We start from the raw sequence: 61,007 nt of genomic DNA on the forward strand, positions 1-61,007 counted from the left end.
CCAACTAGCTTTGATTTGACATGTTTTTACATGAGCCCGTTGGTCATTTTCCTTCACCCAGAAAGCCAACCTATTCAGTGGGCAGGTGTGGGCCTAATTCTTCCACATGGTAGGTTCAACATCATGCTAGGAGACCTCCATTTTGGAATGCATATCCCATTAATCGTATTACAGTGTCATCTTGCTCCCTATCTTTAAATATGCATTAAAAAGAATGGAGCCATTGAGTATATTTGGCATATAAAAGATACGGCCTCATCATTAAAAATCCATGTAAGCCCTTTAAAGCTGAAGAGAGGTGATTTCATGCTTGGCTGCGTCGTTTCGCGAGGTTGCTGCCCGCCCCCTCTCCCCACCCCACTTAGATGGCGACGTCCTTGGGTCCTACCTCCCCCGTGCGAGTCTCCGCACGGCATAGCGGCGGGATGGATGCGGTGTCTGAGCTAATGGAGCAAAGAGAACACAAGGTGGCCTGCGAGGAGAGGGAGCTGGAGGAGAAATCAGGGTGCTCTTGAAGCCTCGCTGTGCACTCTCACACTGCACGTTTTCCCTTCCCACCTCGGGGAGCGGTATCACTCAAAGTACCCTAATGTATAAAATGAGAAGGCTATAGGATGCAAGCGCAGCAGAAACTCCCCATTCAGACTCGTGAAGCTACACATTTCGATCGCTTCCAACTGTGATCGGAAGCCGAAGATCGTCTTTTGTGTTAAACATGCAAGAGTGCAACAGTCATGCTCTTTACTACAAAAATGTGGCAGATATCCCGTAAAGAACATCTGGGGTTTCATAATCATAAAAACATTATCTCTCTGATTAATATGATATTCTTAAGCTCATGGCTCTCCTTAGCAGACCACCAGACGAGATGTTCAATCAACTATGCATGACTTGACCTTAATGGGTTTTTCACTGGGAGGCTTGGACTGGTTATTAGGGAGCCAGCTCATGTGGAACAACCCTGTCCCCTAGGGAGGGGAATTACACTAGTTCAGAGGAAACCCACATTACTGTGCATGCAGACAAAAAGAAAGCATGTGTTTAATCCAGTCATACAGATTCAGTCTTTGAGAACCAATTCTTCAAATTTCAAATATCGACTCAGGACCATGTCAGGGAGAGATAATGATGTGAGAAAGTAACTTTGCTCACGAAACAAATAATAGATGTGATGGTGCAGTTAATCTGTGTATGGGCAGTCCTGTCCAGTTTTTCAGACACGAGTCACATCTCTGATCATCAGGTTGTGTTTACGCAGTTCCATTTGTTCACTTTGGTAAATAAATGGACAAAATGGCTCAGTGTGGAATTAATTTTCTCCCCCAGCTGTGTACACTAATTGGAATAATCAGCTGAAAGGTTATCAACACTCCATGAGGCATCATCATGGAACTGCTTACCTGAATATGTGTCCTCCTCTAAATCTAATCTGTGTGTGTGTGAGAGGTTGTGTGTTTGCATGAACAAACAGCAGCACGTGCAGAGTAAGCAAAGTAGGCAAGTGACACTCATCTTTTTACCACGAGGAAACAATTTGAACATAGGCCAGCTAGAATATATCAAAAAATAATTATAAATAATGAAACGTGTTTTGACTTGAATCCACCATAATTTGCAAACCATAATACAAATCAAATACAGTACTGTGTTCAGTGTGTCCTATACCTGTGAATCACTTTGGATACATACATCTCCCAGACCAAAAGAGAAAGCGATAATATGATAATTGAGACCACACAGAATTGGATTCTCCATTTATGAAATGACCTGGCCGGGGCTCAATTGCAGTACACGATATGGAGTGGGGAGCTTCCAGACGTCCCATGCCCCCTGTCATTATGCAGAACTATGGTGGTGCCAATGCATTTAAAGCAGACACATTATTACAACTGACTCTGGCCTCATCTCTTCATCACTATTCTATGGTAGGCAATTTTCCAAGGGTTCCCCAGATGGTTGTCAATTTTGTACAAAATGGAAAAGAGATTCAGTTCAGCCAAGCACAAATGAATACCTCGCAGTCATGAGCTAGACAGCTTTTGGACAAGCTGAGGAAAATTGGGCTATGGTTTCATGTTTCTGTGACATAACAGTGAGGGAAAAGTACATGTTTGGTGTAAGGTATGCTTCTCAGAGTGGGCCATGTGTCGCGTTTCAAAACGCTTTCCTGTCACGGGAAACACTGGCACAACAGGCTTGGATAGCTTTTACACAGCCATTTATACCACTTTAACATTCCTATACTTTTATGGGTCACTCAGCCCTCTGTAAAAGGAGCCATTAAGACTGCTCTCAGTCAGGACCTTTCTATTTGCCAGACTAAGATTATCACAACACTTGACACAAACAGTGCTCCCCTTTCATTCTTCCACTAAAGACGGTGTTTGAACCCACAGGGAAACAAATGATTTAGTGTCAAGTGAATGTGTCCAAATGGAAGCTTGATTGTTTCAAATGTGTAAACATCTGTCCAAATCGAGTCCTCTTACATTTTATCGGTGCCATATAATTTAGTTTTTTGTCCATGGCCATTTCATTTCATGCAAATCTGTCTCCAAATTAAAAACGCTGAGTTATATATACGATGAATACTGTATTAAACTGTATAGGTACTGTTTCATCGTTTTGTTACAGTGGTGTTGGTTATATTTCATGAAATGTGAGTGAAAAATCCCACCTCTGAGCAGAATCATTGATAGATCAAGTGAAGATACTGAAATAGAACAGCAACACAGTGACCTTACAAGCGTGATTTTTCACAGTACTCGCCTGTGCTGTATCTCTACGAGGATCTCTGCAATATCAGTTGAAAGAACAAATATAATAAATAACAGTGTAACGTTGTGTAAAAACTTGGCTGGGATAACTTCTGTTACTCCTGACTTCCATTGTGCTGTATAGCCATGGTAGAGGAACTGACACAGAATATTACTGTATATGAACAACAGACATCTTATCTGAAAACAGACAGAAATTACGTCATTCTTATTTTGCTAAAATATCTTCCAATGAGCTATACAAATGCTCCATATTGATAATGTGATGCATGGTTGAAAACCGAACTGGTAAAAGTGCATTTCAATTCAGTAACTATAAAATTACCATTGCTTTGATTTATTAGCTGGTCTCAAGTGTAACTGTGCCTACATTTGAAAGGTACATATTGGTCATGGCCGGCTATCGATTTCTCCCTTTGAAATGGATGGCTTTGTTTAGCAGTGAAAAAGTGAGCAATTTTACCACCACTAGCAAGCTGTTTAATAGTCCCAAATCTATATTTCATTAAAATGATGACATATAGCCCCCGAGTCCTCTCCTTACTCTTGTTCAATCGATCTGAGGCAGTTTAAGGCTTGTAGCAAATAATAAATCGACCTAGAGCTGGTGGCACTCTGTTAAAAAAGTCACCTTTCATTACATATGTAATGTACGAGAGGAATTCCACCATGACATAGGGGAATGTAAGGTCACCTCAACATCCACTATACTATTTGTCCAGCTCTATTATAAATCCTGGCTTTGGTTGTTTCCAAACACTGCAGAGGGACGATCTACAATTGTCCCCAGTCCCAGTGTGACCACAGTAAAGGGCAGCGGGCAGAGAGAGCTTTGAGGGAAGCCAGCCGCATGCTGGAGAAGGCTTCACAGAGGAATGCAGGCCCACCACAGCAGTCTGGGGATATGGAGGTGTCAGGACGAGCCATCAGGAGGAATGCTGGGGGCCATCAAAAACATGTGTGAACTTATGTAAATACAGAAATGTGCAATTTATATACAGTAACTTATATACATTTAGTAAACTATGTAATTGCCCTCAAATGATGTAATACACAAAAATCTAGCAATTTATGCAAAATAATGATTATAATTAATTAATTCCATTAATTAGTTATTATTCAAGGAAACGTCCGTATATGCCAAGTATATAAAGTAGATAATTTACGTTAATTATGTAACTTGTGCAAATTATACAATACACAAAATAACCAAGCTCTTAATAATTTTTTGGGGGTGCACAATAACCTTTCTCTTGGCCTTCAATTGTAGGGAGATCCAGTGTTCAGTAATCACTGTGTCTGTGTGTACAGTACTGTATTGTGTACAGTACAGAAAAACAGCAGGACTGTCATTTTTCAATTTGCCCTGGACGTCAAATGCAAAATGTATTCTTACAGACAGGATTAATTTTCTCGCTCTCGCCTTCCCTGTTTTCTCACTCCCTGATTGTGTAGTGAAATTAACATATGAACTGTAATAAACAATGAAGCTCCCCATCCCTGGAGGATCTGGATCCCATCAACCATGAACAACACTGTTGTGAGCAACACCGAAATGACCTTTACAACCCGCAAACATGGAAATGTATAGGGGCTATGTTGAGCTTTAGTTGCCTTCGTTGTCTTTCTGTTATTCTTACTCAATTAAACCCTGGAATGTGGCACTGGGAGCTCAAAGGTGAGGTACAACGTTTGTGTAATGGGAACCTGTTACCGGTTATGATAAATACTGTCCAATCGGTCTCCCTCAGGAGGGTAAACATGTTTGACATTTACTCTTGACCTTCTCTCATCAATGGTGGGTGTTTTCTGACAGAGATGAATATGGGTGCTTATTCTCATTGTACCATACAGCATGACAGCGGTTGGTTAACAAGGTGATCTTGTTAAGGCAAACCTTTTCTCATTAGTGTGTTTTTTGGGGGGCATGTGAGCTTCTGCTGGTGGCTTCTACTGCTATCGTCATTTCCTTTCCTTTTCCAAATGCTGGCTTTGCTAATCATCATCATTTAGTATGGTTGGGGTAGTAAATTGATTTAGAATGTTTTTTTCTTCTCAGGGGTCATTATGTACTGTATGTAATTTCTCAACTAAACAACCTCTGGCTATGTCTTCCTAGTAAACATTCAGCTGTAGTACACCACTCAGAGCAGGAGGTCATGGCCTGTCCTCATGCATGACTCGCAGCAGTGGTTTTCAAGGCTATTTGAATCTTTTACCTCGACACAAACATGCAAAGCTGGCCCCGCTGACAGCGCACTACAGTACCTGCAGTTTAACCCAAACCTCAGCTTTGATTACAGAAAAGACCAGACTCGGATTAACCAGGTGCTGCACGTCGGCTTCCAGTGAATAAATGCATTTTGATTATGAGCAAACATCGCTCTCCTTTGGCCCTCATTATGCAAATTAGAGTTTGTGTTTCTTGGGGGTTTGGGTTTGGATGTGAGGTGATTTGTTTGCATGAGGATTTTGCGCTGCCTGGCAGTCATATGCTGTTGATTAACGGACTAATGGACAGGCAGCTGAGTGGGGTGAAGTAATTTCATACCAATCACTATTCATTACTTAATGAGAGCTGATGACACAAGGCTCTCTTCAACTCTACAGCACAAGGAAGCACTGATGGGTCATCATAAAAAAACGTCTATTGTTATTTCCTTTTCAAGACAACAGGATTCAGGAAAATAATTAAGAGACAAATAGGCCAAAGACAGGGGAACATTTTTCGATTATTTGTTTTAGAGCGCAATAATAATGAACAGAAATCTAATTGTTTTTTATTTGTGATTCAAACCATCATGAAAGCCCAGTAATTGCCTTATTTCCACTTGTTGAAACTACACATGAACAAATATAACAAACTGCCCTGTTTCTTGAATAATCAATAATGCATTGTGAAATAATGTGCAAAGGATAATTGAACAGATAATTTTCTCATACAATTGTAATGCTAATATTAATTCAATTTGTGAACAAAGTGTTTCTATAAATACTGTAGTCAAAAGTTTCTGAAGCAGACTTTAAATCTGCATAATATGTAAAAACAATAGCTGTTAACGCAAAATAGAAATTACAATTCTGGTTATCAGCCTTATTTCATGTGTCATTTGATAAGTGCAATTTATGCATTATACAAACACACCCACAACCCCCAACACACACACACACACTTGAATACAAACACATAAAGAAACTCTGACTCAGAGTGTGCAGGCTAACCACCCATTGGCCTCTTACCGAGCCACTCTAAACTGTGACAGGTCACTGTGCTCTGGACTAATTGACATTTCCAGCATGGACCACCCCCCTCTCAAAGCACCTTCGGTTGGAGAGCTCCAGCGTCTTGCTCTCTCTGCAGGAGACCCCTCTCAAGGAGCAGCCTCAGAGGGGAGAGCGGCATGCCGGAGCCTCCTGACGCACAGCTCAACCTCCTGATCTTTATCCTTCATGCCGCAGTGGGAAGCCACTGGCACGCTGGGTGAAATTTGAATTTCCCATGCAAATGTGATGCCTAGCTGACATTGGGATTGACATATGGTCCTGCTGGCACCAATCCTGTGGTTAGGGAAAGCGCTCAGCTGTGTGCTCAGCTACACACAGGCCATTAAAGTAGGCGTGAGCAGGACAGAGAGAGGTGGTGGAGGAGAAGGATGAAGAGGAGGAGAGAGAGAAAGCGCACAGTAGTACTTGCCAGAGGAGAAAGGAGGAGGAGGAGGATATGCAGACAAATGGAAGATGATTGTATGGTGTAGGAGTTCTGGTGTAGAAAATAATAACGGAAGCTTGAATCCACACAATTGCAAATGTCCACATCTGATCCATACGGTGGAAATACCTCTCCATGTAAACAGTCAATTATTTCTTCTTTACATAACTTACATATATTTTTAATGACCATGTGCTACCTGGACAGTGAAGCTCTATTCATCATCTTTCTTCCTCTTCCTTTTCCTTCTCTTCCTCCCTTTTTCACAGAGAAGCTTGACCTCGTAGCCACACAGGATTCATTAGGTTAATCTCTCCAGATCATGTTGCAGACTCACTAAACCTGAAGTACTGTGGACACATTTTTAGAGGACTGAGTCAATGTGATCTGTTCGATGTTCAAGTTGTGTTGTTGGTGATAATAAACAACAGACTGCAATGAGTTACATATTTGTTCAGAAATCTACAGGACTGTGTACTGGGGTGGTAAAGGTATTTCACAGTGGCTGGACATGAAAAATGCAGACAACTATTGATCTATCTGTTGAAATCTTTGTATGATGTGGAACATCCGTTCCTCTTTGATTTTAGACTCTTATGCACTCTGTTCTACCTGGTTTGACGTTTACTTATTAATCGCAGGTGTGCTGACATCAAAGAACCATTGTTTCCACCTGTCGGGAAAACTTCATCAATTAAAGTTGACTCCTGCCTCCACACTGCTGGACGCCCCCCTATAATATGGAATCCTCTGGAACTTTTTCATCAATCGCTCCTCATTAATTCACCTTGCAGGGCTCTTTGACCATCTCTTATTCTTTCCCACCCGTCTCCCTGCCTTGCGTATTCTCCACAGCGCACAGCGAACACCCTTGACTTGATGTGATAATGAAGATGATAGCGCGCTGCAGGCGGCCGGCTGCCTCAGACCTCTCTTCTAGGGGAAGGCTAGTAAATGTGACGTGGGCCCAGTGCAAGGAGGAAGCGCAGGGGGCCCCCCTCCGTCACACAGGTACGCCGGTCTCCGTGAGCTGCCGAGCGAACGGCAGATCCACTGACGCCTGTGAAGAGGCCGGAGCTCAACGTTCTGCTGATGCGTTTTATTTGTATTTTTTTATTCCTTTCATCACCCATAAAGTCTTGCTTCCTCCCACTGTGGAGGGGGTTCTGCAGTACGGCTTTTCCTACCGAGGCCCAGACTAGGCGCGTTAGGACACTGCACCACCATTCAGCAGTTCTCACAGTTTAAACTCTGTGAGCAATATCTTCCCTTCGGTTCAAGGCCTACATGACGATACTTCAGGAAGGCACTGAGGCAGGCTAGATTAATAACTGTGCAGTATGCCATGCAGGCTAAACATCAATGACACCAGCGATGTACTGTAGGGATTATTAACAGTTAGTAGCAAACAATAGTAAATCATGAGGCGTGACGATGAAACACATTCTACGCATCTGATGATGATTAAGTGTGTGGGTTTACTGTTCAAAGTTTCACGTCAGTTATAAATCAATCAATAAAACTCCCGCCCTGTAAAACGAATAACCCTACTTATAAAATGATTCTGTTCTGAAGTTACATTGACAAGTCATCTGGGAGTCAGGCGGCTGAGCGGTTAGGGAATCGGGCTACTAATCAGAAGGTTGCTGGTTCGATTCCCCGGCCGTGCTAAATGATGGTGTGTCCTTGGGCAAGGCACTTCACCCTACTTGCCTCGGGGGAATGTCCCTGTACTTACTGTAAGTCGCTCTGGATAAGAGTGTCTGCTAAAATGACTAAATGTAAATCTGAAAACTTGGGGTGGCACACCAAAATCAAAATCCATAACTGAATTTCAGGAATTCTATTATGCTGTTGTAGTATTAGACCACCTATAAACTATGTCAATTGAGGGTTAAGGAATCACACACTGATATACTTTACTTATTTTATAATTAATGTCATAAATGATCTGATGTGAATAGACTAATACCGGTACATTTAGATTTTTATTCCAGACAATATGTGACTCAGGGAGGTGTGTGTGTGGGGGTGAGGCAGCGGTTGTATCATGGTGGCTGTGCCCCATCCCCCCCCACTCCCTTGGCGGTGACACTGATCTACATACCATTACAGTAATTGGCTTCTAATTTCAAAATGATTTGTAATTATTTACTTGCAACACAACAAAAAAGAACCCATCTTCTGTGTGTCTCTACCCTGCAATGTGCTTCCAGGCTTTCCGTGCTCCAGAAGAGGGAATATCAGCGATGGTGTCAGTCTTAAACGAGCTCACACCTCCACGGCGTGTGCTCGTCTGCAGAGAGATGTGAGAGCTGGGGCAGCGACTGAGAGGAAACAGCAGCAACAACAGTGTAGACTGGGGGGGGACGAGAGTCGCGCAAGGGAACCGTCTCGTTCCACCACAGTGTTGCTGTCGGATGACATGGGATCGCGATGAAAGATCACAGCGGCCCCTGATGTGGAAGCCTGCTGTGGTTCCCCACCGAGCCCCTTTCACCCCTCCTCCCAAACTGCTCTTTCCCAGCTCGGGGTATCACCCCCTTCCTCCCTTCACCTCCCAACTCTCAGACGGAGAGACAGAGAAGGAAACAGATTAATATGGATGTTCTCTGTAAGAAGTTGACATGAAGAAAGAGTTGTAAAAAAGGAAGAATGTGAAGGAAGGGTTTGGAAAGGTTTCAAACGCACGCCATATGCACTTGTCATGGAGTGGATAATCCTCAGAGATCCTGGATCAAGGTTAATCTGAGGTTAGAAAGAGAAATGGTTTCAGAACATATCTCTCAGCACGGTCAAAGTGGTAAACTACTGCCATGTAATTTATAGTACTGGACTGTATCTAGCCATGGCTAGAATTACTTTCCTGTCAATTTGTCAGACACAACATAAACACCACCATCCCAGTTTGTTTTCTTTTTACCTTGTTTGGTTGCCAAAGAATGGACGTTTGCGAGGATAATCTATCATTACATGGGATTACTGTTTCTTTGCATACTCTGATCTCTTGGGATTAGAGCAGATTACTTCATATTCCACAACACTGTGCCAGATTTTCGATTCCTTTTTTTACATCCAGCACCTCTGGTTAACAAACTCCCACAAAATAAACTGATCTCTCTTTCGACGGAGCACATCAGAAATGTTTGAGGGGCACACTTGTTTTCTTTGTCGTGCAGCATTGGCTGTGAAGTACACAAACAATCTCATCACAGTCTGCAAAGGGTTTAGGTAGCAGGAAAAAAGCCATACACCTTCATACACGTTTACATGTTATACATGAGCATTTAAACCCTGATGAAACTACAGTCTGCAGATGGACAAACATCTAGTTATCTTGTGTTGAATCATTTCCCTTGTGAGCTGTGTGGAGATGGTGTGTGGGAGAGGTTGGCTACACTGTGGGTGGATTTATGTAGAAGACAGGATATCATTTAAAATCCACCGAGCATTAATGGGTGAATGTAAAGGTCATGTTCTTGTGGCATCATCATTAAGGTATTGGCATATTAAGGGAATTTGAATGTAATGTGGTCTGATGGTGTGGACTTACGACTTCCTTTTTGAACAGTTCCTGCTAATGGCGTGTCTTACCGTTCAACTATGAGAGAGGGAGAATTTGGTATGCAAGATATATTTTTAACAAACTGTCTCTCTCACAGATCTTTTGTACTGGTAATATTTAGTATTTAGGTCACCTTAAATGCAGATTTTAGGAAGCTGCCATTTAACATTTTCTTTATAGCACTCTCTAGCTCTCTCTCTTCCTCTTTCTCGATCTATATATTTATATCCAGACATACATATCGCTCCCATGATCTTTTTTTCTCTTTTTCTCTCCCTCGACAATGGTCTGTCGAATGCTTTCTGTATCTGTCTCCCCTCCCCCCTCATCGCGTTTGTCTCCCTTTTCTCCTCTCATCCCCCTCTCCCTCCCCCTCCTCGCCCTATCATTTGCTTCTCCCAATAGATGTGTGTCTGCTTTTAAAACCCTTTGACCTCTACTGTCCCTCCCACACCCCAGCCAGCCGCCAAGGAGAAATAATACAGAGCAATGAATGTACCATGTACGTTCACCACCAATTGCTGAGTGGTGATAGAATCCATCTTCAAGCCAGGTCTTTATTTCTAGATATTACAGGGTTTTTTGGAAAAGCTGGTAACCTTGAAAAAAAGGGAGGGTTGCGGTCAAATGACTCTTGGGCCAATTGTCTGTAACAGGCATAGAACAGCCAGAAAAATATAGTTTTTGACATGACATATGGCCCCAGAGCCTGCCTTCTAGAACACTTTAGTGGGGTTTCTGGGTTTTATCACACCACTAGAAGGGATGGCGAGCATGTCGACTGTGCTGCCAGACAGTTCGCTACAGAAAATGAGAAGTGCCTTTGGATCGATGCTTTGGCCCGTACCTGTACGGAGTGTCTCCCCCATCTCACTCCTCATTCCAGATGGGTCTGACGCACGTCTGCTAGGCGTCTCTTCTCAGGTTGCAGATACACATCCCAAGAGCATAATGTGCTCATCACTCCGTCTGTCTGGAGGTGCATGAAAAAGGAATGTACAATAAAACAAATCTGTAGAAAACCTGTTCTTGTATAGCATTGACATGAACTACTGAAGAAGGCAAGTTGGATTGTCGCAATTGTATTATAGCAGATAGTTCATGATTCATTTGTCTTCGATCCTAAATTCTTTTGGGTCCTCTTTTCACAGGGGTTGTCTTCTCTTCAGATGCTCCCAAATCATTTCAACTGGCCCTTGTGCAGGACAAGAATAGAGCACCATCAGCTGGAGAGTTGTGTTATTACATGCATATTAGACTGTTGGATCACTGTAAAAAATAGATTTAGAACTTGTGAGCGGGCCCAAATCTAAAAAAGAAATATTATCCTGCTTCCATCAAAGTTGCAAGAGGGCCGTTGTCATTGTCATTTTAATTGGTTCCATCACCTGCATACTGACTTTAAGGATCAGAGTAAAACTGGTTAGCTTCTTTAACAAGCAGGCAAGCATTCACTGTACAGTTATAGTCCTGCGTTACCATCACTTTTTTCCAAAACTAATGAGTCTGGAGCCTTAGGCGGTCACACCTTGATGGCAGCTATTTTAATTTTACCTTTCATGCTCAATGTAACAGATTTTTTGGAAGATTAGAAGATTAACAAACAAGTTTGCAATGACAAAGTCTGATTCCTTCATTGCTCTCTGTAGAATGTCATTAATGGTAAATAATTCAATTTAAATCATTTTTTTCTGAGGCATAAAGAATGAATGATAAGAAAAATGAAAGTCTTGAGGGAGCACACTATAGCGTTTGTGTGTGCATGTCCGGTTTGTGCACGCGTACGTGTTAGAATGGTGTCTTATGTGTCTGTGAAGACACATATTGAAGAGACTAGATACTAAGGAAATTGACACTCATTAATACGTTATAGTTCTGGAGTGTTGTGTTCCCAGCACTGAGGATATTACTTTAAAAGCTTTAAAACTGACACTGACTTTAACCGTTCAAACATTGATAAGTCAAAGGCACTTTAGTCATTTCACCTTCACATTTACATTTACATTTAGTCATTTAGCAGACGCTTTTATCCAGAACGACTTACAGTAAGTAAAGGGACATACCCCCCGAGGCAAGTAGGGTGAAGTGCCTTGCCCAAGGACACAACGTCATTTTGCACGGCCGGGAATCGAACTGGCAACCTTCTGATTACTAGCCCGCTTCCCTAACCGCTCAGCCACCTGACTCCCACCTTCACCGCTATGTATGTTAAGCTTTAGTGTAGAGTGACCTCACAGTGTCATCTGGGTAGCATCACTGCGACCAGTAGACATTTTCTTTACCTGTGGCATTTGAAAGACAACTTATTTGAAATACCCGATGAAGATACAAAGAGGTGACGGTGTGCTGATATACGTGCAACACCCTTCGTTTGCAAGTGACTTCTGAGTGCGAAATTCTCTTCTCAGCGTCACAGGAGATAATGAGACCATGTGAGATCTTATTACCTTCTTCACCGACTGATTCATGCAGCAATAATTACTCCCACAGGCCTCCTGCTTATTGACGAAGCCTGCTCAAAGTATCACTCTGGGACTAATGATCTCCTCCTCTACGAGGCAAACAATGGAATGAACACGGTTTCAATCAAACCAGACTGATGGATTTAATGACAAAATCATTTTTCCTGTCCTATGGCTGGGGTGAAATGACACATGCAGAATGAGGCGGGTCTCAGGGGGAAGGTTCAGTTGTGCGGTAAGAACTGTAAACAGGAGCGCAGCGTTTTGTTTGCCCTGATTTCATTGTGTTTGATGGGAAGCGAATGGGACCTGACAAATCGCTGTTAACTTAAGAGAAATGAAATGCATTAGTGTGCCGGAGTGCATTTCTCTCATCAGTATGTGGAGACAAACAGGGGTGCCTGGTAGGGTTGGGTGTGGAGGGTTCTATTGATTAAAGGGGACAGAGTTAGAGAGGGTTGCTGTGGGATTCCAGCATTGCCTCTGTTGGATCATGAGTCCTAACATGCAGTGATAAATAGACAGGGGACAGGGAGCGAACACCTCCAAATAAAATGAACTATGGATCGCAGTAGCGTGGACTTACAGCTTCGGGGCACCTAGAACCAGGAAGTCATAAATTGATGCAATTGAAATGGGCCGTCAGTTGGGGATTGCTGCTATAATTCGTTTTACGACGTTTGCCCCAGACTCACAATACTAATGGTGAGTGATTGTTGTCCCACAGCAGGTTCGGTAATAGAATATACAGCTAGGGAAGTGGAAGGCCATGACTAATATGTCTCTGAGGAGCTCCACTTGGAGAAGCCCGGACAGGAAACAACCTGCTCTGATACACCACCATATTTGGATTCATCGCTTACTGATAGTCAGGTAGGGTCCACTAGCCTGAACAGATCACAAATAATGTTCTAAATAATTATTAAGTTTAAGGGTAAATGAAAGAAGGAAAAAGCAAGGAGTGCAAAAGCCACATTCTTTTTTTATTAGAATATCATACTGATATTGTTTATAATAATTTGATGTCATATATTTATTTATATATTTTACATGGGACACAAGCTACTAAGGGATACATACAGTAAGCAAACATATAAAAATATTTGGAGTAGTATTGGCACAGATGAGGCTCTATGTACTGTACAGATTACTTCTTAGCAAAATAAATACATCATTAAATAAGTACATGTTACTCACAGTGAAGTTAACCTTTTTTTTTTGTCATTTACATTCACATTAAACATTTGGAACATTGTTAAGTTCCAGAACAACATTGAAGAGCAGACAATGGTGATACAAGCTAAATAAATCTTACTTCAACACGACAGACACAAAGCCCTGGATCATTTAATATTTGAATATATATCCTACACTGCATATACTCTCTCTCTGTCTCTTTCTCCCCCCACACACAGACACACATACGACCATACAAGCGCAAAAAAGAGTATGGTTGACTCCAACAACAAATGAAGATGTTTCATGGGTTCCAGTCAATCATCCTAGGTGACATGAACCCAGTTAAAGTACAAGTAATCACAGTTTCAACCAACTTCATTTGAAAGTAAAATCGTACCTTCAAGCATCATCAGTACTGAAAGCAAAATACCTCAGATTGTTAGATCAGTGTTGGACAAGCAGCTTCTGGGTCCAAACAGACCGACACACACACTATTCTACTTTAACGGAGATTCTATGTGATTATTCTATGGGAGACTATGGGGGAGGCAGGGTGACCCAGCTAAACCGTGAATATTAAGGAGCTCAACAAAATGTGGCAAGGGGACCCCTCCCAGACCAGTGCTTGCCCTTGCTGGGAATAATCTCCACTCACCTCACCATCCCATGACCCTCTGGGTAAACAGACCGTGGCCCTATGGGGGGAAAAGCAAACAAGCCAAAGCCCCACCTCGGTGGGGGGGGGGGAAATGATGCATGATGCCTGGCAGCTACCACAGATTGCTTACGCAGCTGTAGTGGCTTGTGAACGCTCCCCGCCTCCTAAAGGGGGGGCGTTTAATTAGAGTCAATCACAGTGACACTCTGCTTACCAGGCAGTGCTACAGCGAACACAGGGAGCCAGAGCCATCTCTCAGCTGGCACAAGAGCACTTTGAAACGTCACCTTTCGTACAAAAGGACAGTAATCTTGAGGACAATGGCGTACCAGCAGAGGCTCCAGACAGACCTGCTGAGGTCGGTCATCCCTTAAAGGAGCTGAAGCGCCCATCAAAACCAACAGGAGAGAAGAGAAAAACACACACGGGTGGTGTGGAGTCCATCTTCAATGCCGTGGACAGGGACTGGCAAGCTGTTTAAGTGCACGGACCTACAGCAGTAAGGAAAGCCCGCTCGTCGCTCAGTGTGAAGGGTTCCTGCGGTTTCAGCCAACAGATGTGAATGGCCAGACGGATGTCAAGCTTTGCACGGGTGACACCGCGGCAACCGCTCTTTCATATCAAAATGTAAACATTGTTTGATCTTCATGGACAGCCGTGTACGGTGGCTATGTGAGGCGTTTAGTCTCGAGGGGCTTAAAAAGAGAGACTCACTGACTGTCCATTTCATGTGACTGACAGAACTGTGGCATAACAGAAAAGAGGAAGAAACTAGTCCACACCAGAGATGTTTTACTAACAATATTCTAATTAGATCATTATGATAGAAATGGGGCAAGTCCATGAGATAGAAGATTCTGTCGATGTAACATTTCACTTTCAAGATATTATAAACCTTCAACATGGTAATCAGCTCGGAGATAGCTAAGGGACGCTGTGACCCTGCATTCAACTAATGTTTCTGCCTCCAGAGAATCAGTACAGTAGCTAAAATAAAACACAATTGACAGAAAAGGTTGGGCGACATCAACACAGTGAGCTTCTTCACAAAACACGAAGGCATTGAAAGGTTAATGACAACAGAACTCACCCTAGACACGCTGCAAATGCTTTTGGATGAGTGTACACATTTAGGATATGTAATATATCAACTTTTACAAGGAGTATATAGGACTTGCACTGTATTATAGTGAATGTTTGCCCTCTATTTTGGCCTGTTTGCAATGCTGCCAACGGATGTCGATAGAAAACACTGTAAAGGTCACATTTTATGGGGGGGATGAACTTCAATCAATACAAAATAAATAATTTAAAACAATATCTAGATTCGTTTTGTAAAAAGAAAGATTTTGTACAATAAAATATCACCACATTCTCTGTGGATGTTCAACTTGTCATAAATATCGTACAATATACAGTCGAGGAGATCGAGCCGAAGCAACCATCTCTCATCAAGTTAAGACTTTATTCAGTGTTTTCCTTCAAGTAAAGTTCACACCAGTTATCCAGACGAACCTCTTCATCAAATCATCTAAATAGCAAATACTGAACTAAATGCTCTTGGCCATAACTATCCTTTTGGTAGTGCTTTGGATAACATGTTATCCATAAGGCCTTACTCAACACCAGTAATGAAGTATGAAATAGAGCTTATTTCAGTTGACAAAGGTAAACAAGACTCAGAACCTAGCTGCTGTCACATGACTTGAACTTAACTTATGATGTCGGTTTATACAGTAGTGCTAATGCAGTAATGAAGTATTTATGTCTATCTGTTAGACAACACAGGGTAAACATACGGTACTTATTTACACTGTACACGCTCAGGGTAAAAAAACGGAACAAAACAAAACGTTATTCTCTCACCTCATTAGCCTTAGACACCAGCCTACGCTGTGGGAAGTCTGTCTCTATTTGAAGTAGTTGAGCCCTGCGACGAGGAAGAACTTCTCGAGGAAGAGCTCCGAGTCGAGCACGGCGATGTGGGCAGCTCGGCCAATCAGAGTGTTGGCTGTGTTGGGCAGGGCGTGGAACACGTTCTGTCTGATTAACCTGCAGTCTGGGGCTCCCACCAGGGGCTGGAGCAGGTTGTTGATCATTTCTGTATACACCGGGCCTTCACATCCACAGATGGACAAGACAGACAGACAGGCAGACAGGCAGGCAGGCAGGCAGGGAGGCAGGCAGGCAGGCAGGCAGGCAGGCAGGCAGGCAGGCAGGCCAGCAGGCAGACAAACAGAGAGACAGACACAGATAAATTAGATCATAAGGTGCCTGTTCTTTAGAGGTTTAGAATGCTGACTGGACTGACACTTTGGGTTAACAGATATAAAATAGATAATACTTTAGACCTTTATTGTGTGGTATGTGTGAAAGGCCTCATTATAATGAGTTGTACCTCACATAGAGTGGCCCTCACTGCATGAGTCTGGACGATGAGCAGTCTCTAATAAAGATCCAAACCACCAGTTTACTGTGTGTGTGTATGCGTGTGTATGTGTGTGATGCTGACCTGTGGTCCTGTCTTTGAGTGCAGTCCTACACATCTCTATTCTGGCCGAGTGGAAGGGAACATAGCGGTCCTGCGGCGATGCAACTAACACAACGTTCTTGAAGAATTGCAGTCCTGGAACGGCAGCAAGAAAAGACAAAGTGAATGTAACGAGTGAGAGTGCGCGTGCGAGCGAGTGCTTTATCACAACCTCACAATCATCATCTTCTGACAGCCGTCGACTGATAAAACAACTCTCTTTTTTTTTGTCGCCTGTCAGTGCGCTTTTTAGAGACTGCACTGGTAGGTTTCAAATGACAGGTTTTGGATCATTTTGTCAGCCTGGCACAGCTCGGAGAAAAAAAACAAAAAAAAAACAGTGTTACCAGTTTTATCTTCTTCAAGTCTCTGTGACAAACAGCTACTTTGTTGTTTTCACACAGTGGGGTGGCCTCTCTGAGTTAGCTGGCTTGGTTTGAGTACGAGTCAGCTGACTCAGACAGAAATAAGACTAGACGACAAAGTTTCTATGAACATTTGGCTTCTCTCAGTGATCAGTCTACAGAGGAACATATTGGAGTAGTGTTTGTGCCATCTTTCGACTCCAGTACCTGGCTTCTGGCTTAGAAGGTAGAGGAACGTCTTTCGCGGGTCGGTGTGATCTCTGAAGGTGAGCTGCAGCAACGATCCCGACTTCTTCAGCTTCTGCATGAGCCACAGACCTGGAAACAGACAAGTTTGAATGTTACAAACACATCCTCTCTAAAGAAATGCCTCCGGAGCACAACAGCAGGGCATATGATTCTGGAGCCAGCTAAGGAGCAGAAACGCTTAAGAAGCAGGGTGTATCAGAGACTGGAGGTAGCTAAGGAGCAGAAACGCTTAAGAAGCAGGGTGTATCAGAGACTGGAGGTAGCTAAGGAGCAGATACACGCTTAAGAAGCAGGGTGTATCAGAGACTGGAGGTAGCTAAGGAGCAGAAACGCTTAAGAAGCAGGGTGTATCAGAGACTGGAGGTAGCTAAGGAGCAGATACACGCTTAAGAAGCAGGGTGTATCAGAGACTGGAGGTAGCTAAGGAGCAGATACACGCTTAAGAAGCAGGGCGTACCAGAGACTGGAGGTAGCTAAGGAGAAGATACACGCTTAAGAAGCAGGGCGTACCAGAGACTGGAGGTAGCTAAGGAGCAGGAACACCCTAGCAGGTCAGCATAGTGCAGGATGCATTGTCATATCACACTGTCCATGTGTGGTCCACTTACCTGTGCTAACCAGCGTGCTGCTGTTGTACAGGGTTCCCAGGTGGGGGCCAGACAGAGACAGGAACGTGTGCAGTTTGCACAGGTAGCAGCGGAAGCGTGGCCTCGTCAGCACCGAGCGGATGATGACGTTCCCCAGAGAGTGGCCAATAAAGCTGAGGGCCGGAGAAAAGAAGCCCAGAAATGAACCTCATTTCTCACGTCTATCTACCGCTTACAGCTCAGCTCAGTGCTTGCTTGGCGCAAAGTAGCCCTGATCCACCGCAACGGTCCTCATTACCAAAAGACAGAGGGGAAGACGTTCCTCGATGTTCTCGGTACTGTAACGGTCTAAAGCCCTCGTCCGTATCCACATACGCAACTGTAATTCAGCAATTAGAACTTTCTTTCTTGCATAATACATGCACTCTATGGTTTATGTTCCAGCTTTGTCCTCCAGGACTGGAAGACATGGTAATACGGCACAATAATTAATTATTATAGTCACAGGTGTAAGATCTACTTCATAGACTTGTCACATTCTTTAATGTAGCAGTACAGTAATAGCCGACACCACCCTGTACACCAGATTTGAGCAGCTCTTTCTCCCCTGTCTGCTCTGTAACTAAATATAGAGGCAAGAATGTGAACAGAGCCAGCTGCCGGAGGAAACCCATCATTTTAATCGCTACGACTACAACTCCAGAGTATAAACTCTAAACCAAGTTAACATGCTGAAATAGCTGCTTCATTCTGGCTACAAAGAAGGTGATTGGCACATTTAGGGTTATTCATTCACACGATGAATTCATGTCCTTAATTGGAACCACGGGATAGAAAAAACAATCTTTTTTTAAGGAAATTCATTGTTTTGTGTCCTTGTCATTTTGACCTGAACGAAAGGACAGAGGGCATCGAAATCAATCTGCTGCCACCAAGTGGTTGAACTAGTTTACTACAAGTGTTCTTGTATATCTTCTATTATCAGATCAAACCAACATAATGGACTTCCGCTCTTGCTGTTTTCGTATAATATGTAGCCAGCAGTGTAAACTTTGAGAGGCTGACCTTATTCTGCCGATCGTCAGATTGTACAGCTGAATGTGCTGAATGATCTCATCTAGCAGTCTGTCCGTCATGGTGTCGAAATCTGCAAACGTGTCGGTCTGTTGGGCGGAGAGAGAGGGCATGTCAGCATTCTTTAAACGGTGCTGCATGACGCTCCGTTCAGATAACATTCTCCCAACGTGTCCTGACCTGACACTGTACCTCAGACCCTACCTGGTTCCTCTCAGACATAAGGAAGTCTAATCTCGACCCTGGTAGGCCCAGCTCAATGAAGGTCTTGACCAGCCGTAGGTCTGCACTGTTTCCTGAAAGTGACAAAAGAAGACACAATGTGTAAACCACACTGTGGTAAATACATTTACACTTTACAGCCTCTGTAATGTAAGCCTAAGAAACTGGAGGCTAACATGACGAATCATGTACAAAGACAACACTACCTCAAAACGATACGCAGTAACGTACGAAAATCTTGTGCTTTACATTCAATTCTGGTATGTCCTGTATCAAAGCTATGGGTCTGTTGAAAGCCAAATGTGACGGACGTGAACGAGGAGGACAGTGGAGTGGCCGTGGGGCTCGTTTTGCTGCCGACTCACCATCCAGGCCGTGGACACACACCACCAGGTGGATCCCGTCCTCAAACTCCTCATCCTCCTCTTCGGGGGGGAAGTAGGGCAGGTCGGATGCCAGCAGGGGCAGGTCGCTGTACAGGCCGGCCTGCAGGCTCATCTCCCTCAGAAGATCCTCTTTGGCTTTGAAGAAACTGGAACGAGGGCAGCACAGTGGGCGGAGATGATGAAACGAGATGAAACGCGATAATAAATGGAAACCTGATATGGCAACTCATTTGTAGTTCATGTATGCAGGATCAGACACAACATCACTGGTTCTTTCTGAATCTGAGTCTGTTAGAAAACGGGAACTCACTGCAGCATCCTCTCATTGGTCTCGTGCTCTGTACCCAGGGTGTTGGACGACGACGAGGAGATGATGCCAAAAGAGCCCAGGGGCTGATGGGTAATGGGGGAGGTAGCCTGGCGGGTAGAAAGGCCACTGATGGAAGGAGAGTCTCGGAGGACGGAAGAGAAGGGGAGACAAGTGGGGGCACAGGACACAGACATGTTGACCACTTCCACCACCTTCCTATTCATGAAGGCCAGGCCAGAGCTGGGGATCTTCGCAGTGGGCTGACTATGACACTCCAGTGGCCGAGGCTCTCTCTCATTGGCTGCGAACCCGATGAGGTCATCCAAGCGTGCCGCGCCATTGGTTTGGAGATTTACGAGGTCAACGGGTCTGAGTGTGTTGTCGGTGTCCTGCTGGGGCAGTGGGGTTACCCGAGGGTCACCCAGAAGGTTTTTGTCCTCAAGATCAAGCAGCTTAATCTGGTTTAAACTTTGGCACTCGTCCCCGATCGGACAGGTCTCAGCTTCCACCATGTTTTCATGAGCACATGGCTTGGTTCCACAGCTGCAGGCTGCCACAACCTCTGACCCCAACATCCCTTGGTCTCCAAGACAGCTCACCTCCTCTGTCTGACTGACTAGAGCTGTGCTTTTCACATCGGGACCGTCCATAGACGTCTGGAGCCAAAACGCTTTGGGGGAGTCGCTTAACGCTGCCACTATGTCCCGTGGCTCCTCATTCAGGCATGTATTAACAGGTCCAGTGATCTGTCTGGGACTGCTGCCACTCGCCCTCTGAGCTGTGCTTACCTCCAGGGATGGAGCAGGCAGGCCAGCATCAAGAAGATCTCCCTCCAGGATGTCCTCCAGTGAGGGTGGAGGCTCCTGGCTTCTCTCAAGGGGACCCCCGCCACCGGCAGCAAACGTGGAGGAGCCCTCCTCCCACCCGTACCCGTTGGTCCCCTCGCTCTCCGTGTCCGGCTCCTGATTGGCCGGGCCCTGGTCCTCCTCGGTGTCCTCTGGGCTGCTGATCTGGGGGGCGGAGACGGACTTGGTGAGCTTGCTGAGCTGCTGCCTCTGGAGCTCCTCCTCCTCGTAAGGCAGCGAGCTGATGGAGGTGAGCGAGGCCTGGATGCCCCCGAGGCTGCCGTTGCTCTCCGTCTGCAGGCCCCCCTCCAGGGAGCTCCGGTGGGCTGCGCCGCGCCGCCTCACCAGCGGCTGGAGGATCTCGCGCTCGCTGGAGAAGTCCAGAGGAGGGCGCCCCCTCAGCGCCTCGAGGGGCCAGGCCACCGAGCTGGGCTCGCTCTCGATGCCTGAGTCGGAGATGACGGAGGATGAGCGCTTCATGATCTTGAAGCCGCCCGTTCCTCCCCGATAGTTCATTTCCCTCCTGAGGTTCCCAGTAAAAGGAGGCGTGATTGGCTGGTCTCTGAGAGGAGCCGGGTGGGTGGAGAGACTACTCAGGGGGGCATCTTCGCTCTCGTCATCTATCGACTGAGTCAGTGGCATGGCAACATCCGACTCTTCCCCATCCAACTCGCTCTTTCCTGCACTCTTGTTTTCGAGGACATCTTGACTGACAGAGTCATCCTCCCCTGTGAGATGAATAACAGCTCCATCTTCACCACCACGGTGTGAGTCAGTGGAGGGGTTGTGTTCAGAGGAGAAAACAGAGACCCCATCTCCCCGGTGTGGGTCTTCATCAGTGGGCCTGTCTGTGATGTACCTCAGCCCTGAACCAAGGCTCCCGTCTGGGTCTGGGTCCTGTTCTGACAGGGCCTGTTCTCCAGGATCCTGGTCTCCAGGGTCTTGGTCTCCAGGGTCTTGGTCTCCGGGGTCTTGGTCTCCGGGGTCTTGGTCTCCAGGGTCCTGCTCCTCTGCTGGGCCTGCCTGGGAGGGCTCTGGGCTCTCATTATCCAGAACAAGGTCCTGGAGACTGCTAATGCTGCTGGTGCTCCTGCTCTGGCCACCGATCAGAGAGATGTAGGCGGGCAGGTCCATGCAGTCCTCGGTGTCGGAGGGCTTGTGGGGTATTGCTGGTGAACTGGCTCCCTGGCCAAGCTCGTATATCCCATTGGCAGTGATGGTAGGAGGGTCCGAGGTGACCTGGTTATCACTCCCAGCAAGGGTTGGCACATGTGCTCCCCACTCTACAATCACAAATCAACAGGATTAATAGGATCGAACCAAATTGTCTGTTACAGAGCTTACAATACAACAATTACCCATCTTAAAGACAACTTAAAAGGGGATAGTCCATCCAAGTAGCATAGCAATCTAGAGTGAGGATATTCACCTGTGCAAGGAGACTCTACGTATCTGTCTTCAAAGATGATGGGCAGGCTGTTCCAGTCTCCGTCTATGTCCAGGCATTCCACAGGTAAAGGGGGCATTCGAATCAGATAATCAGAGCTACGTACCTCTGAAGCCATCTGCCCATGTTTGTTGATCCTGTAACAATAACACAGGTTATCACAACACAGATAGTTGTCCAAGAGTCGCCACGGAGCTATCATAGAGCTGACATGGAGCTGTGATGGGGCTGTTAAACCAGAATCTTAGTACTTACAGCTCTTCTTGGAAGGTGAGGGACGTCTCTTTGGAGTGCTCAGTGAAGAAGTATGCTTCTGAAAACCTCCTGACCTGAAGCACAGCCAACCACATTGTCAGTGATGTGCATCCCATTGACGTTATACAATACTGACAATTTGTGGAAGTAAAGAATGAAAAGAGGCAAAGTAAAAAAGGTGTTTGATCCAAGCTATGAGAGACAATGGATTAGGTACACTCTTTCTTGCTGTTCTCCTTCGACTATAATCACAGAGTAGGTGTTAATTGAAATCCTAACTAGCAGGGTGGCAGAATAAAAACATCCCTGCAGGGTAATCTCAGCCAAGCAGGTTGATTATTCTCTGACAAAGGATATGAAACGTCGTCAAATAAAAGAGCCTAGAACCCTGCTATATTAAGGAGCAGATTGGGAATACTTTAACGTTAACATTAATCATCCAAGTGATTAGATGTAAATTGCATTTGGATTCTGTGCCTGTATCTAGGCACGCCACTTGGGTGAGGGGTGGGGGGGGGTTCTATCACACACTGGAATGTAATTCATGTTTTACAACCAGGGCGCTCTGAGGGCTGGTGATGAGGGAGTCTCACCCTGAGTGTGTGATGCTCCTGGGCTAGGTAGGACAGGATGTGGGGGTTGGGTACGGCCGCCTCCAGGAACTGGCTCCACAGAGCACTCAGCTGGGAGCAGAGCTGGCTCACGTCTCTGCTGACCTGCTCAGCCACCTTCTCGTGGCAGCCCTGCAGCTAAGGCAGGAAGCAGACGAATGCCGGGAAGGAAGAGATTAGTGGAGAACTCTTTCCAGTCTATGACACTGCGATTTGTTAAGCAGGAGTGAGGTACAGTTTAACAGACATATTTCCATTTCAAATTGAAGTATTTCGTATAAACTCACTTGTAATTCTATTGTCATCTGATTTAGGGTCTCTTCCACAGGTAGCTCCTCTGTAAAGAGAAACGTATTCATGTCAACATGTAGCTTACTCCAAAGACCTTTTCTCACACCGCATCACATTAGGAACAGGTTTTGACTGTCTACAAGCATGTGATGAATCATCTTCAGCTGGCCTCACCTATCTCCAGTTGAGGCAGCTGGGGGATCTCCTTCATCAGAGCGGTGAAGTAGGAGCGCAGGCCTCTGAGAGCCACCAGCAGGAGGCGACACAGTCTCCGGTGCCACGTGTGAGCTCTCTGCAGACAGTCCTCGCTGGGTACGTAAAAACTCCCCTGAGGAGACACAGACGAAACAGTTCAACAGTTAAACAACTATCTCCTTTGATGACCAGCGTGGACACATGCTTGAGTTATACAGCCTCCGCTAGGAAGGTGCCTGTGAGCTTGTTACTGACTGAGTGTACGAGGAACTTCTCTCTGTGTTCCCACCAGTGTCTTAAACCAATGGAGGATCAAATATGAAAGACACAAGCAGGCTCTAAAAACAACTTGTAAAGAAACAGACTTGTAACCAGAATTATGAGGAGCCTAAGTCATTTGAGGATGAACCCGTTTTTACAGCAGAAACTGAAGTGGATACATATGTACTATGTTTTATCAATTTCTCAATGTTTGAAATGATATAAATACTTTTGTAAGTTCCATTATATTGTGAAATATATACTACGTCTTGAAGTGAAGAATAATTCTAATTGTCGTGAAGGGCTAGATTCTAAGACCAAAGAGTCGCACTGGAACTCAGAGTTTGATTCAAAAGTTTATTCAGACACAAACGTATCTAAACAAGTGAGTGTGTTCCCGGGAGCAGACTGGAATTTTTATCCAGACATTCCTCTTTTATATCAAAACCTTATCAGTTCTGTAATTTTGCTATTGGTACATTACTGTTTGTCACAGATGCATAATGCATTTTACACTCTATTGGTCTCTCTCTCTAAAGGCTTCAGATTACAGGTGCATAGAAAACTCTCCTATTTTTTAGGCTTGCTCTGGCCTTGAAGACCAGCTGCACTGGGTTGCTGAGTGTAAAGTTGTAAATCTGTCCCATGATATCTGGGCCTTGTAGTCCATGATATCTGGGCCTTGTAGTTTTCTATGGAAGAAGCACACACACAGTCTTCTCTCGCCCTCAGCCCCTAAATATCCAGATTTGCACTTTGGGCTTAATATCTTCTACATATTAGTGGCAATACTCATCAGTCAACAGCTTTGCATCTGGTTAATATAGCATATAAAGGTAAAACAATTATTAAGGGGTTCATTTTCAATCATATAATCCATAATCGTTACCCATGTTCATAATTACAACAGTGTGATGTTTTTCCACAACAAAACGATCTAAAGGAATGACAGACATTGTAATGGCAGCACAACCAATTGTCAGCACAAACTCATATAGTATGGATGCCTCATTCTTGCCAGAAGATGGCACTCTAACCACAAAGCAACCATATTGGAACTTATTAGGACATCACATTCTAAGCAAACCTTGTTATTGTAGTCCATACTGACAAACTTTGATAGTAAAATGTGGTATTCTAGCCCACTGACAGGACACACACTTGCCAAGCTGTCATCTTTGCCAGGTGACCAAGCATTGGACCAGCCCAGTAGGGGCTCGGCTTCAGGCCCGGGTTCAGCCCACATCCCCAGGTTCATCCTCTGGCTGGGAGGTTTTACCAGCGCCAAAGGGACTCCGTTTTAAAGGCATGTAATGCCTGTGTATCTGTGGATGTACTATAATTTGCTGGAGGCTAGTAAAGCGCCAGCCCTATCATCATACCTGAGCGTGCTCTGTAATTGCAGCTCAGCAGCATCCCCACACCAGGAAGGAACATCTGTATGTTTACTTTCATAATTCGTTTTACTGTTACGGGGGGCTTGGTCCGTGGAGCCTTGGAGCGAAGGAGCAAAGCAAAATAACAATTTTTAAACTATGAACCGGTCGTTATCTTAAAAAGGAGTTTTTTCTTCTCTGACAATGCATTAGGGGCTGACCTGTCTCTCATCCCACCAAACAGCCTGTCCGTACAGACTGCATTTCCTAAAAATACTTTCTTCTCTCACTACAGTGACACTGCAGTCTCCTTAGTAAGAGACCTGACTGTGTGTGACAGGAATACCAGGATGACTAGTCGGATGGTACACTGCGTTCGGTGGCTGTTGCCGAGCACCATGGGAAAAGTAGACATAGGGGGTCCATCTGTTTACCATGGCGAGACTCGCTCAGTATTTCAGTACAAGGGAAATAACATGGACAGACATGCCTCTACTTAGTGAGACACGTTTATAGCACGAGGAATAGGCTTCCTGTCCGCCTACTTAGAGAGGTTTAACTTGCACAATTTCATCTGAAGATATTCTTGTGAGAGAACTGTAGGCTACACTCATTAACCCTCAAAAGGGTCTGTAACCCTCGAGGCCCCAACTCCAGTAATAATCTGTCTCCAAAAAAAAAGAAAGATTGGATTGAGATCTCTCATGCACATCTTTTTATAGCCCTGTGGCGTTCTGGCCTAAATGATTAAAAACACACCTTTTTCTTTCACCCGTAGACTGGTAACACCACGTTTCAGCTGATCCAGGTGGAATATCTGCAACAAACACGTGTCGGGCTTTGGCTATAACAACGCTCTTAATAACGACGGTAACTAAAAGCAGGGTGGAAATGCATTGGGTCGGTCGGGGAAAGTGCTGAGAAACGTGCTTCAGCCCCCAGGTAGGAGCCTCTAAATAAATAAAGGTGGAGGGGAGACGGGATCACTCGGAACACATTTCACCTGCAGCGACGTGGAACGTGGCCGTTAGCCGGAGAACTCATTACCGCGATCAAACGAAGCTCCCCTGCCTGGCTAAACGCAGCGCTTATTAAAGCTCTCGGTCGGGGTGGGTGTAAAAAACAGGAACAGGGGGAGCTGTCCGGGCACTCGTTAAGGTTTACAGCGCAGGCTGTGACGTCCTCAGGCCCAAAGAAGAGAGACGCGTATGAAAACCAACCAGTACTGAAGCGGAAAAAATATAACTAACCAGTTGGACCCAAGGTAGAGGCTGACCTGTACAGGAAATGTCCAACATCGTACACGTCGTAACAAGCTAATGAAAAATAGTTTCTCTATTGGACGTTTCTCCTTCTCCCACACCATGAAGGAGCATGAAAGTGTTCATGGCAAATCATTCTCACTGCACAACGCCGACCGCGCCCGACCACTTAACAAGCTAATGCCTTGTGAGTCAGATAAGAGGACGACACCATTAAAACAAAGGAGAAAGAGCATCTTCAACTGAGGCCAGCTGTGGGTCCTGCCTGCCCAGGCATACAGGTTAATTAGAAAACAATAGGTGGTGAAAAACTGGAGCACATCAGCTCTAATCTCAGTGTGGCCTACTAAAACGGTCTATAACGACCAGGGGATCTGACAGATTATTCAGCAGGGAACTGGGTGCCTGATGAACTCCATGGTGACTATACCTCTGTGATGACAGGTTTGCAGTATCCAGCGCCGAACATGAGGTTTTCTATGGACATGGCGGATTGGTCGCTTCCGCTTTCTGGAGAGCCCTTGCCAAGCCAGGCGCCCTTGCCTGTCCGTGCAAAACTAGAGAGAGATAAAGAGAGGGGGCATGTGATCGAGAGGGAATGTGAGGGAGAGAAGTATAATGCAATCAATAAATCTCTGCTGTAATCAGTGTAATGGATGACTAAACATTTGGGTGAAGGTATCGGCAGCTGGATTCATCACGTAAGTGTTTGGAAAACTATTCATTCAAGTAGCCGGAGGATGCAATTTCAGAGCAGGCTGCTAAATCAAACAACAAGTGTGCTGAGCCGCAGATAAGCAGGACTTGACTTGCAAAGTGCTGTACAGTCATACAGAAGTCCACCCATTCGATTCCCGTGGACTTGCCAGGGAAAACTCCAGCTTTTTAAGAACCGGTTTCCATAAAACAAGTGTACAGACTCCTTCTGATGGAGAACCTCCACTGAGGCATGTTTGAGTTCAGGGGTCAAAGCGAAGCCAAGTTTGCAGCTCTGCATCTCTGTGGTGGACTACCTGATGAGTGGTTGATGTAAGGCCACCAGGGAGGCATGTATGGACACAGAGATGACGGACAGGTGGAAGTAGTCGAACATGACAGGAACATGGTGGTGGAGCCCCTTCCTGGGGTGGAAGTGTAGGCCCAGGGTACGACTGCTTATCACAGGCACCGTCGTTATCTCCGCCAGCCTGGGAGACAGTAGACGACAGAGGAGGGCTTGTTCAAATCTTAAAATACAGTTAGTGATGTATGATGCAGCACCCACCAACACACTGAAAGCTCGTGTTAGCTTGTCGGATGACTCTCTTCCCGAGGTGAGAAGAACGTTCGGAGGTCTGAAATGAATGTTCCATCCCCGAGTCTAGACACCTCAGTGTGATCTTTCCTACCTTCGACTCTACCCTGTCTCAGTGCTCAAGGCATTTCCCTGACTTCTAACATCAGCTACTAACATTTGGACTTCTGTTCACTGATGAGAGAGCGAGACAGAGATAAACAAAGACAGATCGAAAGGAGATAACTAAGAAGTTGATTGGCTATGCCACTTGCATCCAATCCAAAGTGTGAGGGTGTGTGCGTGTGTGTCATCACTCAGTGTGCATGCTGTGTGTTGTAGCTTACTGTTGCTCATTATCAGTGAAATGCAGGTCCAACTTGAGCTGGAAATCGACTTCGCTCAAAGCCTCCTCTAACTGGGAACAGAAACGACACAGGAAACAGTTATGTTAGGACCCCATGAAATACACAACAATACACATTTCATACATGTAAATGCATAACAGCAAACGTTATCCAATTTTGTATTGGCTGTGAATAATAGGAAATTATGGCTAAGATGGATATTCTGTCAACAGCTCAAGAAACAAACAACTATTGAAAAGAATGTGTCGCCTCTGCCAGTAATGGACCGAAATGTTCTCTAACTCCCCCGTGTACCTTTGTCTCTCAAAAACACACACACAGACACACACAAGCACACACATTGTATTCGTTCTGCAAATCTTGTGCAACACAAATACACACAGGCATCAACATCCACACAATAAGAACAAGCAGTGTTGTCAGAGCTATTGATATTCTGATTGAACGCGCGCTCACACACACACAGAGGAAATGGAGGGGTATTTTGGTCTGTCTAATCTCCGTTAGAGAGGAGCAGATAACCTCTATGGGGGTAATGAGTAGGAGAGTCAGGGAAAGCTGACAGCTGAAACCTGATACACCTCCAGAGCCACTGTCACATCTACATAAATGTGTAATAACACATGTAATGACATTTCTAAAATTAAGACACCCGATGTAGACACTAATGCAGTCTCTATATTCTGACTGAATCTGAATAATTTTAACAACATTAATAAATAAATAATATATGTATTTATTGAGCTGTGCAGTCACGAATGCTCAAGAACAGCTATTTGAGGATAGGAATACAAAGGTAAAGCCCAGGGATGAGGGCTGAGGCAGGAGTCTGGAGCATGTGGATGACTCGTCTCCAAGCAGGGCCGTTTCAGTGTGCTTCAGCTCCCATCTTGGATCCTCCCTGTCACCCCTGATCAATCTGAGCCCACCCACCCCCACCTCTTCTTCACAGCAGCAACAACACCAGACACACTGGATTTTGGGGGTCACGCTCACAGCGCCACGGCAGAGTACAAAGATCATCAATAACTGTCTGGCAGGTTTGCACGCTTATATGAGCCGGTGGATTTTCGAGCCGGTTGTCTCATTTGATGAGACAAGGTCCTTGCGGACAAGAACGTCATTGTGTTTTTTTATTGATCCCCCCCAAAAATGGGCGGGGGGGGAAATGTCTGCAGTAAGATGTCTTTTCTCCACGTCATCCATGTATGCCAGGGAATTCTGGAGGGTACATCTGCCAATGACCATAACTCACCCTCTCTCCATCCAGCAGCAGGTGGACCTTGAAGGTCATACTGTCATTGACTGCAATTTCCTCGTTCCTGTAGAGGATCTGAAAGATCCTGCTGAACACGGCACCATCGTAGACGCCCGAGGAACTGAGGCTGCATTCACCTGGGGGCGGAGCCAGCACACACAACACACACATCAGACAGGAGAGGAACCGCCAGAATGAGATCATGTAATGACGCACTGATTCACCATTCCATGAGACAGCAACTACTGTATAGGGGTCAGATGGCTGAGCGGTTAGGGAATCGGGCTACCAATCAGAAGGTTGCCAATTCGATTCCCGGCCCTGACAAATGACGTTGTGTCCCTGGGCAAGGCACTTTACCTTACTTTCATCAGGGGAATGTCCCTATACTTACTGTAAGTCGCTCTGGATAAGAGCGTCTGCTAAATGACTAAATGTAAATGTATAGGTGTTCAGGCATTTACATGTAAAGACTCTATTTGATGATGATATACGGGCCAAATATGATATCCGGTGAAAACAGAATTCCTTTTTATGCATGATCATACTGTGATAGTCAGTGTTGCTCTCTGGTGGTGGGAGAGAGACACAAGGCTGGCGGGCGACACACTGGGTGAAGCCTTTGAAGGGAAGAGCCCCACTGAGCAAGGGCTCTCTATTTCCCCCGTTCCTTCATCCCCTCTCCCTCCTATCCCTCCCCCTCCCCCCGCCCTCTGTCTCTCTCTCTCTCTCTGTCTCTCTCTCTCTGTCTCTCTCTCTCTCTCTCTCTCTCTCTCTCTCTCTCTCAGTCATGCTTGCTATCTCTCCCTCTGCAGGCTTCCCCTGATAGAACAGTCGCCACATGACCTGTCAAGCAGCCATCACGAGCAAGCACCCCTCTGGTCATAATGTCTCATGGATGAGGAAATGCTGTTGTTTCTATCTAATTAGATTTTTCCATTCAAGTCAGACTAGGTCTAGATCAGCTCAGACATTATATGTAAAGGGAATACTATTTTGTAGTTGGATTCAGTGAGCCAGTAAGCGATTCACTGGTGTGTGTTGATATTGCACAGTGCTTTCATTTCCTTCCCAACCAGTCTCGTAGATCCAGTATGAAGATCAAGAAGACTTTTGTTGTCACAGATTGGAGGATGGACTCTGCTTGCTCTGGGCTCATTTAAAACCATTGCATTTCAAGTTAGTATCCAAAGGGGGAGGGAGCAGGAAGGGAGAAGAGCTGGAAAGTCTATCAATCTTATCTGCTCAGAGTTGTACATTATGAAGGTGGTCCACAGCCGCATAGCTTCAAATACACTCTTTCACTGCTCAGGGACTAAGCTTTACTTCCAACTTTGTGCTCTAAAGTAAATTCGATAGCCATGTGGATCTTTTCTACAACGGTAAAAAGTGTCACAGTGTGTGGTGGGGTAGGACCCAAGCGCAGGAGAGTAGGCAGACATGGCAACAAAAAAAAGATTTATTTCTCAAAACAGGAAAACAGATGACAAGGGTAAGGGCACGACAAAGACTGGACACAAAACAGGAACCTAAATACACAGAACCAAACAAGACACAGGTGGACATGATGAATCTAATGAGCACTGAAACCACTGAACGAGACACAGGTGAACACAATGACAGACACAGGGAAACACTAGGGCAAGGCAAAACCAAAACAACAGGGGGGCACGGCTGTGGCCGTGACAAAAAGAGTATTCTAAAAAATTACATACTGAGGTTTGAGTGCCAAACGTGTATCTATTAGATTTTAAACAATGCTTCAGAAGAATGTTATAGCCTACCAAATTTTAAATTGAAAAGAGACCCAGAAATTGTACCTTGTACTATGGTGGACATGGTTTTTTAGCTAATAACTTGGCAACCATACTTATATTTGTATTTATTTGGTGTTATGCATGTTATGTAAATGTAAGTATTATAAAATGTTTCTTTCCTTGCTACTGAGCGAATAAAAAACATCCCAACCTGCAATCACTGTATTTTTCTGTATTCACAGCTATTAACTGACCAAATTCAGCACAAGCAGAAACACTTCCTGCCCTAGAGTTGTTTGAAGAGCACACACAACTGAAATGTCAAACACACAATTTCCCAGAGAGCATTGTGGGGGGATTATTTCCTGTGTCTCATTGGGATAAAAAAAAAAGAAGAAAAAAAAAACATCCCGGATGGACTGCACACTGGCTGGCTACCTGGCTGGCTGCTGCATTATTGCTATGAGGCTGTCTGCGAGGCTTAATATGTGACCTTGTGAAGGGAGATGCAGTCGCAGATGGGAGGGGGGGGGGCTGCGGCTAAGCCCTCCAATTAGAATATGGACACAGCCTTTCTGTACGCTGCTGCAATTTAGCACACTGTACGCACACACATCATAGATCTTCGGCCCTGTAGCCGAGCAGGAATCCACCCCACTGTGGGATGTTACTGTTTTCACAGAATGTTCTGTCAATATTACGTTTATAGCTCAGTGTCTCCAAATGTTTCTGACATGTTACTGGTGATTGAATATTCTGAGAAGCCTTAGACGTTCATGTAATAAGCTATTGTGCGACGCAAGCACGACAAGAGCAAGGGGATTTCTACCTAACCTGCATTGTTCAGTTTCCACCGAAGTCTCATTAAACACAGTCTAGTTTAGCCTGCAGTTGAGGGAGTGCAAAATACAAAATTCACAATGCTAAGCTCCACTGTTGCTTAGCACTGTCCTAGCATGACATTTATTAGTTATTCTTGTGACTATCTTATGTCTGTGTCAAAGTCAAATCTCAATGTTATAGGAAGGGTTTTCACAACCAGGCATTCCTTGCCAAAGAACACGCCCCCACCCGCATGCACACATGCATGGAAGCACACACACACTGCTCCCTGCACTCTGCTCCAACTATCAGGGGCTATAAATAGCCTATATTACCGCAAATCGGTATTGCCCGTGTTGGTGCTTCCTGCGTATTCTGAAGAACAGATCTGGCCGGTGTTTTCAGTTTGGTTTCACTACTAAATAGATTAAATGACAGCGTATTACACATGCATTTGACTATTTAACCTCAATAAATTGTGCAAATATTGTTTCTGGTACTGCACCACAGAACACAAGCAGATACAAATTCTTTTTTCCATAAACATTTTGTCTCACATTCTGCAGTTCTCTATGTAATTGACCTAAAGGGAAAACAAGCCTGGGATCTCTTTCTGACAAGACAATTATTCTATTTCAGGAACAGCTCCCAAAATCACGAGGGAGAGATTCCAACTGAGTTAATCACTCTGATTTTGAAAATGAGTTTCCATAGAAAAGAAAAAAAGAAATAAACGCTAATAAACATGGGCCAATCACAGGAAACACTTTTCATCAGAACAAAACTCATAATGGCCACACTCAAATTAACGATTCAATCCTGTAAGAAGACACTCAATTTACAGCTTTGCTTCTGGTCCTTATTCAACACTGCTATTCTTCAAATGAAAGCCAACTTGTGCAGGCAGAATATTGTCAAAGAGTGAACATTTGCAAACAGCCTATAGGGCCACAGTATCCAGCCATAGGCTTGGGCGCAAAGACAGGTAGTTACCGGCTGGTGTTTGGATTCCTGTACGGAGGGAAACCTTTAGTTAGGTTCCTAATAGAGGAATTTCAAATGGGTCTTAACAGATGTCATAACACCAGGGAAAATCTGAACAATAAGGGCGGACAGAAAGAATGTGGGGATACGTTTTCTTTTTGCTGTGATCACACAGACATTTCACCGACGGCTGTAAAACTGTTTGCTTGAGAACAGATTTTAAGAAAAAACGTTTCCCACACAACACTATCTGGTTGCAATACCATGCATGTGCACGATAAAAAGCAGTCACCTTTAAAGATGACTGTTTTCAGAACACTTCAAAGACAACTCGGTCAGACAGAATGTATGTCATTTGGACAAAGAATGCAGCTCACAACAGAAGATCTTTATCAGGCGACTAAATGGGACTCTGTGTCATGCGAGTGTGCTCTTCCCAGACTCATCCCCCAGAACTTCAGAACGGGAGCTGCTTGTCAACATCAACAGAACTCCACTTCAGAACCTACTCTCGAATTTAGGAAGTCCTTAATCTGTGGGATTCACTCTCTAGTTTCCTGTTGCAGACGTGGAGTATTCTGGATTATGGTGATGAGGTGCTCAGGACTCAAAACATGTAGCAAAGTTTGAAAGTGTGTGAACTCCTGACGATTTAATTAGCGCACAGAAGAGAGAAGCTAACTGCAGCCGGCCTATGGGCTGCAGTTCTCAGAAACAGTGTGTTGTCTTTGATGAAACCTCATAGGTTTAGAATATGGTTATACTCGCCATCCTCCCACAGTCAGACAATAACCGCAAATATGCATTGATGAATCAAATCATGAAAATATAGTCTTCACCGTTCATATCCAGAGAGGCCATAACAATGTAACAAATACAGATAATGCTGACAGTATGCTCTAAAGAGGCCAACTCAATGGCCAATGTAACACATTTGCAGAAAACAACTTCCTTATAGCTTCCTCTGTCTCTAATACAAATATACTAACGCTGCAGTACAAAATACAAGACCTCAGTTATTTGTTTACCTGTATTCCCCTTTGTTGTTGCTATCAACCTGTGTGGCACACGAGGTGATACCTTCAATGCAGCTCGGACCTGGTAGAATCTGAGAAAAAAAAACGACATCCCAAATCAATATCCGCCACATACAGTACAGAGCATATTTGCACTACACATGGCAATAAACGACTAAAATCATTAGTGCTGAGACATTTGAACAAGATGCATGCCAGGACAAAGGGCCTGGAGGTGGCCTGACGGTCATGTCAAACAACAGTGGACAGGACTTGTACAAATGTAGCTGAATATTTAATGAGGAGAAGATAAAATGGCAATAAATAATGAATCCTACATAGTAATGCTCATCCATTTAGAGTGAGGCCAAGGCTGAGGAGCAATACATTCCTATACATTATAGTTGCTAAAAACATGACCATTATATCTGCACTGAAAGTACTGAAAGTGTGCTTTGCGTATAATGGAAAATTGTGACTTGCACACAGAGCGGAAGATTAGGCGGCAGTGTATCGAAAGAGACGTCTTACAAAGGTCACTGAGGGTTGGAGAGAAATTGGTTAAAAGCACATGGGTCCACAGGGACACATTGGCAGTCTGAGAGAGTAACGCTTGGCTGTGAACACAGTCATCGCATCCATGTTTTTGCGACCGACAGGCTCTTAAAGATGGAGGCGTGACAGTATAGAACGGCAAAGAGGTTTTGAGGGTCAATAAATAAATAAGGGTAGTGTTTGTCTGGCGTACACTTGGAGATAGCTCAGTCGATGCTCAGTGGATTGAATGGTTGGAGCCCATTGTAGAGCAATTGCTGTTTACAGACTCTTAAGGGCACAAACTGCCCAAATAGCTGGGGTTAGAAGATCATTTTAAAGCAATTGCACAGCAAGGATAAGGTATCCAATTTGGCAAATTAAAAGGTCTGCAATCTTATCAATCTCTTCCGTCTGCATCAAATGCAGACTTAATCAGTGAATTAATGCAATCAGTTTAAAACAGAATGGATTCCACTGCCGATATTCATTTTTCAACACTTTTACTGTATAAGATTTGTAAGAATTCTTCTTTACTGCCTCACAATAACAAATGACACTCATCTATAGTGGTCAGTGGCAGAGACGGACCTGCCAGCTCGTCATGCCCTTTTTCCTCTTTGGGGCACAAACATGGCGGCCAGTTAAATCAAATATACTAGTGCACTCAACCGAGGAGATTACTATGAGAAGGCTTTAGCTTTCCTCGTTTGGGGTTGGGGTAGGGGAGGGGAGGGGGGGAGGGATGGGTCAGAAGGGGGGGGAGGGGTCAGAGGGTGTGTGGATCAAATCTCAGTAAAGCTGGCATTTCAAAGAGCCCCCAGCCAACCAGATGCCAGTCTCTAATCTCCTCACAGACACATCATACTCTATGGTATAAAATGACCTTATTCTATCCTTATCATTGAGATTGTTTACCGGAAATCTGAAGCAGTCTGTCACATAGAATTGAACAGTATAAGTAACCTCATACTTAACTTGTTCATGTTTCAGTTATATAGCATACTAATTACTGCTAGGTACAGGCAAGTTTGTATCAAGCAATATAGTGCTAGCCTAATTGTCTTAATGTCTAAAAAATATGCTCACCCTCTCTGGAAGAGATCCACATTGTGAAACGTGTGCAACTCTACAGAAAACTCCAATGTTCCCTGTACTTCAGACATGATACATTCCAGTTCATCACCTGTCAAAACAGAACAGAACAAATCAATACAACACTGCTGTGCTTGGTTCAAAATTGGGAAAAAATGAAACATTACATGAAATATCTTCACATAGTTTTTGTGACGGTTATACCTCACAGTGGGAACCTTGGTCTGAATACAGCACTACCGTGACCCTAATTGAGTCATCAGAGGAAGGTGTGATGGCCTTGATACAAGCTACTCAGGAAGCGGCTCCGCTGAAGAACAGGGCACCTGGCAAACAGAAGCCCAGAACATTAAGATGAATGAAGCGAAGAAGCCCACTTGTGATTTTCAGATGTTCATGAATGGAGGCCGAACACAGATCTCAGCTCGTCGTCTCCTGTTGAACCTGTGAAAGCGTCACAGCTCAGTTTGCTTCAAGAGCTCCATCCATTCACACTCCGGTTAGAAGCTGTTTCTGCAGTTCTCTTACGATGGAAATAACCCAGTCTGCAGTGCACATACTGTGTGTTTACAGTGGTGTGCACATCCTCATTATGCCAGAATACAGAAAATCAAAACACTGTGAGGAGTATGTCAATCACCCTTATGGCCAATTAAGGAATGTTCTCTGGCTACAGTATTTACATAACATTACAATCCTTGGAAATCATTGTATCCGCATAACTAGACTACCTCATCCTATACCAACCATTTGCTTTAAATGTGGGTCTATCTCCCAGCAGAGTTATTCAGATACTGATTCAGACACAAAATAGCAAATCTGGTGCCTCTGCACTTCTCCAACAACCATCACCTCTAAGAAACAAAATAACAATCTTTCCTACAGTGCATTAGTTGACCACTGATGAAAATGGCCAGGGGAAGTGAGAAATAGTAAGCGACAGAGCCTACTCAGCTCTGCTGACTTGGCGTTTCGTGACACTTTGACAGGTGAGGGGGTGTGACTGTACAATGTCTCCGCCCCCCCCCCCCCCCCCCCCCACACACACACACACACAACTTCCCACTGACAACTGTATGAAAGGTTAACATACTATAGGGCAATGAGCTTTGTGCTGTGTAAGTGTGCCCACTAACACAGGCAGTCACACTGTAGTAACAATGACCCGTCTTCTGGCCACTGACCTGCCAGCCTTGGAACTTGGCTGTGAAAAGGAGCGTGGAAGAAGACTGTTGCTCCAGCGGACTTGTTCTAGGGAGTTTGGCAAATATGTTATGTCTCATTAGTTAAACTTGTCATACAAACAGCCTCCCTCATTCCCTTTTGGCTGCGCTACAGAGTCCAAAGAAGGATTGCAGGGCTTCTGCTGCTCCGTGACAAGCAGGTTACAGAGGGGAAAATGAACACTGTGTTCTTGACGAAGCATGGACCCAGAGGCTGAGGCTGCATGATTCTCTTTGAGTCTCTTTACAAACACACACACACACGCACGCACACACACACACACGCGCACACAAACACACATGCACGCACACACACACACACACACACACACACACTCTCTCTCTCTTTCTCCCCCAATAGAGCAACTAGACCATCTTCTCACAGCCAGCGTAGAGGCAAAGGCCATATTCCCTTTCCTGATTGTTTGAACCTCTGCCGAAATGGATCAATAACTCAAAATCTGGGGGCCATTCAATGAGTCAGAGAATCATGAAAGGTTTCAAGTGTAACTCTTTACCTTCTTCCTTTTCTGTACTACATGTACAGTATGTGCATTGACACCTAAACTGAATAAGACTGTAACCTGTATGTGGAGCTGCACCGTAACTGAAGGCCTCACCAGTATGTGAGAGACCAAACATTCACAGAAGAAGACCAAACCAGTTTCCATCTACTTCACTGCTGAGCCATTAGAGTCCATTTCAACGGTTACAGTTGACATGAAAAAGACTGCTGATGGTACAGCAACCACGTGATCCTTTGTGAAAGAGAAAAGGCATGGGTTTGTAGTGAGAGGTGACAAAGGTCTTCTTTGGTCAAAGTAACTGAGGGCAGGATATTTTTCTATCAATAGACAACAATTGTTGTCATTTGACTGGCATGTGACTTGCATGCACAATTCCAGTCAATTGTACGATGTGGGTTTGTAACATCTATTCCTAGCCACATACGTTTACTCAGTATTGTTGAATGGACAAGTGACTGTGCTGCATTAGCATTTTTATAGATGCTCTCTAATGACCAATTACCGAGTGTCCGTTTCTGATAAGCTGGCTGCTAAACAATGTAATGAAAACCCTGATCATTTCAGGTACCATCTGTTTGGAATCTCATACACATTCAGTTTAATGCCTTGCCATGACTGTACAGTACAGGTTGGGGGACATGGGCTGACAATAACATGTTGAATCCTTCACGCTAGGCCTCAGGTCTTCCCCTCACACAGCTTGGTGCTGGTGAAGTGGACTATTTCACTGACATCCCAGTTATCCCAGAATCACAAGATCCTGAGGTAATATGTCAAGAATGCTATTTAAGGGCTGAATACACATTAAGGAGACACCGTGTAGGACCCTGAGAGCGTCTGTGTCACGAGGCAAGAGGCTGTTTGTTTGCACATGAAATGAATCTCTCACATTATACTGATCTTTAAACCCTTATTTCTTAAGCAATTTACACCACGGCTTCTATCCCTGATAAAACAGAGTGATGCAGGCAACGATGCAGTCTCACTTGTGTCTAAAAAAGGAGCAGATTACAACAATCATGTGAGGGACAGATGCTGGCCAAGTCAGTTATTTTAAGGATTAATGATGAAAGCTTGACTAACCACACACATAATATCTTTGAAAAATGGTTATACATGGTGAATGGCGCATACATTGGATATATTGGATATATATCATGTTATACTCCTTAATGACCTACAAAGTGAATTATATTAAATCAAAGACCCAACAACCACAAGCCAAAGCAATTACAGAACCAAACAATGTGGCCAGCTAGCCTGTGATGGGGTTCAGCAGGTGGAAGATGTTGGATAAATGTAAGTGGAGAGGCGTCCTTGCTTACACATGGATCCCTTGTGGTCAGAGTACATTTTGCCTGCAGCAGATGGACTTGGGAAGGTTGAAGTCAGCTGGATAATCCTTGTTTTACCACTTCAGGATTCATCTTTGGGGAGTATTCACCAACCTGACAGATGTAATGTGAAAACTGCATGCCCCTGTTCATTCTGACCTTAAAACCCTGTCGCTGACATGCAAATGTTGACTAGTTATCAAGTTTAATCTTATTGCTGGCTATCTGTATTCCTAATTTTAAAGTTTTATATGAATATAAATGTTTCAGTTAACTTGATAATTTCCTTTACTGTAAAGTCTATGTCAAAATAAGAATTATCAGGAGTGGTCCACTGTCATTCACAATCATGTCATTCATGGATTAACTACAATATGTCTGTGCTTATTTTATTTATGATGTTCCAGGTCAACTTTAACAGTAACCATCAGAGGTAATATGCTGTATGTCTAACCGTGACAGTCAGAATACAGTTAGTGAGGACATAAGCTGATGTGCTATAGCACATCATTTAGTAAAACAATAGTACTATTAAGTCCTATCGCTTCATCCTAGAACCTACAGAAACTATTCTCTACAGTATTCCAACTTCTACACCAAGTAATTAAATTAAACGTGGAATATCATGTACAACCGACCACAAAACAAGATTAACCCGAACTGAACATGCAAGCGGGAGCTTTCCTTGAGCTAGCCAACCAACCAGTTTCCAAATGTTCCAGAGCATCCAACCCTTCATTTCTCCGTCCCACTGATGAACAATGGGGATGTCACTATCACAAAAACCTTACCTTGCTTAATGATGCTTTGCGATCCCCCACTCCTGTTGGCCTCCCTCCAAGTTTACTCGTTTATTCCCCAAGACGTTGTCCTCCCAACCTGCGAACATCTATTAACGGTCTGCGGATGTGAGACTTCAGTCACTGTTTATATCGGTGTGTCGGTCCTCTCCGCTTCGTCTGCTGAAGCTGCTGTTGCCATGGTTATTCATTCAGCCTCTGCATGTTCTGCAGTGCAAACCTAGCAGCTTATGTTTCAACCAACAAAGGGATGTTCAATTTGTCTAAGTGCTGCTACTGTGTCTGTCTCGTGGTTCAGCTTCGAGTTCCTTCGTATCCTTTCGGCATTTGACAGTTATCGTTTCAGGATAATATTAATGGTCAGCAGTGAGCCCTGCTGCTGCACTGTGCGTAGCCTACAACTGACGGGTTGACGTCAGAGCCCACTGAAAATGCTGAACGCATCCAAGTTATCCAAATCTTCGGTTTCAAACCTGCTGATAATAGCTATCTCCCACCTTCTAGATCGGGGCCTCAAATATTTGAAATGTTTAGCCTACAGTTAACTTCACACTTAAATTCATACTTTGAGGCTTGAATTAATTGGCTCGAGCCAGCCAGATTTCATTCAATTATTTTGTCAAGTGCAAACTGTCATGTTTATTGCCATGTTTCAATATGTTGGCCTGCTACACCTGTTCACCAAATTACTTTTACCTGTGCACTCTCTCTCTCTCTCTCTCTCTCTCTCTCTCTCTCTCTCTCTCTCTCTCTCTCTCTCTCTCTCTCTCTCTCTCTCTCTCTCTCTCTCTCTCTCTCTCTCTCTCTCTCTCTCTCTCTCTCTCTCTCTCTCTCTGATACACCATGCCCTCTTCAAAAGGTGAATGATGAGATTGCAGGTGTGGGGAGAGTGAGGGGATCAGGACTGTTTTGAACCATCTGTTCCAGAAAAGAACCCTTCCTGTATTTACCTATATCCCCCTAGGTGAAATATGGGTTTCTGTCTTACATTAAATAAGACAATCATGATCATGGTCTTTTAGGCTTAGCTTTCAGTATGATTCCTCTAGACTTAGGCTAGACATATTTTTCTCACCTACTTACTACTATATGCATCTCATCATGTCCATGCACAAACAATCAGAATCAGAATTTGGTTTATTGTTTGTGCATGGACATGATGAGATGCATATAGTAGTAAGTAGGTGAGAAAAATATGTCTAACATATATCTTAACGTCTGACTATAAGCACACACTCATCCCGGTTCCTGTTTCCCCTTATCAAGGGCAAAATGCCCCGCCGGTAGCCACTCGGAGCACACTGCCATGAGCATAGAGGTCTCTTGATTTAAAGGAAGAACACTATTGATTTTCATGCAGCACTACTGCCAGGGCCCAGATGTCCATAGTCTTGAACAAACACGTGGAGATTTCAATCAGTGGGAGGCTGCATAGCAAACAAGGGAGGCACGCATACTCAACTCATACCTCAAACTCAACTGCTGAAGCACTATGCTATTTGAATGGCAGGCCTAGTCCCTTATGGTCCCCCGGGTCTCTGCAAATAAGACCCCGGGGAACCTGGGAAGTTCTTCTCACTTATGCGTCTAAGCAGCCATTATTCATGGATAATGTAAACATGATAAAATATGCAAAGCATGAAATAAACTCAGAACTCCATTTTGCATTGTGGTTCAGGCCACAGTCGTACTTTACGTAAACACATCATAGCATAGGCTTGCTTGAATTCTTGTTTGACGGAACCCCTTTCGGGGTTCCGTCAAACGTTCTAAACGTTCAAGAAGACACATTTTCAACTCCTGTACATAAAGAATGCGGAAGATCAATACTAATACTTAAAGCTCTTTTTACTTCTTTGCAAGACTTCAGATCAGCGTGACCAGACACTGCATCCTGCTGCAAAATAGAACTCTAATAGAGCCCTCTGCAGTGAATGTGACTGTTATCGGTCATGTGACTTATCACAAGTTGTTTTCTGTCCTCTATCTCTTTCTATGCTTTCATTGAAAGCATGAGCTCTCAATTACACACCCTGGACATGTGATCTCTCTCCAAGGCCTCTATGGGGACTCTGACTCTGTATTAAGTTTCACAGCAGGGGAAAGTGCTTTCATGCAAGTATCATGATTCACCAGTTACAACATAAATATTGATTTATCTAATCTAATACAGATACAAACATGTCATACCTGACCTTTTTATTACTGGTTGTAGTAAATTGCAGGGTGTCAAATATAGCTGAGGTTAGTTATCGCTGATAACTAGCTTTGGTTTGAAATGTGATGTGAAATTATATAGTTATATATTGTGATGATGTGGTCATTTGATATTAAGAGTTTTATGGGAAGTGAGATAATCAAAATTGTTTGAAATAAAACCATGTTTGATGGCTGTTATCTCTCTTGTGAGAAAATTCCCTTCCCTCTCAAGCAGATTTTTCCCAGATTTCATCATAATGTAAGGTACATGTAGAATTGTATTACTCACAGCAGGCATACATGTCACCATATTTTATGTTTGCATCTCTGTACAGTGTACCAAGCGCCAGATATTCGTCTTTTATTAATATGAAGTATCAGAACTATGCCTGGAAGATTAAAAAATATCTCCATCACCAATTCAGTGACAATTACATAGGTGTAGCACTCAAGTTGTGATGCCATGAATGTGTGGATAGACGTAGCTTTCAACTCAACAGCCAAAGCTAATCACACTTTAAGTTCTGGTTCTACCAATCTTGATTGCCTGAGGACTTGAAGGTAATAACAAACAAGGCTTTCTGCTACAGTATGTCAGCCCCAAAGAAGCATTCTTTAGCAACAGTAATGAATAAGCGACATGGGATTTTGAAATCTACATTTCATCATTCCTGCAACTTCTCACTGTAAGGAAACTCAAACACGAGGATAACTATTAGCAGAATTATATACAGACAACACGTGTCATTATGGGGCACTGGCAAGAAGAGGAGGGGAGAGGACTAGAAAAAGGTGCACCAAAGGCCCAGAGGCCTTCTGTATGGCTTTAAAGTGCTGGTAATAAAACTCAGTCACCACCTCCTCAAAAATTCCTGTCCAATGGGAACTCGGCGAACAAACTTTTATGTCTCCTCAGAATAAGTTTGGGCATCCTCTGCACAGGTTGGCTCTGTCAGTTCTCACCATGCGCTCACAGGACTGATTTCAGGGGGACGTTTCCTATCTGTGGCTCTTTCTGCTCCTCTGTCTCACTGCCTTCAGTCCTCTATTAGCCTCCCTCTCCCCCGCTCAGGAAGGGCTGTTAGCCTCCCTCATCCCTGCTCAGGAAGGGAGAACCCATGGCGTCTCATAGCTCCACTTTGACCAGGTAAGTTTTCTAGCGGACATAATAGATTTGTATATATAATTTAAGAAAATGTTTGACTGCTTTGGCACTCTTCATGATCTTAAAGTATTAGGATATTGAAGTCGGATTTAAAGTGATATCTACTATTGTCCTTGAATTGATTATTGTTCTGAAATCCCAAAGTTTCAGGTCCCCATCAACAATCGAGTTTTCACATTTTCATACATTATTGTTCTGCACTCACTCCATATATCCATTTTTTGGGGTTAATATATTTTAAAAGAAAGAGTAAATCTTTAGACTTTTTATTTAAACAGTCCGAAAATGAACCCTTGATATTGTGGGAAAGCATGTTATTTAGCTCTACATGGATTACAGGAGCAGGCAAGGGGCAAAGATCGTGATAGCTCTGCTTAAACCGACCCACACACAAACACAACAGGCTGAATCTATTATATTGGACCTTAACAAAGCTTCCAGAATCAGGCTTCTGGTCCTTCCTACTTAATTGTGTTTTTGATCCAGCTTTGAAGTCTGGTTTCTGGAAATAGCTGGACCCTTTTTCACCCTAACAGTGTGTGGGTGTTTGTGTGTGCGTGTGTGTATGTGTGCCGGTTCTAGGCTGGAGATTGAGGCAAACCAGCCTTTGACCTGTGGAGATTAGAATAGACTTCACCTCTCCAGCCTTGTGCTTGGTCAAGAGAACAGTTGGAACCACGAACTAACTCATTAAAGTGACTGATAGGTTTAATCTATGAGGCTGAGAGCAAGGTGCAGAGTAAGCTTTCAGTTTGTGTAATTAAGACAAATGAGTGTCCAGAAGTCATGCAAGGAGGGCTGGCTCGCATTGGCACTAGGTGAGTGTTGGGGGGGGGGGGGGGGGGTGTCAGTGCCATATGGGTGACTCTTGGGGCACAGCCTGCTCTATATACAAGCTCTGGGCTGTGGTGATCACAGTGCCTGTTCTGCTTACAGAAAATAGTGACACAAGTCACCTACACTCTCAAAGAATAAGGGATGAGAATGCCACATTTAAGATAGTTTAAAAATTCTCTATTTAAATGACCAAAAAATGGTTTAACCTTGATGCATTTCCTTCTGGTTTGACATCAAAACGCGAGACCAGTGAGAGACCAGTGAGAGACCAGCGAGAGACCAGTGAGAGACCAGTGAGAGACCAGCGAGAGACCAGTGAGACTCAAGCTCACGCTCAGCCTGCTGTCGATCTTTTCCAAGTCGTAAACTTCTAAAAGGAATCCCCACGGATAGAGCTGTACACAATACTTCAAGGAGCTCTGAGCTGTAATGCCTCTAGATCTGTGTTTGGGCAGATTAGCGCTGCGTCTTGATGCAATCCAACAGGGACATGGAAATTAAACGCTTTTTTTTTGTGTGCTCCTAAAAAGCTTTCGTTGCAAAAAACCAAAGGACTAAGCAAAGTTGCAAATCACTCTTAGTTTCAAACAACCTTGATTGTGCTTGCTGTGCCAGCTCTGTGTCAGAGGATATTCACTGAACAGACAGACAGACAGACAGACAGACAGACAGACAGACAGACAGACAGACAGAAAGACAGAGAGGCAGACAGACTGATTGTGCAGTCAACGAATGAGCGTGAGAGACGGACAGCCAGCCGTCATTGCTCGGGGCATGCTCTTCCATCATGGAGAATACGTGTCGGCAGCCTCTGTTTCTCTAAAGGGAGGGTCCAGCTTATATCATTATTCAGTGCCCCGATAGCACATCCCTCTCCCTCACCCCTCTACATGTACCTTCGTACCCCAGCCCTCCATTCCAAAAAACGACCTCCCTGTTCTCCTGATTCTGTCCTCCCTCCCTCTCTCCCTCCATATCTCCCGGGCTGTCAGCCCGTCAGACAGCACTGATGGGCAGCCTGTGACAGGCAGGCTGAGCTCAGAGACGGGGCAAGGATAGAGGGATATTTTGGATTCCTAAGTACAGACAGCATATAAGGCTACTACCGTGCTACTGTAGCAGCATTTTGCACAAGAAGAAGGCCAGTGGTCCGAGCACACGGCTAGTACCGGCAGCCATGTGTACGGTTACGAAACCAGCGCTGAGGAGATCAGGCCATGTCGTACACAATAAGCACAACTGGATTATGTTGGATGAGCTTGGCGGGGGAAAACGCAGGGGTAGTTGGATGAAACATCTGATGTCCTTTTATGTCTGTCATAATGAAAACGGCGTTCCTCTCCAGGATGCAATCACACAGTTCTCCCTGTTTTCTGTCAAAGTGGAGAATTATGGCTTTGTCGCTCCTGAGCCTACCATTGAAAACACGTGTCTGTGTTATCATCCAATCCTCATCTATCAAACGGATCGTTCTTTTTTTTCTAAATCTTGGTTGCATGATGTAGCTGCTGAAGTACATGATTTATGCACCTTTGTGATTTGAAATCCTCCCCCGGTTTCTTGGAGGGGAATAACTTCAGCCTCCTACAGTATGCTAACCTGACTCGCCAGATGGTTTGTTACACTTAACCATCTGGGAAGTCATTCTTGGAAACTGTTTGGAAAAGGGCAGGCCCTTACAAAAACTTGGCAGGTGATTGGATGAACCAACTGTCTTTCACTGTCTATCACGGCCAAACTTCATCCACACCCGTAGCTGCCAGAAGTTCCTCATTTGCAGATTGAATCACTGTGGTTTGGGGACAAAACAAATAACTTGGAGCTTGGCAAGATTAACTGTTACATGGTTGAGATCTCACTAATCTAGCTGTCTTGCAAGGTTAACAGCATGCTGTGCGGTCCACCCTGACTGCACTGTCATAATACTGTGTTCATGATGCTAATATTCACTATGTTGATACTGTGTCATTAAAGAAGGTGATCAGAGTAGACCTCTACTGTAGTACTGTGGTAGATTTAGTCAGAGATTTTGTGGATGAAATAGCTGGCTGAATTTCTGACTCCATCTCTCTCTCCATCTAGGAGGCAACCATGGCACCAAGCCTTGGTTCTGTATTCTTCTGCCTGCATGGCTCTGCTGTCGTTCCTCCTCGCTCCAGCGCTGGCACGTAAGTCATCCAACAGGGCATGGTCATTGATGTCATGAACACAGTGCACTGGGCACCTGCACTGCATTAGATGTTTTTTTCAGATGGTTTGATATGAAAAATGGGCTTTCAATTTGGTATCAAAAGGCAATCGCACAACTATGAATAATTTCCGGATATTTGAAAGGACCTATACCAAAATATGCAAAGATATGCAAAGGACAAAATTGCAAATGCGTGCTATTTGTGATGATTCAATCTCATAATCTCTTGGCCCGCAACCACAATTTGCCTCCCTTCCACTGTTGGAATTCAATAACAAACCTACTTTGTGGACTGGCTTGTCACCGTCATTAAATTAAAAAGCACATTTGGCTGTGTGCTCTTTCCCTGCATATGGTAAAATGTGTTTACCATTCTAGAATGCGAACAAGCGGTGTGGTCCAAGTGTTTTCCTCCACACCAATCATTAAAGCTGCCAATCACTCGTGACAGCATCAAAATTGCGGTTCATCTGCTCATTTGCCCTAACGACTGGCTTTCAGAACACGTGGCGAAGGGAGGGAGTCTCTAACAACTCAGAGCCCCGCATGCACAGTCAGATAAGTGTTTATGACTTGTAAACGTTGTCTGCCCCACTCTCTCATTTCTCTGCAGTTATGTGGGTGCAGAGAAAGGCTTCCAGATGTGCTGTGTTCACACGCCTCCCTCTAAATGAGCTGACTCAGCTTATTGACTTTGCATCCTCTCCGGGTTGTCCTTTCATGGCTTCCAGATCCTCATTTCACAGTTTCCCTCAGGTAGAAGGAGTGTGTTTCTGTCCAGACAGAAGCGAGATATAGCTGCAGCGGCATCTTAAGAGCTGCTCCCTATCCTTATTGGTCACACACATCCACATGACAGTACAGACAGGCCCATTTTTATAATTTGTTTGCACGGTCTGGGTGCATTGAGTGAAGAGTGTCACCTGGCAGTAACCTTAAGCATAACTTCCATAACAAGTCCATAACCTCTCCAATGTAAGCTTAATGTCAGTTGGCATTCTTACTTTGATTTCACTTCTGTGTGTGACCTTCAGAGGACCTCCATTTTGTAGGTGACAGCGTGTGTGCATTGTAACATGGTCTCCTCGGAGTCTCAGAGAGCAGACCCTAACACAGCTCTCTCTCTTTTTCCAATCAGAGCTAGATCTTAACAGACTGGACGGCGACACTGTCTGCCCCACCATGAGAAACGGACAGGATGACCTACCAGGTGACTGTTTACGACTTTTATTTGAATGTTTTCAAATCGAACACATGGGCTTGAGTGCATGAATATATTACACTGTGGTTTACTTAGTGTTTTACCAGAATCTCTTAGAATCTAAGTTAGTTAGAAAGTGTGGTTGTGGTGGTGGGAGGGATCCTACAACCCAGACACCTTGAAACCTTCAAATGCAAATAAAATTTTCCACTTGAACAAGGCTGATCTTAGTGGGAAAAGTTCTAACTCGGCAAGATCTTAATTGTTCACCATTGCACTGTTTGAGACCAACTCCCATCACTGCCTAAGCACTTGCAGATGTTCCACAAATGTGTGTTTGTATGCGAAGGATTTCAATGTTCGTATTAGAGGACAATTGATTAGAATCACCTATCTGCCAGTAAAATACTTTGATACAAAGTAAACAATATAGACTGCCATACAGCTCCACTTCCTTCTGCTTTGTTGTACATACCAGAGAGTAGCCACATACGTTTGTTCACTTTACAATAAGTTTTTACATTCCATCAAAGCTCCCAGTGCACACTACATCCATTATCATGCAGTTGGCGTGAACAACTGTTTGTTTTTCTGGAAGGTTTCGATCTTATTACGCAGTTCCAGCTGGACGTGATCCCGCTGAAGGGAGTCAGGAAGGTGGAGGGCTCCACTCCCCTGCAGGTGGCCTACCGGCTCGATAGAGAGGCAAACTTCCAAATTCCAACTCGGTAAGTACAGTAACAAGAACGCAATACTGAGAAAAAAGAAGCAAAAACGCTGGTGCCGAGCTGTTCCACAATGCAGGTGTTGCATTATTACAAGTCCCGGGCAGGTGTTGTTGCGCTGTGAGCAACATGTAATTGGTTGAGGAAAACATGTCTGAACCCATTTGGCACCTCACAGAGATGAGGGGTGAGGGAGGGAGAGGTTATTGGGGTGCCCAGACCCCCCCTTGCCGTTTTAAACCCCCAGGAAATGGGAAGAGACGTATTTGATCATGCATTCTTAGTTGGAGTTTGCTTTCCTTGTCTCGACTCATAAAAGGGGGCAAGGCAGGAAATCGAAGAAGACAGGTGCTGACAGCTTCAATAATGTCCTGCGAGGACTGTCATTACAACTTTATTTTGGTTGATCTAGTCACCCAGTGTGCTGGGGAAAGGGACCAGAGCAGAACCACTGTCCAATCACAAGCAAACTCTTTCAAGTTCTTCCTCTGAAAGCCAGTGGCTTCATGGGGTGTTCATTTTAGGCCAGTCCTGTGCCGATTGTAGTCTTCAGTTGATTTGTGGTTGTCTCATTACCTTCGTACATATCTCAACACTTCTCCAAGTGTTTCAGTGTTGGACAGGTCCCCAGCAGCAGTCCCATCTTCTCACCTGCTGTTATACAACACCCGACGTCATGCTACTTTGCGCCTGGCACACCAAACACACACACACACATTTCACACATACGAAAACACATTTTCTAGCCACCAGACCAATGGACAGACTGGCCTTTGAAGTTTTTAAAGAGAGGTCTAAACTCCAGCATCCCTCCACTCCAGGGCATATAAGCCACTTAAACCCTGGCAGCGAGAGAACCCCTCCACAGGTGGCGACTGAGAGTGGTCCTGATTTGCTTTATTGGGTTACAGGAAACTCCTTTTTTATATTGCCAAGCCTTGATCCATTTACAAGACGGTTAAAAGCCGGCTGCATCGGCCATTCATGAACACGCCACCTCTGGACACGCTGGCTTGTTAAAACACAGCCGCAGCAACGGTGAGAGAGAGGCCTGGGCTGGGCAGCCAGGCTAACATCTCACACCCATCTGAGCAAGGGAGACAGATATTGTGTGCATCGTTTGATAAAAAAAAACTAACGTTAATGACATATCAAGGGCGTCATTGTTCCTTTGAGGTAATTATAACTGTTGCATATGCATGGCCACACAGGGGATGCAGGGTAGAGAGGCTTTGAACATTCAAAGAGCAGCTTGTGATTCATGTGTCATTCATGAGTGGTTCTTGGGCGTGGAGAGCGGGAACAGAGGTGCTGCTTTGTGATTTGCCGACCTCGGCTTTGTGATCATCTCTTTCCTTTGACATTCAGCAGAGCTGGGGAACCTACCCTCACCCTGGGCAATATATGTGCTTAATGGAGAGTGTTATTTGAACCCTTCATTTTTCACTTTCTGTTAAGCGTCATGACTGGTATAATTAGAAACTAAGTGCTCTGACAGGAACAAGCTCAAACTATTCCTCGAGTGAAAAACCAAGGGTATAACAGAGCGTATGATTCATTATGACAAGTCCATGTAAACAATATCACTGTCTCTTTTCCTCCGCCGTTTGCCCACCCAGGTTGAACTTCCCCCGGGGCTTCCCTGACGAGTACTCTCTCATGGCCACCTTCCGGATGATCAAGAGCACCGTCAGCAAGGTGTGGAACGTGTGGCAGGTGGTGGACGAGGACGGACGCAAAATGGCCGGCCTGAGGCTCAACGGCGACCAGCAGGCCCTGGAGTACTTCCTCACGGGCGCCGACGGCGACCTGCAGACGGTCATCTTCCCAGGCCTCTCGGTTCTCTTCAACACCAAGTGGCACAAGGTGATGATCGGTGTGGAGCGCGACCAAGTCACCCTGTACGTGGACTGCCACCCCGTGGACCGCAGGCCCATCAAGGAGAAAGGCCCCGTCACCACGGAGGGGGACACCCTCATCGGTCGCCTGGATGCCGATGCTGACGCTTCAGTGGTGGTGAGTGGGGACGGAGAAGAGCGTCTCATCTTGTTCGCCCGACAAGGCCAGCTTTCTCATAGAGCTGTGGTCTCAGTACTGCTGGGTAGGGCCAGGGTTTTTAAGAAGGTGTGCTGAGTGACGCTTTCATGTGCGAGTGTTGCTGCCACAGCTAGTCTGTGCCTCAGTGGGGTTCCAATGAAGAAAACTATTTTGCTGCAGAACACTCTCCTCAGTGGAAAAAGAGTGCAGCTCACAGATGGTGTCAGAGCACCACAGGCCAATGCCAGCGCTTTGTGCCATAGCGCATGCTATGAAGTAGTGGAAGTCATTGCATAGCATGGTTGGACATCAAAATCTCGTTTCAATTGTTTCAGTTTGAACTCCAATGGATGCTGATTCACTGCGACCCAAAGAGAGCCCAGCGAGAGAGCTGCAGCGAGCTGCCAGCCACAGAGGTAACCCACCCAAAAAACATCCTCTAACGAGACATATAAAGGCCTCAATTATAAACAAAAACTGTGTAAGCAACTTTATGTTCGGGGCACTCTTCCATGTATAGATTTATGCTTTCTCCGAGTGCACTGATGTGCACTTTTGCTTTCCAGTCGGTGTCACATTATCCATCTTGTATTACAGAGATTAGACCGCTCAACTTAATTAACGTTTTATTCTACATCCACTACTTGGAAAATGACAAATCTACTTTTGTAGTTCTTGCTGGCAAAATATACTATCCATTTATGACTCTGCCATGCAACAATTGATTACATTGTGGCCTGCAGTACATACAGTAAGGCTTGCTTTGGACATAATGCCACTTGTGAGTGACTGTAGGCGTTAAGAGGTGGATCACAAAACTTGTTCATGTGCACTTGAGTTCAAGATCAGTTCGGACTATTGGAAACACCATTACATGTAGCAAACACAGAATGTTGCTTTTTGTATCTGCCACTATTTAAAATGATATATACACTATGCTGGTTTTTATAAATGAGGCCCCTGGGTCTAGATTGACAACTTCTTTGCGTTTATAGGTCAACACCTAAACCATCAACTTTTTTATTAACTAGTCTAGACTAATACTGAAAGTTCTAAGGTATACGTTTAGAAGCCAGGCCAGCATGAGCAAATATGCAACTTTAAGGGTATCAACACTATGAGGAACTCTGTTATGATGCAAACATGTCTCTCATATCAAGAATGGTCTCATTCCTTCGATGCTAACATTTCTGCTGTGACAGCTGTATCTTTCAGTGCTCCAACCCTGAAACTGTACCTGGGGCGGGTGTGAACTGGAGCGCGCTTTGTTGATATGATAGCATGATGTGCTCACTGCCAGGGTTTTAAACATGTGCGCTTCTTCTGCTTCTTTGGGTGAAGGTGGTGTGACTATTTTCACTAACTCTACCTATCTCATTTCTCTTGCTTCTTCAGATGTTTGCCAATGCTGAGGTATTTATTTTTCTACTTCCTTCTTTTTCTCTGTATTTTGAATCCAGATATCTACTTCAGTGCTTTGTCCCGGGATTGCCTCATTGCTTTATTTCTGCGTAACATGTTGCTTTTTGGGGGATATTGAAATATGAATCATTTGATAAGTGGCCTAGAGAGTGCCTAAAACATGAATAACTTCAATGAATGTGGTGGAGTGGCAAAAAATTACACTTGTTTCAATGTAATATCATTTTGATGGACATTTATATTGTAGATTGTATTGTATATGTTCAGGAATATCAAATAAAAACACAATCAATAGATTGTAATAGATTACCTTCCAAGGACATTATAACAGTATATTTCCCTTTGAGCTAAACAAGTTTAGAACACATTTACAACATTAACAAAACTCAAACAAACAGTTTATTTTATTCATAACTACACAGTCACACAATTACACTTAAAAAAAGTAAGAATGCATTTCCACTCTCCAGAGTGGCATTCACTCTGTCCTGAGAGCTGATTGGCTGTGCTGTCTCTTCCTCCTAACCCCAGCCTGACCCAAAGCCAGTGCCAGGGCCCCCAGGTATCCCAGGCCCCGAAGGCCCCCGAGGGCCCCATGGAGAAGACGGCAGAGATGTAAGGCTTCCCTTTAATGTACAAGGGAAAGTTCTCGTTGTCGTACATAGGACACATACCTCTGGATGGAAATCTCTTATTAACTAGCATCCTCTGATTGGCAATAGAACATCTTCAAATGAAAGCATTGTCTTGTACAAATGTATGTATGTTGTGTCCTAGGGTATTCCAGGCACCCCTGGCAACACTGGTGCTCCTGTGAGTATGATTCATGACATTGTAGGGTTTTTTTGCCGCCAAATTCTGTTTCCATAGTCTTGGTCAGCTCTTACTGCTCATGGTTTGTTTAAGTGCACTTTCATCTCCTTCTTCAGAGTTGTTTCTTATCTCTGTTTAGATGAGAAAGGCACATCGTTAATCGATTATAAATTGACAGGCACTGCCAAGGTGTATCTTAGCAACAACGGCGGGGCGATGTCAGGAAGGAGATAAAGCTGATTTGGTCTTGTTGTGTCTGTTACCCAGGGCAGCAAAGGGGACAAGGGAGAGATCGGTCTTCCTGGACAAAGAGGTCTGCCTGGCCTACCAGGAGCTGTTGTAAGGACCCATTACATGACACAATTGGGTTTTATTTGTGCCCAAACACTGCAACACACATCATAATTATATATACAGAATACTGAGATCAATGACAGTCAGGTATCTGCATGATCATTTCAATATAGTACATTTTTTAATCAAAGATTCACTCCTCTTTTTGTTCAAGGGATCCCCGGGCTCAATGGGTCCCAGAGGGGCAGTGGGAGAGAGAGTGAGTAACTCATCAAACCCTGTATTTAAGGCAAAGTCATGAAGATTACTATACTACTACAATGTTGTTACTATAGGTACTTGATTGTAGTTACATGGTAGTTAATGTAACCTTAATGCAAAGTTAATGTAAACATTTTATTTTGTATAAAGGGACTTCAAGGTTTTCCGGGGCCAGCAGGCCCTCCTGTAAGTATTTGTATTTGTTAGTATCAAGGATTGCGAAACATCAATACTGTTGAAAGTACTTTATTACCGCATTGATGCAAATATTCTCAAGGTTTATGATTCCATCTGATTCTCTCTTGTCTCACAGGGCCCTGCAACAGAAGGACCTCCTGTATGTATTCAGACTCCCCTGTATCTCATCCCGTTATCCCATGGTGCTTTTGAACCAGGTTCAGTGAATGTTGCCACCCTGTATGTGACTGAACTAACCCTTGTTTGCTCCTACAGGGGCCGCCTGGGAAAGCAGGAATCCCTGGAGATGAGGGAAACATTGGGCCAGAGGTTGGTATTCAAACACAGATACAAATCACACATAACACAGCCACCAGAACACATCGAGACATGTAAGAAAATACACACTGCATCTCGACAGCTCTGTCAGTGCAACTGTAACAAGTCTGACTTTGATAGTTTGGTTTACTAATCTCTCAAACTGTTCGGTGTTAGCAGAACATTTGCTATCATTTTGTGTGATTCTGATGAAGCAAACCTCCATGTTGGCAGGGCACACCGGGTCCCAGGGGTGCTGTGGGTCTACCAGGCCCCGCTGGCCCTGCTGGGCCCCCTGGACCTGCAGTAAGTACTGGCTCCACTCTCCTCTGTGTCTGTGGTGTCTCCGTGGTCTGGTCTTCTCACATGGGTTTCATTGGGAACGCCTGCATTTCCTGTATAATCCCATTATGAGATTGATTGTGGTGCACTATGTCTGTGACTCAATAGTACGGGCTTCACTTTGTGTTGAGTAAGGTACATTCCTAGGTGGTTAACCTTTAAACGTTTAAATAATGAATCAGTGTGTAATAGTGTGTACTCAGTGTGATTGTGTTTTGCATGTATTCATGTTTCCAAACATGGGCTATCGCTATTCGATGGTAATATGTGTCTGTGAGTGTGTGTGTGTGTGTTTGTGTATGCATTTGTTCGCGGACTCGCAACCTTATTCTTCCACGTGTTTTAGGGACCTCCCGGGGCTGCAAACCCTGAGGGCAGTGGGGAAGCTGTGAGTCTCTCTTTATCTTCTCTAGCATGGGGGGGGGGGGGATGCTTGTAAATGCATGGTGGTGAACTGGCAGCAAACGTCCCTTCAGTAGTGATGAGATGTCATACCAGAGTCTGAACACACTCTGAGAGGTGCTGTCTCTCTGTCGGCAGTGTCCCGCTGCCTGCCCAGCGGGCCCACAGGGGATCCACGGGATGCCAGGGATGAAGGTGAGGAATGTTGATGAGGGGCTCAGGCTGACTGAACGGCTCTCTTTGAGCAATTGTGCCGAAGCACTCAATCTACACTGGCCAGTGGCTTTCTCACAGTCATACTTTCATCGGAACCGTTTAACGATTTCACCTCTTGGTCTAAATGGTTTTGTTGTCGCCAGGGACACAAAGGTTTGCCGGGTGATTCCGGGGTGCCTGGGGAGGCTGGACCCAAGGTATGACCGAAGTTTTATCAGGCACGTCTTGATCAGTACTCCGGTATTGAAGCATCAATACAGCGATCAGTATGTTAATGGTTATATTTATTTTGTGTGATCTACAGGGTGAGTCTGGACCAGCTGGTGTAGATGGAGCCCCAGGACGGATGGGAGATGATGTAAGTTTTTCTCATCCTGAAAACAGCAACTGCTGTACTGTACGTTTCGTTTTCACCCTTATGCTCAACCACTGTTCAGATGGATCCCAAACCTTTGCGGATAGACTACATTGCTACCATTCATGACCTAGTTTTTGAATAATGTCCAGTGTTGTTCAGCAATGTCTAACAATGATGTTATCTATGTTGACCCTCAGGGCCAAAGAGGACCTATTGGTTTTCCTGGGACCCTTGGAGACAAGGGAGACAGGGTTCGTTCTTTTCCATGTTAACATCGATACGTTCATCATGTGTAACTTGATCTTTTGGTGTTTAGCTGTGTGACTCACTGTGTCTTGTCCTTCCCAGGGTCCTCCTGGATTTAACGGCATCCCAGGGCCCACTGGCCCACCAGGAGCACCTGTAAGCGACAATAATTTAATCAAAGCGATCTAATTATCCTCTGCCATTTTCAATCAATGTCCACAAGGGAAGGGCAGAGTGTGGCTGATGTCTTCATTACCAAAACCCAAAAAGGATTTTGAATATCATTGGATTACCATAATGCTAAATATCTTGTTTCTCTCAGGGCGTGGAGGGCATTCGAGGACGTCAGGGTTTGGAAGGGCCCAAGGGTGATGATGTCAGTGAAACAGTTATAATCTCTAATGTTTATCCTTTGCTTCACATAGATGGTTAATTTATTTTCTTTTTGGAATCAAGAGGTAGCTGCAGGCGATCAGTCATTGGATTTGTGTTTGTCTTCTGTATCAGGGTGCAGTTGGCCTTCAAGGAGAGCAGGGGCCTGTTGGACCAAAGGGAGACACCGTAAGTAGTGCAACACAGTACTGTAGATTTCACATAATGCTAATGGACGTTCAATTTCGCCCTTGTATCATGAGTCCATAACGAACTGTGCCTGCAGGGAGAAGCAGGCAAAGATGGCATGGATGGTGTTCCTGGGATCGATGGAGCCCAGGTGAGTCCAATGTTTCATGGCTATGAGTGAAAAATGCAAATACTAGAATTTTATGGATTGCATGTAACCAGATGAATTGGTAAAATCTTTGTGTCCTGTGTTTATTTGACAGGGAGAATCAGGACCACCTGGATCCATCGGAATCAGGGGTATTGTTGGAATTCCAGTGAGTGTTGTATATTTCTGTCTCCCATGCGTGACTGATAGTAATGTTCATTCTCTGAGACATAAAGTAGCTTTATAACAGGTTTCTTATTGATTTCCAATGTATTGAAAGGGCTGCCAGATTTTAGATTTACTTAATTTAGTGTTGTTGTACATCAATTGAATTTCTTAATATTAAAAAGAAACATTTTGAAGCATTCAGACAAATCAGTGAACTACTACTAAAGAATCTCCACAATATCAATAAATGTTCTAGCGGGTCAGATTTTTTCACATAATAGTTTTGGTATTAAAAGGGAAGCACAAACTGGGGGAAATAAATAGAACAGTTGCCTTTCTCTGCAACCACACGACAGGCCCTATTAATAAAACATTTAAAGGCATACATTCAGGCTGATTGAAAAATCCAATAAGATTACCACAGACTTCCCTCTGACTGCAAGGTCAGACAAGCCAGGGGTCACAACAGAGTATAGAGTCAACAGAAGGTACACAGGAAATAGTCCATCCTCTTGTGGTTGCAGAGGAAAAGAAGCCACCATCCTTGTTACTTCCTATAATTTGAGAAAAAAGAGAACCGACTTTGAATAGATCATCCCAAATGTGATGTGATGATGTCATCGGCCTGAGACGCCATGAGGATATCAACTTGTTCTCATGTTTCTCTTCATACATTGTGTGTTTCTAGGGGTTACCAGGGAAGCAGGGAGAAGTTGGACCAGCCGGTCCAAAGGTACTGTAAAGAATCCTCAACACTCCACAAAGTCAGGACTCATTGAATTATACATTCCTCATTTGTGACTGATTACACTCAGGAATAGCATCTGTTGCATGTATGAGTGTGCTATGCAGGTGGGTAATACCCTGAAATCTGTGTAAACTGTATTGGACAGGGGGATACTGGTGCAGAGGGGGCTGTGGGACCAGTTGGACTTCCAGGAAAGACTGTGAGTTTCGTTTTTTGTCAAATTTGCCACATCCATACAGTAGAATGTCCACTCCGGTTAGTATGCTGCTGAAAATGCTGATTATTAGGATTCTAACATTTTGGTTAGGGGGACATTGGAGAATCAGGAGAGGATGGCATACCAGGGGACAAGGGAGCCACTGTAAGTTTTTGATGTCTTTTGGACAGTATTATAGTTGTGTTGTATGTTTTTATCTTCTAAATAATCGTCTTCCCCTGTTGTATTGATGTTTGTATGAGCCAGAGATTAGCACACCCCTATGTCAGTGACCATCAGTGATAATAACATTTCCCATAATCCTCCAGGGGGAGACTGGAAAACAGGGGCCACTTGGAGCTGCAGGTCCACCAGGCATTGAGGTGAGTCATATTAAACAATAATGCACCTCCAGTGTGGTAAAAAAAAATGATCATGTTTTATATATCTGGACAGGGAGATAAAGGAGAAAAGGGTGACACAGGTGAAAAGGGTTTGAAGGGTCATACTGGACCAAAAGGAGACCAGGTAAGATACATGTTTGACAATGCAGTGCCAGTATGTTCTCTTCATTGGCAAAATGTACCATAAATGAACAATATTTGAATGGCATCTGTCTTTTGTAGGGTCCAGTTGGCGCATTAGGTCCTAAAGGAAGTGAGGTACGTTTATTTACAAATCCGTGTTCTAGGACTTCTGTGCCACTATTATTTTTAATTTGTGTTCACTTTTGAATTTGTGTGTGTAATTTTCAGGGGGATCCAGGTCTTGTTGGAGATCCTGGGGTTAAAGGAGACCAGGTATGACTAAAACTATTTCAATACCTCCCTTAATTATAATGTCTATGACTAACATCACAATGTTCTCTGCTAGCTGTACAAAAAGTATTCCCGTTATGAACCACGCTGATCAGATCGGTTGTCTCATTGTCATTCACAGGGTCCTCCTGGTGTTCCGGGAATCAAAGGAGAGGTCAGTAGGGAGACGAGTGGCAGCATTACTGACCCCATCTGCCACCTCAATATGAGCAGCTTCTACCGCTACAGCTAAGTGATTCTTGTTGGCTGTCGTGGCTAATAATTACTGTGTTGTCGTCTCATGGCAGGTTGGAGAGAAGGGCACAAGGGGCGCTACAGGGGAAGAGGGCAGACCAGGCCAGCCAGGACACGAGGGCCTGACAGGGCCCATGGGAGCCCGTGGTCTGGAGGGAGAGATAGGCATACCTGGGTCTCCTGGACCCAGAGGCCTGCCTGTAAGTGACAACCAGAAGACAGAGACTGGTTTGAACATGGCTGTATTGTTTGATTTGTCCCTGTGTCACTAAAATATATGCATACATTTGTTTTTATGCCAAATCAATAGGGTCCCAAAGTGAATGATAAGAAACTCCAGGAACTATGCTCAGCGATTGTAGAAGGTAAGTAGTTTGATGTCGCTGTTGTTAACTGGGTCGTCAAGCCTGATTCGTTGAAGCGTTGTTGAGTAGCCTTTGTTGGCATTTTCATTTAGAACACTTAGCCGAGTTCAAGAAGGAGATGCTGATGAAGCCAGCCCCCCTGGCAGCACCTGGACCAGCTGGCCCCCCAGGGCCCCCCGGGCCTGCTGGGGCCACTGGGCCGGCCGGAGACGCCGGACCCAGAGGGCTGGCAGGAATCAAAGGCCATCCTGGCTACTACGGTTTACCGGGTGCACCTGGCAAGCAAGGTAACAGAGACAAAGCTGATTAAATGCTGGTACTGACCTTACAGTTCTACCATTGGCGTGCAAAAACTACAATGGGATTATATAGCTGAGGTGTCCTTGAAAAGTCATCACACTGTGGATGTACATCAGGGAACCACATGCAGTAAAGCACTAAATGTGTTTGGATGGGGCTGCTCAGGGACCGAAATGCCCTTTATTTGTCCTTCATTTCTGTTCCTGGACAACATCCAAAGCTTTCAAAGCTGATGCATCCTATCTCTTAATTGAACCTTTGAGTAAACAGCTTCGGGCTGCCAGACAGCTTTTGTTTTCAAGGTAGAGTACGTTGAAAGTAGTCTGGATGTTGTCTGCAAATGTTTCAGATTTATGCTATCACGAAGTTGTCCAATCAAGGATTCACAAACACGGCTGAAACAAAACTTGGTGCTTATAAACCCTCTCCGTCTGAAGGTTTTTCATGTTTGCTTGTCTATAGTTTAGAGTCGACGTCCATGGATCAAGGCAATTCCTTCTTCCCACAGCTGGATGTATCTGAATGTGTGTTTTTTGGGCAGGTGATGCTGGAGTGAAGGGTGATAAGGGAGACAAGGGAGGGGATGGAGTTGGAATCAAAGGCACCTCAGGAGAACCAGGCCCACAAGGTAACGCAACTGTGACAGGCACCATGTAAAGTATTCACATGAAGGAAAAAACAAACTCAACCATCTCCCTACCCCCCTGGCCTTCTATCCCTGCAATAGGTGCACCTGGCCTTCCTGGTGTTGGAAAGGATGGCAAAGATGGCCCGGCTGGCGAGGCAGGAATCCCTGGCATGCCAGGTGCTCCGGGCCCCAGGGGCTCTTCAGGGGCCCAGGGCTTGTGCGACCCCTCAGACTGTATAGGGAGGCCCCAGCCCCTCTTCTTGATGAGTGGGAAAAAGTCTTCCAGCATCAAGGGCCCGTGAAGCCAAACAAGCTAGCTCACCAACACACTCCTCATAAGCCTCAGCGACTACAGCGTGGGTTCCTAAACCCACGAGTGGCGATCCATGGGAGTCTTCACATGTCTCCATTGAACCCCAGAAAGGAGCGACACAAAGGGAAACAGAGACAAGGGAAGTGTAGAATACTGTATAGATCTTTCAAACTGCTTATCTTTTCATTTGTGTGTCGTTTAGTAGAGAGAGATTATCTGATGTGATCTGGTGTTATCAAAGACAGCTGCTATTCATGTCAAGGCAATCTTTTCAAATGATGAGAGGCCTAAAGTGCTGGCCAAAAAAATTAATTCTGAATGTTCAAATGATTCTGTTTCCATACATATAAACATGTTTAAGTAACCTCTTTCTGGCAAACACTACTTCGATCCATTAATTTCCTTTGTATGCATGTATTGTGTATTTCCTGAAAACTCTGAGCTCCATGTACAGTGTTTAGCATAAAACCATAAAAGCTGCAAATACAATGCTTGTGTGAATGGGTGAATCAATCATTTTACAAAACACAATGAGCCATATTGTAGATCATGTTTTGATTCAAAACATCTCTCTATCATAAAGAGATTAGATTATTTGTCTCCACAAGAATTGTATTAGACTATGCGCCACACAAACATTTCTGAGATTAAAGAACGCTTTTTTGTTTTCATGTTTCCTGTTGTTTTCAATAAACAATCAAAATAAACAACTTTGGTTTGGACGTTATTCCTCAAAAACGTTTTCTATTCTAATACAACAATAAAATACATCAAATCATCTCTCAGCTTTGCCCCACCAACAGAGATGCTTCCCAACGCTCTGTAATGTGACACTTCATCTTTCCACAGTGTTTCTTCGTTACGGTAGCTACCCATCAAACATTATCATACTGCAGGTGCTGAGTAGCTGTTGCCGGGCACAGACCAAGAATACTCGGACCTGTGAGGAACGTTTGGTCCTGGGTATAGATGTCATCATGGTCTTCCACTGTTGCTTGGTTACAGAGGTGGAGAGTCAACATCCCATCCATCCAGGGAGCAAATATGACCTTCTACAAAAGAACTGCCCGGCCCATCAGTAGCACCCTTTCTTCTAATAGCTCTCAACAGGTTCTGATTCTAAATCTAGACTGTCTGGCCTCTCATTATAAACTATGTACACTTTGCTTCAAAAACATATATAATATTGTAAAAATCGAAATTTGATCAAGGCACATTATTTTGCGATGCAGATGTGAGGCCTGTCAAACTGTAAAAATGGGTCTTAAGTTTTAGACATTTAGGCATTCTTATTGTAAGTAAATCCTTATTGAAAACAAACCTCTGCCCCTGAGTCAAAACCCACTGGTAATTCAGATGTTTGAAGGTCAGACTGTGATAGAAATCAGTAATTAACTGATTAAATTATAAACCGGCCAAGTATACTCCAATAAGCACTTACAAGGTAAAAAAAAGAAAAAAACGTTTCTATAAAATGGATCTGTTCCAGTCTTTATTACAATATACAGTACAGTACATGTGTATACCCTTCCAAAAAGTACAAATATATCAAACATAAATTTAGACTATTGAAGCACCAATTCCATGGGATTTACAAGTATGAATTACCAGGCGCCAATCATTCATATTGCTTGTACTGGTATTTAACATTGTGAATAATTTAACAGTATAACTTAACAAAAACCTACATCAGTTTTATACAGTTGTTTAGAGTAAT

General features: G+C 44.3%; 2 protein-coding genes across 2 annotated transcripts; one reads left to right on the forward strand and one right to left on the reverse strand.

Annotated features, from left to right (window-relative positions):
* Nucleotides 1-16,260: 16,260 nt before the first annotated feature.
* Nucleotides 16,261-35,794, reverse strand: fam135b (family with sequence similarity 135 member B). Its single transcript, XM_067255909.1, has 20 exons — nucleotides 35,718-35,794; nucleotides 34,107-34,186; nucleotides 29,513-29,652; nucleotides 28,237-28,307; nucleotides 27,630-27,803; nucleotides 27,047-27,173; nucleotides 23,697-23,850; nucleotides 23,519-23,568; nucleotides 23,214-23,369; nucleotides 22,621-22,694; nucleotides 22,348-22,502; nucleotides 21,938-22,201; nucleotides 20,074-21,865; nucleotides 19,743-19,909; nucleotides 19,360-19,451; nucleotides 19,147-19,244; nucleotides 18,103-18,254; nucleotides 17,453-17,563; nucleotides 16,863-16,976; nucleotides 16,261-16,466 (listed from the first exon to the last, which is right to left on the reverse strand). The coding sequence occupies exons 1-20, from the start codon at nucleotides 35,792-35,794 to the stop codon at nucleotides 16,261-16,263; spliced, it is 4,254 nt and encodes a 1,417-aa protein (XP_067112010.1).
* A 7,130-nt stretch (nucleotides 35,795-42,924) lies between these two features.
* Nucleotides 42,925-59,398, forward strand: LOC136962559 (collagen alpha-3(IX) chain-like). Its single transcript, XM_067256350.1, has 38 exons — nucleotides 42,925-42,953; nucleotides 45,891-45,976; nucleotides 47,138-47,209; nucleotides 47,799-47,928; nucleotides 49,545-49,941; nucleotides 50,298-50,378; nucleotides 51,358-51,375; nucleotides 51,916-51,999; nucleotides 52,162-52,197; nucleotides 52,465-52,536; nucleotides 52,706-52,750; nucleotides 52,903-52,938; nucleotides 53,066-53,089; nucleotides 53,206-53,259; nucleotides 53,482-53,553; nucleotides 53,936-53,977; nucleotides 54,130-54,186; nucleotides 54,351-54,404; nucleotides 54,512-54,565; nucleotides 54,763-54,816; nucleotides 54,914-54,967; nucleotides 55,134-55,187; nucleotides 55,319-55,372; nucleotides 55,470-55,523; nucleotides 55,636-55,689; nucleotides 56,377-56,421; nucleotides 56,582-56,635; nucleotides 56,744-56,797; nucleotides 56,962-57,015; nucleotides 57,089-57,160; nucleotides 57,259-57,294; nucleotides 57,388-57,432; nucleotides 57,572-57,604; nucleotides 57,738-57,884; nucleotides 57,995-58,049; nucleotides 58,142-58,336; nucleotides 58,891-58,977; nucleotides 59,077-59,398. The coding sequence occupies exons 1-38, from the start codon at nucleotides 42,925-42,927 to the stop codon at nucleotides 59,277-59,279; spliced, it is 2,847 nt and encodes a 948-aa protein (XP_067112451.1). The 3' UTR covers nucleotides 59,280-59,398.
* The last annotated feature ends 1,609 nt before the right edge of the window (nucleotides 59,399-61,007 follow it).

This window comes from Osmerus mordax, chromosome 18 (assembly GCF_038355195.1).
Source record: "Osmerus mordax isolate fOsmMor3 chromosome 18, fOsmMor3.pri, whole genome shotgun sequence".
In the NCBI taxonomy this organism is placed as follows: Eukaryota; Metazoa; Chordata; class Actinopteri; order Osmeriformes; family Osmeridae; genus Osmerus; species Osmerus mordax.

Excerpts from the sequence above, each read along its gene's own strand:
- fam135b (XM_067255909.1), bottom strand. The coding sequence starts at position 35,794 with ATGTCTGAAGTACAGGGAACATTGGAGTTTTCTGTAGAGTTGCACACG. Across the intron at positions 34,187-35,717 it reads GTGGATCTCTTCCAGAGAGG|ATTCTACCAGGTCCGAGCTG; the intron begins GTGAGCATATTT and ends TTTTTTTCTCAG. Across the intron at positions 23,851-27,046 it reads GCAAACCTGTCATCACAGAG|GGGAGTTTTTACGTACCCAG; the intron begins GTATAGTCACCA and ends GTGTCTCCTCAG.
- LOC136962559 (XM_067256350.1), top strand. The coding sequence starts at position 42,925 with ATGGCGTCTCATAGCTCCACTTTGACCAG. Across the intron at positions 52,000-52,161 it reads ATGGAGAAGACGGCAGAGAT|GGTATTCCAGGCACCCCTGG; the intron begins GTAAGGCTTCCC and ends GTTGTGTCCTAG. Across the intron at positions 56,422-56,581 it reads TTGGACCAGCCGGTCCAAAG|GGGGATACTGGTGCAGAGGG; the intron begins GTACTGTAAAGA and ends TGTATTGGACAG.